Source organism: Thermobia domestica, chromosome 6, assembly GCF_964235325.1.
Source record: "Thermobia domestica chromosome 6, izTheDome1.hap1.1, whole genome shotgun sequence".
NCBI classification, from domain to species: domain Eukaryota; kingdom Metazoa; phylum Arthropoda; class Insecta; order Zygentoma; family Lepismatidae; genus Thermobia; species Thermobia domestica.
In genome coordinates, this window is record NC_137459.1 from 22,720,415 (window position 1) to 22,792,503 (window position 72,089).

Below are 72,089 nucleotides of genomic sequence, written 5' to 3' on the forward strand. Positions count from 1 at the left end.
AATTCTATATTTTCGTACGACATCTTAGTTACAGAAGCTAATTTATATTTGGAAGGCAATCTACATACTAGGTTTTAACCAATAACTGCAACATTTTAGTCCACTATCGAGTTCCTTGATCCAACTTCTCGATTCCCCTACTGAATTCCCTCCGCAATTGTGATCTGCTACTGAAAAAATCCCTAGAAATCATCGTTGCCAGTATACACAAAACCGAGCATAATTTTGTTTTTTGCTTATATTTTTATTATTTTATTATATTTTTTGGAAATATCTCCTTAGATGGATTGCTTTCTATTATCTCCACATAGTAATAACTGAATTTTACCCATAGACGTAAGGAAAATGGAATAAATGCGAAAAATCTTGAGTTACAGTATACGCGAAATTTTTTTTTGCGCATGGGAGTACATCTAGGTGAAACCATCTGTGGGCAAAATTGTCTTCTGCAGTATCTCTCATTGCTGGAACTATTTGATTTCGAAGCATCTCCTCACACAGTTCAGAAATCAAATTGTTATTAATAAAAAGGACCCAATTATTGAATATTTAGCACTGCCATCCAGATATTCAACTTTTCAGGATGTACAGTGTGTTTGAAAGGACCAATGAGATTGCTGTCAAATCAAAACCTGCTATTACGTCTGTTAATGTAACCGGTTAGGTGGAACGTGCCTTCATCAGAGAACACAATGCTGGTAAGAAACGTAGGATCATCATTGATTTGTTTCATCATATCTTTACAAAATTCGACACGGCGATCAAAGACATCTTCATTCAGTTGGTGTATCACATGAATTTTGTATGGGTACAACTTAATTTTCTTCAACATTCTTCTCGCAGACATGGACTAATGCCATATTGTTCCGCAGTTTAATGAATGCTAAGTTGAGTATTTTCAACAAATGACCGCAATATCAAGCTGTTTGCCGCCGATTTCGGTCGACCAAAAATGTTACAATCCTTTGTAGTTACCGTTTTCTCGACGCGTCTTACGATACACTCGACAGTAGGTATCGAAATGGGATTGTGTGGAACGCGAATTTTTTCGTTAAATATTACCCTTACTCTAGCACACGACCTTTGGTTATTGCGCATTCTCGTATCATCGAGAGCGTTAGAACTTTACTTTGAGAGCGGTTGAAATACAGTAGAAATACAGCTTGAGTGTTGAGAGGTTCTCTGTAATAGTGCCTACTGCTACTAATATCTAATCATGGCTTCTACGTTGCTGGACCGTAATTTACAATCAACCATAAGTATTTACAGAACATGACATAGGGGTGACACATATGTGTCTTCTGGTCAAACATTATTTGTTTCACTAAATTTATAAGAGCCCATTTGCTCTCTTAGATCTACCATATTTACATGTTCATATTTACTTACACTTCTCAAATGGAATTATATGCAGTTTCAAATCAAATCGTAACTATGCACATCTACATAACCATAACAACAAAATAATGATGTCCTTTGAAACTTTAATAGATACACCGATCAACCTTACGTGTTCACTTTCAATTTTACCTCTCAGGTAAAATCACATAGTATATATTCTAATCATTATACATATCTACATAAACATGGCAAAAATGAATAACTTAATTCTCTTTTGACGCTATGCCCGATTATTAATTAAAACTTCATGTCCCAACGGAGAGCTAGAGTAAATCAACTTTCATAGTGTCCACAAGCTCACAGAAAAAATATCAGTTCTTGAAGAATATTATCACAAACTTGTGTTCTAATTTTGTTTACAAGTCTTAGCAACAACATCACACAGCATGTACAGTTCTTGAACCAGCTTTTCATTTATCACCCTCAGGTACAACGATATTATTATTTTTGCGATTTATGTGTTATCTCGGAGGACAACGAAAAAATACTTAAACGAAAAGTTGCGTATTTTCGGTCGTAGTATCCGAATCTGCATTAATGGAGAGGATTTCTATTTGAAATTTTGGAAAGATGAAGCTAACTTCATTTTATGTTAGTTGAATAGATCTTTTAAAATGATTGGATACGTACTTAAATTGCAAGTGTATTTATCGATGTATTTAGATTATCACTAGCCTTGGGTGACATACAAGCGTACGATGATATTCAATTATTTTTGGTATTACAGCTCCAGCTAGTAGAATAACGCAAATGAGCTTCAACTAAAAGTTCTTTATTTTCGATCGAAGAATCAGAATCTGCAATAAAAATAAGGGTTTCCATTTAAAACTTTCAAGTTTTCTTTCGGGGCCCTATGATGGGACCCCTGGGGCACCTGTTCACAGAATTTTATAGACCTCTGGCATGGGTACTACATTGCTCCGTAACTAGATGTGTCACATTTTTGTCATTTCGGTAATATTTCAGGTCGCAGATAGACATTCATACGATGATATTTATTTTTTGCGATTACAGCGCAATCTATTAAAATAACGAAAAAGTGCTTCAGGTAAAAGTTGCTTGGTTTTGATCGTAGAATCAGAATCTGCAATAAAAATAGAGGGTTTCAATTTGAAATTTTCGAGTTGGCCATGGGGCCCTATGATGAAACCCCTGGAGGCACTTGTTGTTTACAGAATTTTATAGGCCTCTGACATGGGTACTACATCGTTCCGTAACTAGATTTGTCACATTTTTGTCATTTCCGAAATATTTTAGGTCGCAGATAGACGTCCATACGATGATATTCATTTTTTGCGATTACAGCGCAATCTATTAAAATAACGAAAAAGTGCTTCAAGTAAAAATTGCTTGGTTTTGATCGTAGAATCAGAATCTGCAGTAAAAATAGGGGGCTTCCATTTGCGGTTTTCGAGTTGGCCATGGGGCCCTATGATGGGACCCATGGAAGCACTTGTTTACAGAATTTTATAGGTCTCTGACACGGGTACTACATTGCTCCGTAACTAGATTTGTCACATTTTTGTCATTTCCGAAATATTTTAGGTCGCAGATAGACGTCCATACGATGATATTCATTTTTTGCGATTACAGCGCAATCTATTAAAATAACGAAAAAGTGCTTCAAGTAAAAGTTGCTTAGTTTTGATCGTAGAATCAGAATCTGCAATAAAAATAGGGGGCTTCCATTTGCGATATTCGAATTTGCCCCTGGGGCCCTATGATGGGGCTTCTTTCCCTGGGACCCTTTGATGCAGAAGTAGAAGTAGATTCTAATTTCTTAGATATGAAAGTAATGAGAACAAGGGAAGGCAATTTTGTAACGTCGTGGTTCCAAAAAGACTGTGCAGCAGGCGTATAGTGCAATAAGTGAAGTGATGTTGATGAGGGAACAAAGTTGAATTTCATTAGGAATATGAAAGAGAGGATTAGGATGATAAATATGGAGGAAGATCAAAAGGAGAGAGGTATTGCAAGGCTATGGGAACAGCTGAAACGGAATGGTTATGGTGACGAGGACAGGGTATTAAGACGTACAGGAAGGGCGGAATGAAGATACTGGATATCATTAGAAAAAAGAAGATGAGAGCATCAGCGGATTCGTGTAAAAGGAGGGTTATATATGAAGTGCCGTGTGGGAAATGCGATATGGTGTATGTAGGGGAAACCAAGAAGAGGATGCAAGAACGTTTAAAGCAACATAAAGATGATGTCAGATTGAAGAGAGACACTAATGCTATTTTGAAGCACGTCAGTGAAACCGGATATGAAGTGAACTGGGAAGGAGCAACGGTAGTAGAGTATGAGTGGAGACAACTGGTTAGGAAGTGGAAAGAAGCTAAGAGGATAAAAGAGGCAGCCAATAAAGCTATGAACTGGTATAGTGGTTATAGCATTAATGAAGAGTGGGAGGACATTTTGAAAAGGGAAGAACAGAGAAGGAAGAGTGGTGAAATATAAGGACACTATAATGTTTATTTGATTTATGTATTCTGTTATATACCTTTATTTATTTATTTAGTCATTTACGTTTTTTATGTTTTCATTATTTACTTATGGTTTTCTGCCTTTTGTTAATGCGTTTAAAAGGTCACAAGCTTTATAATTTTTGATTTTGTTTAGCTCTTTATTTGAAGCAGGTCAAAAGTCTTGTTTTCACGAATTTTATTGTTAGAAAGCTGTTACCGGCTATTATCAGTTCATAGTTGTTTGTTATGTTGTTACTCATCAATTTTGCCAGGGGAAAGGCACTTACGCACGCCCCCGGAGGGGAGGTAGTATTTCTCAAAGAAAAGTGAACCTTTAATGAGTAGTGATTCCTGATTGGTGGAAAGAACTAATGATCTTCTTTCTTTATTGTGTATAATTCTATTTCTGATTTTAGTTGTAGAGTGTAGTCTGAGGAAGGAAGTAAGTACTATACTTCCGAAACCGTTACTTTTCTAGTTTATTTTTTATAATAAATATTCTAGCCAGCCTTGTAAGAAAGCTGTGTTTTTATTTATTCAAGATGGACACAAGGCCATATTATCATAATAACCATATAGAACTTTATATTAAAACCAAGAGATATCCCTATATTGAAAAAAAGAGCTGACCGTCCTCAAACTCGCATTGCCCCCTTTGTATCTGAAATTGGAACAGCATCACTAAACACGCTTGACCACAGGGGCAACTTGTATGAAAATGCGTTGTGATATTCCTAATACAATAGCTCCATGCGAAGGTTTACACTTGGTTTTAGTCATTTTCTGTCTTCTTCAGTAATTTCAACTGAAGATCTTGTTTGATTTCCCATATTGGATCTTTGCGTGAAGTGTGAATTGTTGTTAATCTCAAAAATACATTATTTTCTGTTCTTACAATTTTACGTATGTGTGAGTGTTACTAGTAGCCTACCTGTGCACTGTGTAGAGTATTTCCCTCACATTTCCCTCGGATGATTTCGTAATAATAAAAGTTTTTGTTTATAATTTTCTTATTTGGCTTTATTTTATTTCAAGAATCATGAATAATTATTCATTACTACACTGATTTGTTAACGAAAGCACAAATAAGCAATAATGTAGAAGAAAACTGAGTTATCAATGAAAATGTGGATGTTACAGTACATGGAAACTTTTTTTTTTTTGGCGGATGACGGTACATTGAGAGTGATTCTTCATATTTTTAAATAAATAAGTAAATAAATAAATGTTCCCTATATTAAATCAATATTAGATCAATAAATAAATTAATGAATATATAAATAGAGCTTTAAGAGACTTTGATCTTTATATTTTCTAAATATTATTTGGATAAGACTCAAGATAGCCGGGAAAGGGAACACACACACTTAACTTCTGCGATTGTAACCCTGCTTCTGCAAACCACAAATCTGTACTGTTAGTTAAGGCCCTATGCAGAGTTGTTCTGTCGTGTGGTTAGAGCCATACTAAAGAGTTCAACTGATATATGTTTCCTGCAGTAGTCACTTCTTTAGTATGACGCTAATCATTCGTCAAAACAACTCTGCATAAGGCTTTTACCGCTTTATGCAGAGTCGTTTTGAAGCATGATTAGAGTCATACTAAAGGCCTGACACTGCAGGAAACATATCTTAGTCGAACTCTTTAGTATGGCACTAATCACGTGTCAGAACGACTCTGTATAAGGCCCCCAGTTAACAATTAGAATCTCTAATTCCATTTGGCTTTATTGGAGGCGGGCAGTGGGAATTAACCGTAAGTGTTTGACTTCAGAATGTTAGGAAGAATAATTTTTTCATTATGGTTTGAGTACAGTAAAAGTGTGAATTCTACGTGTTGTTAAATCATTTGGCTACGAATTTAGTTAATTGTACCAAGAGCTTCAATCTCAGGGGTGTAGCCAGCAGGTTTGTGTAGGAGGGGCCCGTCTTTTTTGAGGGGCGGCAGCTACAATGTACAAAGCCAAAAAATGTGTTGCTGCTAGTGTTTTTGAGCCCTGAAAGAAAGGAAAATTTTGGTTTCCTTCTGGAAAACTAAAAACACTATTTTAGCTTCTTCTTCTTCTTCTTCTTCTTCTTCTTCTTATTATTATTATTATTATTATTATTATTATTATTATCCATAAATTATATTGAAGATAGTTTTTATTGTGTTTAATCCAGAACTACTGCTCGGGACCAAACGCTATACTTTTGTGCATAACTATAAAGGTAACCAAGAAAGTTCTGTCCCTTTTCGTGGAGGTCTGTGTTCAATTGGACCTCACACCGTGAGTTGAATGCGAGTGGAGATAAGGCGAACCTCAGTTGTTGGTGTGGGTATATCCAACATACAACCTGGTTGTGGCAATTCAGATATACCTTGAACTTACGTAAAGACAGAGTGAACATGGAACATCCACAGAGCGTCATAAGAGCATGTATGCTGAACGAGTTCAAATGGAGGTCAAACTCCGCTGTAGCGGGACAGAAGATATGCCAGGCCTTTGGTGAGGGTGTCGTGACGACGCGGACAGTGCAGGGATGGTTCAACAAGTTTAAGGACGATGACGAAACACCCGAAAACACCACGTGCCAGAAGACCAACACATGTACAAAGAGGAACAGGGACTACAATTCAGTGTGTGGAGAAACCATTCGGCAGCACATGCATTAACTTGGGAAGCACTACAAGTTGGGTCGATGGGTCTCACATGTTTTGACTCTGGGCCAGAAGGCAACACGGCGATCACCTGTGTTTATTTACTGTTTCGGAGCCATTTCTGGACAGGGCGTTGACATGTGATAAAAAGTGGGTCCTATTCAAAGCTCCACGGCGCCGTCATCATTGGTTAGCATCCCATGAACCAATTTCAAAACAGCCGAAACCAGCACTGTACCAGAAGAAGGTCCTTCTGTGTGTTTGGTGCATCGTGCATCGGGAACTGCTACCAGCTGGTCAGAGTATCAATGCAACTGCGTAGTGTCAGCAGTTGAGCTGTGCCCAACAAAAACTCAAAACTCTGGAGCCATCACTTCTAAATTGCAAATGGGTCGTCGTTTACGGGACAACGCTAAGTCCCACGTGGCTAGGATGACTCAGGACACCATTTTCCGCCTTGGATGGGAAACAATATTGCAACCACTATATTCCCCGGGTATTGCACCGTTCGATTATCACCTGTTCCTTTCTTTGGACAATCACCTTAGAAGACGCCAGTTCAAATCCCTAGTAAAAGTCCAAAATCCACCTGATACCTTCTTCGTTTCACGCCCCACCAAGTTCTACCGCGATGGATTCCATGGCCTTCCAGAACGTTTTCAGAAGGTCGTCGATGCTGATGGGGACTATTTTTGATCTTCCAGGTTAGGTGACATATCGATGTTCGAAGCTGGTGTGTGAAAAAGCAACAAAACTTTTCTTGGTTACCTTTATATTTAAATTTAAGACGTAGTATACAGAACCTATCTATACAAGATTGATTTTCTTTGAAATTTCACTTAATTTCTTTACGGTTTCCTGACAAAAATATTTATTTATTATTTGTGACTAAAAAGAACATTTTATTGCACTAGGTAGAAATAAAAGAGAGAGCGAATGAAACCCAAATTGAATAAAAACATTGTTTCTCACCAAATTTTCCATCCTCTATGTCTTTTAAAACACTTGTTAAAGCATATAAAGATATACTGTACTTACAAATCAGTTCAGTACCTTTGTTTTATGGCTGTATTTGTAGTACCTTGTTAAAATGTTTGTCTTCAAACTGTCAAATATAAATCACAGTAAATTGTGTAATCAGCTGTCACAAAAAAAAAAAGTATCATATTTTTCGATCGGTATAAGGAAGAGATACTACTGTATACTATTTTTCGGTCGGTATGGAAAAACAATATTTCTCCATACTATTTTACCGTAAATATTATTAATTGTCAATAAACTTTGTTACTTTTAAATGAATGAAGCGAGATAATTTTACTATGTTGTTTTAAAAGCTGGTCATTTGGGGGGGGCAGGACACCATTTGGGAGGGCCTGGCCCCGATGGGCCCCCCTTGGCTACACCCCTGTTCAATCTGTTACTGTCATCGCAATATTTGAGAATTACTACACAGTGCAAACTATACAGTGAATAATTATAACTGAAGGGCCGTGTATCGCAAATATAAATGCTAAGTTTCCGTTATGTTGAGATAAACACTACGAAATGAGCTCTAGTAACCTTTTACTTCAACAGAATGGAAAAGTCTTGGTTTCTTTTGCGATATTCGACATAGAGGGCCTTATGCAGAGTAGTTTTGAAGTATGATTAGCGTCATACTAAAGGCCTGCATACTGCAGGAAACATGTTACTAATCATACGTCAAAATGACTCTGCACACGGCCGTAGATGTTTAACACTTTGCGTTCTGTTGTAAATTTACTAAATACTGTAATGGATTGTGGTTTTTAACTTGTGCGCCCCATCGGTCATGGTTTGAGTGAATGAAACGTAAAATGCGTATATTTAGTTTATCATAATAGAAGTAGGACGTTATTTTATATCGGTTTCTGTTCATGCATCGTAAATATTTTATTTATTTTGTGATAAAGACAACAGCAGACAAACCTAATAATTGCATTTTTGCGTCACATTACTGTACGCAGAATTTCATGAATACTGATACAGAATGACCTCATATTAGTATATATATATATATATATATATATATATATATATATATATATATATATATATATATATATATATATATAGAGCCGTATGCAGAGTCATTTTGACGCGGCCGTGTGGACTTTGTGGTGGACAAACACAGTGCTCGTGGGTTTTCTCGAGGTTCTCCTGTTTCCTTTCACTTTCTTCATTCCACCATTTTACTTATCTCTCATAATCACCGTCTCCTTTATTCTACCTGACATATGCGTGGGACGTAAACCTGAAAGATTTAATTTCATTTCATTTCATTTCATTTTGACGTATCATTAAAGCCATACTAAAGAGTTCGACTAACATACGGTTCCTGTAGTAGTCAGGCTTTTAGTATGAGTTATCATAGTTCACGACTCTACATAAGGCGGATTAAATTTTGCGTTGCTTTACGCTCTGGAATATCTGTATGCTGGTATAGAATGACGCCTTTCCCTTCGATTACTATTTTCTGAACGGTGTTGCGAATTAGCGACTTTGTCCCTAGAACTAACGACTTTTGGAAGTGTCTAACGACAAAATTTTTTATTTAGCGCCTAACGACAAACCTAGCGACATTTAGGAGTTCAGATATTTTGTTCTATATTTATATTAAAGGTTCCAAAATTTTGCAGTTTGTGATACTGATTATTATTCTTACACACTCGGTTGCACTACTACTATGAGCGACTTAGTTTGTTGGATTCATCGCTGCTATGAGGAGTATGCCCTTCTTCTCTGCGGTAACATCTTGCATTGCACAGTGCGTGCAGTCTGCAGTGACAGTGGCGCTGCACAACATTGTGCATTTCTGTTTCAGTGTAGTGGGTGTTATTTTTATATTAATATAACTGCGGTGATTCTTAATATAAATTACACAGAAATTTTTCTGGGGTTAGTTCGGTGAAGAGTTCCAATACGAAAGCAATATTAATTTCCCCCTTCAAAAAAAAAAATCGTATAGTCTACATTATAAGAAGGAATGAGAACACAATCCATCTGTAGATGAATCTTCGGAAGAAATTGAGGAAGAGGATTTGGATTCATTTTCCGATGAGTCTGATGATTAGTAAATGGGTGAGTATTTGCAAACTTTTAATGCTATATTTATTAATTTTGTATTCTTCAAAGTGCGTATTCAGTGGTTCTGTCAAGATGATCATTTCTTTTCATAAAAAAAACTCGATTCTCCCATTGTATATGAAAAACATTTAAATTATTTTAATTGTTTTGTAAAGTTATATAGCGGCGTTTTTTAGCGACTTGGCAGGACGCGTTTAGCGACTTCTAGGGCCTTATGCAGAGTCGTTCTGACGCGTGATTAGAGCATCACTAAAGCGTTCGACTAAGGCGTGCTATATACTACGAGATCAATCTTAGGAAATATCTTAGGATTTATCTTCGGAAAAATGTTATGACATATCTTGTAGGAAATCCTACCCTTTTTGCGCCATACACGTAAAGAGTTGAGTTGATTTTAGTTTAGCGTCCCTTTCAGCAGCGAGGCTATTTGAGACGTGGACATACTGATTAACGTGGAATCCGAACCACATGAGCTCCCGCCGGGAATCGAACCCGGGTCTACCAATACACGTGAAGATTTTTCCTGTCTGACCGAATGACGTTTATCAACATAGTGAAATATTATATATATATATATATATATATATATATATTACTATTTAATAAAAGTACAAAGTTGAAGAATTACTATGCTAACCACACTGCACTTCCCACTAATAATAATACTAGGCGCTATATTGTTAAATTGGCTAACTTAAAAAAAAAAAGAAAAAAAGGATAAAAGTCAGAAGGGTGCTAGTATACTTTTGGTGCATCACGTTTTAGAAGATTTACAAGTAAAATTTAATACTTTGCATGAAAAGACATATTTATAAGGAACAAATTTCAGCAATCAACAGAATTAAATACAAAGTAATACACCTGTATTTTATGTTTACAACTGTAGGGTTACTAGTGTAAAATCATTATAAATGTTTTAACGACGGATAAAATAGGTGAGAGACAATGTTTGGCAGAAAAGGTCCAGCTAATTTTTCTAAGAAATGTTACAATTTCGGTAGTTTCTATTCACATTAGTTTAGTTTAGATTGGTTCAGGTTAGTTACGGTTATGTTACGTTAGATTATATTAGTATATGGAGTCCAGCACATTTTTCAAAAAGCGATAGAATTTCGGTCACTTCTATTAATATTAGGTTAGTTTAAGTTAGTTAATTTCATTATGTTAGATTTGGATAGGTTGTGTTAGGTCTAAGTACTTGCGTCTTCCACTTCTCCTGTAAATTTTGTATGTTTTGCCTACTTCTGGACTCCTTCTGCGAAACATTTACCTAACTGAGTGCACATGAAAGATGACACGTGATACTATTTTTCACCACCGGTGTATTTCTGCATAGTTTACAGAAGCTATAATTTATGTTTACAAGTGGAGCGCTACTACCACGATACCATGACAAGTGCTATTTAAACTCGTATCATTGTCCCAACCCACTCGTCTTCACTACATTCACTGACGCGCCTGTTTCCTTCGCTTGCACCTCCTCGTTGACGCTCGGGCCCCCGCTTCGCCTTGCTCTGACTCAGTTATATAGCATTCGTACTTTCCAGAAACCACCTAGCACAACTTGGTTTGAGTTTTTTGTACTATAGTTTTTATACTATATATATCCGGACCCCGTATTTGTACGCAAATCGTAAAAGAATTGTAGTTTATCAACAATTCCTTTTGGTGGTCCCCTTGATGGATTTTATCTATGCTATGTAAGATATTTTCATGTCGGTCAACGCAAATCATTTAGGAAACAGTGACAAATTATAATATAAAGTATCTATTGAAGCTTTCCTGGCGACGTATTGTGAACAGGTCTTCGCGGGATAGCAGCCAGGTAAATACTGTTATATCTTGCGACGTTTCGAGGGCTGACATCGTCCTCATCTTTAGGCGAATACGATGGTACAATGAAGTGTATGGAATATACATACTCATGTATGTATGATTGCACTCTTCTGATTGGTGCACTTGCACCCACACATTTCTATAGATATGTTGATGACACCTTCACCATCTGGCCACATGGACGCGACTACTTACAGGAATTCCTGCAGCATCTCAATAACCAACATTCGAATATTAAATTCACGATGGAAGTTGAACAAGATGGACGTCTACCATTTCTTGACATCTTGATATACAGAAGACCGGATGGCAGCCTAGGTCATAGGGTATACAGGAAACCAACACATACAGATTTATATCTGAACGCAAACAGTTTCCATCACAAAACTCAACGGCTTGGAATTCTCAACACTTTAGCACATAGAGCATTCTCCATCTCCGACAAGGATTGTTTAATAGAGGAACTTAATCACCTTCGCAGCGCCATGCTACAGAATGGATACTCAATGAGAGATATAAATATGGCCCTGAAAAGGACCAGAACGAAGGACACTGACAACAAGAACAAAAATGCAGAAGAAACTGTGAATGAAGAACGGAAGAACACAATCTGCCTCCCATACACCGGGAACACTTCTGGAAAGCTCAGCAGACTATTTGCCAGGTACAACATCAGGACAATACACAAACCTCCAGCAAAAATAAAAAAAACTTAATGCGATCAACCAAAGACGACCTGGGCCTCTGAACTCCTGGAGTTTACCGCATTCCATGTGAATGTGGTAAGTCATATATAGGACAAACAGGACGAACCATTGAAGCCAGATGCAAAGAACACAACAGTTACATCAGACTAAACCAACCAGAAAAATCCGAACTGGCTGAACATAGCATCAAACAGCAACATAAGATTTTGTTCACAGATGCCGAAATAATAGCAAAATGCTCAAGAGTTTGAGACAGGAGGTTAAAAGAAGCCGTTGCAATCACACAAGAATAAACGAACCTTAACAGAGACACAGGATTCCAACTGAGTAAAACATGGACACCAATCATATCCCGCCATTTCAAGCACCAATCAGAAGCCACCATTTCAACCACCAATCAGAAGAGTCCAATCATACATACATAAGTATGTATATTCCGTATACTTCATTGCACCATCATATTCGCCTGAAGATGTGGACGATGTCAGCCCTCGAAACGTCGCAAGATATAACAGTATTTACCTGGCTGCTAGCCCGAGAAGACCTGTTCACAATGCGTCGCCAGGAAAGCTTTAATAGATACTTTAGATTCCTTTACGGGGAGGAAATACTTCGTAGCATTCACTATCTACAAGAACTACGAAGCAAGAAGGCACGTCTTTTATGCAACTTAGCCTTCCTCTTGAGATGCAGAGACAATGGAGTGTCACCTATCTTTACCAGACTGCGCTTCCCTCTAAAGTCTGCCAGAATTTCAAGAATCTTAAGACACACAAGTATGGCACTTGTAAGAGAACGCATACATTTCATCCGTCAGCAGCTGGACGGTACGGACCGACAGCTTCTAACAACTCACCTGGAACTAGCTGGCTGTCTCTCACCAATAGATTGGGAATGGATCGACGTGTCTTCAACAGCGTTGGCCGATATCTCACGCACCAAAAGGACGACTAAACAAATTAAGAAATTCGATCAACTAAAACCATCCACACCAACCAAACACGGAATCGAAGCTGAGAAAGTGGTTGTAAATCTCACCAATGTACATTTGGATGAAAACACTACAAGTTTACTAAAGAAAGGGCTAAATTTTGCCACCACACCGAAGAAAATTCCGGCCATAGACATCATTGCCAGCATAGAACAAGCAGTTAGCAATCCTCCCAACGATACAGCAGAAGAAATACGTCAGGAAGCCAGCGTGGTCCTGAAAAGAGCCGTCATGCCCAGACCAAACATTAGCAAAGCCGAATGGATCGCATTTAAAGCATTAAGAGAAGACGCAAGTATCGCTATTCTACCAGCTGACAAAGGAAACATCACTGTAGTGCTTCCCACAGATGTCTATCAAGTAAAGATTTCACAGTTACTTCGAGATCAGCATATACCACCTTGTCACGAGATCCAACATCTGCAGTAGAAAGAAGAACAGCCTCACTACTAAAGTATTCGGGACTGGACGAAGATACACGCAAACAGCTTACACCACACTGCAGCATACCTCCGAGACTACATGGCTTACCAAAAATACATAAAGCAGGGATACCCCTGAGACCAGTTGTTAGTGCAATAGGAAGCCAAACCTACTCTTTGGCCAAGTATCTTACAACATTACTCCAACCATACGTGGGCAAGTGTGAACACCATGTGAAAAACTTAACAGAGTTTGTAAAAAGCCTGAAGACGATGAGGATCTCTTCCAAAGATCTTATGGTTAGTTTCGACGTGGTATCATTGTTTACCAGAGTTCCGATTAAGGATACACTACTGCTTCTTGGGAAACACTTCCAACCTGAGATATTGGATCTCTTTCAACATGTTCTCACTTCAACTTTCTTCCTATACCGTGGTCAGTACTATGAGCAAACAGACGGCGTCGCCATGGCTTCTCCACTCTCACCTGCAGTAGCCAATTTTTATATGGAGCACTTTGATCATGAAGCACTGAAGAAAGCACCACTTGCACCCACACATTTCTATAGATATGTTGATGACACCTTCACCATCTGGCCACATGGACGCGACTACTTACAGGAATTCCTGCAGCATCTCAATAACCAACATCCGAATATTAAATTCACGATGGAAGTTGAACAAGATGGACGTCTACCATTTCTTGACATCTTGATATACAGAAGACCGGATGGCAGCCTAGGCCATAGGGTATACAGGAAACCAACATATACAGATTTATATCTGAACGCAAACAGTTTCCATCACAAAGCCCAACGGCTTGGAATTCTCAACACTTTAGCACATAGAGCATTCTCCATCTCCGACAAGGATTGTTTAATAGAGGAACTTAATCACCTTCACAGCGCCATGCTACAGAATGGATACTCAATGAGAGATATAAATATGGCCCTGAAAAGGACCAGAACGAAGGATTGAATTGAATTGAATTGAAAAAGGCTTTATTCAAGCAGGCGAGGTTCTGCATATTGCTGCTCTACCACCTAACCCTTGTCAAGGAAGTACATTGAGTTATAGAAAAAACATACAATCAATTGAGTCGAAAGATACGGTTATATACAACAAAAATACAGGTATACAATAAGATGATAAAAAAAGAAAAGACAAAAAGTGGTACTTTTAACAAAACACACTCACACGCACAACTACTACAAGTGAAGAAAGAAAGAAAAAAGCATACAAATACAAACATGAATACAAACACATACCGATCAATAACATAGAGACAAAATAAGTTATGTTTGTGATTCACAATATAGGGGGGAGGAGGATGAAATATTTTTACAATGCATGATTATTTAATAAAGAAGATATAACAATTCAAGTCTGATTTCATTTACGTGGTTTAAGTGATAGAATACAAATCATGGGTACCTGAGCTCAAATTTTGTTGGCTGAGTAAATAAATTTTTAACATTTTCTTGAAATAATTAAATGTTTTAGCTTCTTTTACTACATTTGGTAGAGCATTCCATGACCTTCATGCTAATACTGAAAATGTCGCAGTGGTTTGCTTGAGTCTATGGTGCGGCATATCAAACGTATTTCTTTTGCGTGTTAAGCGAGCTTGAATAGTTGACCTAGCAGTGAATTTTTTGTATAAATACGCGGGACGTGTTGTTTCAAGAATTTTATAAATGAGAGAGCAATAATGCAAATGTCGTCTTCTGGAAATTGTCAGCATGCTATTGCTGTTCAGAATAGGCAAAATATGATCAGATTTTCGTATGTTGTAGCAGAAGCGGATGCATGAATTTTGTACCTTTTGGATCAGGATGGCATTGCTTTTTGTTAGAAGCGGGCCACATACATCACAATAATCAAACAAAGACAGTATCAGCGTTTGTGTCAGGAGTAGCTTGGTATCTTTGGACAGACAGTCTCGTATTTTATACAAGTTTCTTAGTATTCCTAGTGCTTTTGAACAGTGTGTAGAGACGGGATAATTCATAGAAAGTTTATCGTCAATTTGTACTCCAAGACTTTTAACACAAGATGAATAGCTAATGTTTGAGTCCATTATTTGTAATTCTAATTTGTCAGGAGCAATTTTATTAACTTGATTAGCGGAACCTAGAACAGTATAAGTACATTTTAAGGGATTAATAATAAGACCGTTATCAATACACCAGTTACTGATAGCCTTAAGATCTTGGTTAAGGAGTCGAACAACTTGTGGCAAGTCCTGAGGCAAGGCTTTTATAAACAATTGAGTGTCGTCTGCGTAACAGTACATCTTTCAATGCTGTACAACAGATACCAGATCTGCAGTGTATAAGGTGAACAAAACTGGCCCTAAAATTGAGACTTGTGGAACACCTCTATCAAGTACAGCAGCTTCAGAAATTTTATAATGAGAGGAACTACGTAACGTAACTTGCTGTTTTCTCTTGTGTAGATAGGATTCGAACCATTTTATGGTATTTACTGAAAAGTTATAGTATTTAATTTTTGCCAAGAGAACACCATGCTGTACAAGGTCAAATGCCTTTGAGAGGTCTAATAAGACTAGTATGACCACATATTTGTGATTTAGTGCATGAAGCACGTTGTCTTTAATACCTAACAAAGCAGTAGAAGTGCTGTGAAATTTACGAAACCCAGATTGTTCGCATGGAAGTATGTGAGAGCTATCAATATATGAAATCATTTGCTGAAGCACTAACTTTTCAATTACCTTTGAAAGAACTGGCAATATACTTATTGGCCGAAGGTCACTAATTGATTTAATACAAGGCTTCTTTGGTAATGGCAGAATTTTAGCTAGTTTCCAGGGATCAGGAAATTTACCATTCAATAAATAGTTCACAATATTAGTTAAGGGAGATGTGATAACAGGTAAAGCTATTTTAAGCATATGTGGGGTTATTTCATCAAAGCCCGCTGCATTGGATTTAATGTTAACAATCGCTCTTCTAACTTCATGTTTATGAACAGGTCTTAGGGCCGTATGCATAGTTGTTCTGCGGGTTACTTAGGGGCTACGTACGGGACACGTGATAATTTGCGTTGCAGAGTTCTCCCGCAGGGTCAAACAAGCCCGCAACCTTCCCGTAAGTCAAGGAGATGGCTAGGGGTGCTTCAACGCACCCTTTGCAAGCCCGTAGCAGTTTCTGTTGTTGTATAAAATGCATTTGCTCCGTGCTGACAAAATATTTGAGTATGTTAATGAGTTTACCGAATTCGTTGAGCTGATTAAGCGATAATAAATGACATATTGATGGCAACCAATTTAAAAATATATACCAATTCCTGAAAGAAGATTGCAGGATATTTTGCTTCCGCTCGTACAAATATTGAATACAAGGTCAAAGAATGGACTAACAACTTCTACCTGAAATAAAATAAGCGAGAGATACTTGTTGTTACAGTATTGGTACTGAAGTAGATTTTAGATTAGATTGTAGATTAGCTTCAGAATTGATTCTAGGGGTCCAGTGGTGATTTCAAGGATCGACCGGGGGGGGGAGAAATTTCTCCCCGAGAACCATGACATTCCCTCAGGACCACATAGCCTATCGTGCTCAATGTGAATTCTCAGTATTTTCGTTACTAATACATTTCATCCGCAGAATATTGAAATCGCCAAAAAAAAAAAAAAAAAAAAAAAAAAAAAAAAAAAAAAAACTGGAATCATCACTGATGGGAAAAATTGACTCAATAGTTACACATATTTCATCGTGAAAATGTTATTCTAATGTGTTTTACATCCTTCTCCCTGTTGGTGTTTTCCTACATTTCTCAGTTAGCATAGGTGAAGTTGAGGAGCGCTAACATCCCTTTTTTTCACTAATGATCTAACGTCTTCTGCATTCTTGGTTTCTTACCTGACCACCAGCTGCGTACACATTTATAATATGCTTGCAAACTTATATATTATAAATAAATAAGTGCGAAAAACCATGCTCAACACAGGATAAGTTTGCATTTATTCCGATTCCAAGCTGGGCACAATTTGAGCGATAACGCATGATTTTGTCCGCGGAAGCAGGCACATTACTGTTGGTGATATGCGTATAAGGAAAGACAAATGGAAATCATCGAACTCCTGTTTATCGACGCGCTGTAATTGCTCAAAGTATGCATCGGTTCACGTGATTATGGACACAATGTTAAGAAGTATGGCTCATAATTATGCAATTATAATGCAAAACTAGGTTCTAGTGACCACCTACTACAGATAGATGCATATTTTTTAATACTAATTTGATCATTATTCGAGTAAACAGTTCTATCAAATTCTTACACATTTCTTACATTTTCAGGTTAGGTTAGAGCTTTGTATTTCTTTTAGCAAAGTATGTCTATATGAAGAGCTCCATTACTACTTGCAGATTAACTTCAGGAGGGCTCAGTATAAATACAGTGTGGGCGTATAACATAAAAACTACAGTACATAAGATACGAATCAATTTGTGCTATGTGGCACGAATGCTACCTAACTGAGTTATGGTAGGAGCGCATCAGGCGGCTCCAAGTGATAGTGAGCGGGTGCGTCCATAGGGAGCAGGCGCGTCAGCGATGGGGGTATACGTATATACGAGGATAGTGGAACAGCACACTTACACATACAATACTTTCATTATCACTTAAATCATTTCAATATGCTGCCATTGATGGTAATTACTTATATTTACTCTTTCATTCTTTCACGAAAAATGTAGGGGTCACATCGTATTTTACCTATAAATTTTCTATTTCGTAAAAGTGTCTGCTCGAGTGAACCCCTAATTCGTTTACACACCATCGCAAACTCGCCCGTTCCCTACGGACGGACTTCGACTGTAGCCCTCCAGCTTCACCTTGGCATTAAACCGTAGTAGATGCAAAAATTACTTGTAATAAGCAGCTTGCAAAGTTTGGTGCGTGGTTTTGAGACGTCTGGCTTTCACTATATGTATGTATGTCTTATGCAATTGTACGCAATTAGATGATAACACTAGGAATAAGTAGATAAGAAGTTTTACGCTATTTACATGGAATATCCCCCCAAAAATACTGTATTTATAGACATAACTTTTATGCCCTCCTAAGGTTAACTTTTACTGGCAAATTGTCTAGAAAATATATTCACAAAAATACTATGGGTTGATTTTGTCCAAAAAAATTACAGTGTACATGTAATTTATTTCTAGTGGGATCTCTATTGTAAAGCTACAGCCTTACACGTTTTCTAGCTACATATCCATATTTCTTTTTGCGAGTTAACAGACTTTACCTGAAAATTAAAAAAGAAATGTATTGCTAATCTACACCGATATTTTTCCGCTTTTCTATATCACTTTATAACTATTTTCAAGTTAACAGACTTTATCTGAAAATTAAAAAAAAAAAAAAAAGAACTGTATTCCTAATCTACACCATTATTTTTCCGCCTTGGCAAGAACAAAGTTCAGAACATTTATTTCATTTTTTTGATATAGCATACGTTGTATCCATGCAGTTGCTGCTTCGATGTTAATTCTTTATCATAGTAGAATTGAGTTTCGGAGTTCTACCTTCAACTTTTTTTTGACAAAATTTTAGCCTCGCTCGAGGTGTACTAGACCAATCAGCTCTCAGTGTTAACCGTACCTGAGGGATCACTTTGGAAGCTTTATGCATTGCACAGTCAAGGGGAAGGTTGAGGAAGCCCACAGGTACGGTTCGTCTAGGGGACCCCTACGTGGTCGACTATGCATATGGCCCTTAACATGAAAGGAGTTCCACAAGGATGTGTTTCAGTGAACTGTACCGATTTATTTGTTTATCAAATGTATCGTCACTTGTTACTGAGGTTTCGGAAACCTTAGCAAAATGACGATTTATGACATCAGGACAATTTAGTTCTTCAGGGAGCTTCAACGATGAACTTTTCCCACCTATTCCCAAATTATGTAACTTCCGCCAAGTGTCTTTATTGTTTTTAGCGTTATACTGGCACTGACACCAGGGACAAAAGTGTAGAAGAAACTGTGAATGAAGAACGGAAGAACACAATCTGCCTCCCATACACCGGGAACACTTCTGGAAAGCTCAGCAAACTATTTGCCAGGTACAACATCAGGACAATACACAAACCTCCAGCAAAAATAAAAAAAAAAAAAATACTTAATACAATCAACCAAAGGCGACCTGGGCCTCCGAAGTCCTGGAGTTTACCGCATTCCATGTGAATGTGGTAAGTCATATATAGGACAAACAGGGCGAATCATTGAAACCAGATGCAAAGAACACAACAGTTACATCAGACTAAACCAACCAGAAAAATCCGAACTGGCTGAACATAGCATCAAACAGCAACATAAGATTTTGTTCACAGATGCCGAAATAATAGCAAAATACTCAAGAGTTTGGGACAGGAGGATAAAAGAAGCCGTTGCAATCACACAAGAAAAAACGAACCTTAACAGAGACACAGGATTCCAACTGAGTAAAACATGGACACCAATCATATCCCGCCATTTCAACCACCAATCAGAAGAGTCTAATCATACATACATGAGTATATATCAGGGGCGGATCCAGGGGGCGATCGCCCCCCCCCAGAAAGTGAAACTTTCTTATTTTTTATATATAAATAAAACCCATCCCAAAGTTTGGAACGCTTAAAAGTAGTAGTATGACAACCCACCGCCCCCCAGAAGTCGGTCCTGGATCCGCCCCTGGTATATATGTTCCACACACTTCATTGCACCATCATATTCGCCTGAAGATGAGGACGATGTCAGCCCTCGAAACGTCGCAAAATATAACAGTATTTACCTGACTGCTAGCCCGAGAAGACCTGTTCACAAATTATAATTTTTCAACAATTATCTCGAGTGGTACACCTAAAGTAAACCTGCACGATCAGAAGATACCTCATCAGTTGTGTTTTCACTTGTTTTGTTTTCACCTTCTCTCACCTGATGTCGCCTAAATCGAAATCTTACAAATTTTCTTTCCGAAATAGAGCGTTCTCATCTCATAGGATCGTTCAGAACACAGGAAACGACATGCGATCTGATGCCATACACGTTGAGATTATGACTTTATGACAAAACGTAAGAGATTTCCTAGGATCTATCTTATAGCGTATAGCCGGCTTAATATGTGTTGCCTGCAGTAGTCAAACTTTTAGTGTGACGCTAATCATACGTGAAAACGGCTCTGCATAAGGCCCCTAGCGACTAGTACTAAACTAGCGACATTTCACACTCGTGAGTTGGTAGCAATGTTTCTGAAGGCATTTGTTGGCATCACTGCAACGGAGTGCAACCGCCAGTTTTTTAAAAGGTAATATGGATCATGAGCAGTAAAAGTCGTATTTCGCTTAATGAATGGTTGTTATAATGCGCTTATTTACTTTTTAATACTACTACAGTAGCGTGTTTCGTCAGTTGCAGTTTAATATCCTATGTTTACTATATTATTTTATGACTATTTTATAACTACTATTACTTGGACATTACAATGCCAGACCATTAATTGGCGAAGAAGAGGTATGTATGACAACCTGCTTTTGTTTATTTTAAGTTTCTGTAATAATTTTTTTTACAGCCTATAATGTCGATGTAACACACTATGACAAAACTCAGAAATCAGAATTGCTGGAATAACCTGCCGTAGCAGAATTTCATGACAAAGTCCAAATGGTAATAGACAGAGAGAGAAAAAAAGGGTACACTTTACAGTACCTACACTTGCTCCAGCTCCGCATCTATAAGTAGGGCCACTTGTAAAGAGTATAGTAGAGTAAGGTAGGGATAAAAAGTAGGGTAGCGTAGGTTTGGGTTAACAGAGAATTTTGGACTCATTTTGTTATAATTAATAGAGTGTAATTTTTCGTCTCTGCATAATGATGCTAACTGAAGCAGGCATTGTAAATTTAACCCGAAATAATATCTAATTGAGATGTATTGAACCTTTCGAAAAGTCGACGTGGTATTTGAGTGGCTTTTTTCCCAAAAATTTAGGGCGATAGTGAATAACAGAGACAGAAGTAATTGGAACGTTTGAAGGTGGATTACATTACAAGAAAAGAGTATTTCATAAATAGTAATTTTTGTAGTGATATAGCTGTAATGTAAGTAATATTGAAGAAATCACACACCAGAAATGAACGTTGTGTACAATTTAATCCAGCGTGTAGAAGAGTAGCAGGGTTCTAGAAAACTGGTCCGCATCCCCATTGAGTCGTCATAAAGTAAACAACTTAGCTACTAATCTGCTATCGCTCGCTCAGCATTACTACCGTTGATATTTGATAAAATGTACAAGCTTGGCTATAACGTACCTTCACCTATATGTGCGGACCAACATTGTAGGACCTTCCCGTGAGGAATAGATACTTATTTATCTTCAAGGGTTATTACTTCACTACGCTGATATGGCTATTTGGGAAGGTTCTAGGCCACGGGTCCTCTCATATAGGTTAGTAGCCAGGTTGGTTCCTTTCTGTACTAAAGTTTAGTATATAATGCACATGGTATTTCCGAGCGAGTGTTAGCAGGTGAAGCCGGTTAGAGCCCTGCACGGCAAGTTTTTTTCTAAATGGGAAGGGGGGCCTGTGTTCTAGAACCTTGCCTGGCTGCTCTGGCATTCATGGAGATTCCATGTCCTTGTACCTTTTAATGGACGTGGTAGTATGTCATATTGGTATCCAAAAATGGGATAAGTTTACAATACACGCTGCAGCTGCGCATCCATAGGTGAGAACGTTTTAGAAGTGTGGAGTAAGGTTGGGCTACCTTATGGTAGTTTGGACCCATTTTGGTAAAACCAATAGTGTAATTTCTCGTTTCTGCGTAAGGATAGCAACTGGAGCGAGCATTGTAAAGCTTATTCCAACAATGTACCTTCTTACCTCTCCCCTATATAACAAGGGAACAAGAATACGCTTGCAGAAATTGACATCAGAAATAAATCTTCGTAAACGCTCCTGCCCTCTACGGATGCAGCCTTGCGTGAGTACCCAGCTTACCCATGCATTCAACCATATTACATGGCATAGTAGTTTGTAGTGACCGTCTGGTACAAATTAACACATTGGTCACTCATAGTTTGAGTTACTCAAAACGTCTGCACTGGTAAAGAATGTGTCAGCTAAATTATATCTGAAACGAATGGGTGTCCAGAAGTTTCGGAGGTGTCCAGACTTACATAATCCTGCTCTGCTGTATCCTATTCTATCCTACCCTACTCTATTCGACTAATCTCCGCAGATGGCGACCCCGGATTAGACCCACATTCAGCTGTTTTCAATGTTCTATTGGTTTGTATTTATTTTAATATGCTTGGGATTACTACTATTCTTTCATTTCCTTCATTCACTCTGAACTATTAATCACAAACGTTTATTTTCATGCTTTCTTTGCTCTGCAGTAGATACGTTTTCATCTGTTGTATTGCTGCGCAAAATTAATACCTTTCAATTGTTAATTCTTGAAAAGTATGCACATAACGAAAACAATGAGTTCTTACCTTTTCTTGTTTCCAACCAGTCCTATAAACAACACCATAGTATAGTATTATGTAAATAAGCTTTGAGAGTGATTGGGCGCAGCTCCATATCAAACATATGTCCCTAGGACATCAGATATTACAAGACTCATGCAAAAATATTCTTTCCTTTACTAACTGTGCCACACAAGGGGATACTAATATTCATGAAATATGAACTTCTCTTAGCAGGAAATGCACTTTTAGCCGTCTTAGAAGGTATTAAGGGAGGAGTTGCATTAATGAGTGCAGATTGACTTTAGGATGGCTGAGTATAACCATAGCATGTCCATATATTGCATAAAACTTGAATTAACTTTAAAACTTGTACTAGGTAAGCATTAAAAATGACTAATTCTATCTAAGCGAGTAAGGGCAGGAGTGCAGCAGGGGATCCGAGCGTTAGCGAGGAGTTGCGTACATAGGGGGCAGGAGTGTCAGTGATGGAGGGTATGTGGCATATGTAAAACATTTCATCTGGCGTAATACAAACTCCTTGTGTGTGGTACAGCTTTGCGACGCTTCTGTGATCGGTTTGTACAGTGTCTATACATAGTACTTCATTTCTGTCGTATGAAGTACTACATTGTAAAGAGCATACTTTCCCTTGCGTATTTCTATCTTATTATACATGGTATTTATGCCTCCATAAAATAAAATAGGACCTAAAACTTTGCACCAATTCACCATATTTCGATAAGATGTACCTCTCTTCTTAGTTTCCGTTCTATTTTTCTGTATTTCTCTCAATTAGTGCAACATACACATTCTAATGAGACAGTGGTCTGTAAACACTCCATCTTACGCTCTATTGCGTGTTTGCCTAATATTGCACCAATACGCGAACTCATATAGTCCAGAACTTGGCTTAGTTTTTCGTCCTAATTAATCACCCTACACTGATGACCTTTGTTAGGTTTTTTCCCTCATGCTGGCATTTCGTGTGATTCTGTTCACTCCTCCGTAATGTTTTGTACTTGGGGGTCGCCATCTGCGGCAGTTGACCCCTCGATCCTACCCTTTCCTAATCTACTGTACTTTATCCTACCAAACTTGACCACTATTTTATACCGTTTGAACCCCTTCTGTGATATAATAGTCATGTATGGCATCAGAAAGTAGGGAAATACCTAATAAGTAATTTATACTTACGACATACTTTAGATCAGGGCGCAAAATTTTAAAGTCAGACGCACTTGCCAATCCAAAAATTATGGTCGCCAGTATCTCTCACGTACAAATTATGAGAGCTCCCCTCCCCGTCTTTAGTTTGACAAAGAACGAGATTACATCAGGGCATAACATTTCAAAACCAGATAATCAATTTTGAATTGTACAATTCGTGTACATGTTAAAATATATCTTACCTTAAGATTTCACGTTTGTGTCACGCCCTGTGGAAAAGAAGGGTCGAATTACAACGTTATTAAGATTTCATTTTTCCATGTCTGTTGTGAAGACTTCACATTCCGTGTTTTCTCCCACTCAGTGACAATTATTTTCGTGTGAAACAGAAACTGCGCTGCCCTGTGCGTTTAGAAGGCATTCCTACTGAACACTAGTCGCCAATGGCGACCGTAAATTTTGCTCCCTGCTTTAGAGTAACTATTACCCTGCAACAAGCGAAACCTAACCTTATCAAATTTAATCTACTTTCTTGTATTTTAATTTACGCTACGCTACTTTATTGTATACTAAGCTACGCTTTCCATACTCTGCTGTTCATTTCTTACTCTACTTTGTTCTATAGCTTACTTTGCAACTCTTATTAATTTTCCTATGCGTCCGCCAAGTGAACTTTGTGGTGGACAAACAGCGTGTGCGTGAGGTTCCTCGGGGTTCTCCAGTTTCCTCACACTTTCTTCATTCCACCATTTCATTTATTACTCATAATCACCGTCTCCTTCAGCCTAACCGTCATAAACGTCTGACGTAAAACTCAGATTTTTTTTTTCTTACGCGACTGTAGAGTACTATACTCTGTTATATTTGTGACTTACACTCCGCAATCTTACGCTGTTATTTGGTCCTACAATACTCTATTCTCTTCTACGTTACTTCACTCATTGTTCTGCGCTTTTCTACTCCAATGTGTGCTGGTCGTGGATGCTACCTCTAGTGTACACTAATTTTTTTCGTTAGTCTATGCTACTTTAAGCTATGCTACTCATCCCAATTCTATGGTACATAATTAACGTAAGTTACCAGTCTCTGTACCGCGGTTATTAATTCGATACCTCTACCTACCCGCGGAGTACCACACCAAATATGTGAAGATAAATGAATTTATTAGTTATGTAGGCGCGAAACATAGTAATCTGTAAAAATACTGTTCAAAGTGTGCTCCATTACTATGGGATTGTAATGCAAAGCTGGATTGTTTTGATGACCACCGAACACGGGTTGTGTGTGTTTTCTTTGTTTACGAAATCAGTTATCGCCGTTAACTCGCCTACCTGTACGGACACACCGTCGCGTCGAGCTTCAGTTTGTTCTGAACCAGAATAGATCCAATGCTAGCTTGTAATGACAATTCATCACACAGCTTGGACTGTGGGTTTCGGACTTTGTACTTGCGTTATGTAAGTTTGCACGGACATTATACATCTGTGCGCATTCGATAAGGAGCTCAAAGTAAAGAAATAACTTATTATTTTGGGTATATAGTTATGTCATTTGTAGAGAATGAGAGTTGGAAACAACTAATATGTCAAAGTCATTACCTCAGGACCTGAATATAACGAATGTATTAGAACAAACCTCGAAAGTAAAGAGGGCAAATCGAAGTAGTGGTAGTATACTTAAGGAATCGTGACTATATACGAATGTAACGTAAGAAACTGAATTTTGTGATCTTGTTTTCATTAGTCCATTGTATGTCCAAAATTTTAACCTGCAACGAAGAATAATGTCGCCTTCAAAATAGGATTATCGAAGGAAGTGATCGTAGTTTCCCTCAAGGAAAAAATGAAATATTTTATCGTCCCATGTTTATGCCGCTAGGCTAAGGGAGACTCTGATTAAGGAAAGTGAATGATGATCGAAGAATTGGTGGAATGAGATAGAGGGAGGAAACAGGGGTACCCGAGAAAACCCATGGACAAGATGATGTGCACCACAACATTACTTGTTGGACAAGGATCGAGCCAGGGACCCCACGCACCAGCGGTAAGCGCTCTACCACTGAGCCACTGTACCCCCTTTCCTGAAGAAGGCAGCGTGTAAGCAATAAATATCTACTTGTGATTCTGTTCTTAATCTAGGGGGAGTATGGTGCCACAAACAGAATATTGCCAATACTTAAATTTAAATATCTCTGGCTGAAACTTACGTTAAATGACCGTTAGTTCATAACGTACTTATGGTAGAAAAGAAAGTTTGGGTTGGCAGGTATACAAACTGTAATATTGGACAGTTAAGTATAAACTGGCTGAACCTGCGCTCTCTACACAGCGCATCATTCGCATATGAGCATAAATATCCTTCTCATTCCTCACAACATCTGTACATGTCCCTTTACAGACCGGGACAGGACGTTTGGGCGCGAGGTACATAGTAAAAATCACAATTTACGACATACAAAGTAAGCTAGGCACTGAAAACTAAGCGCCAATCAAGATATATACATTTCCTACACTTCTATCTTTATCTCACCTCATTTATCTGTATATTTTCTATCTCTATCTTATTTATTCATCTAAATTAAATAGTTTAATGCGTTTGTGGCATTTGTTGCCTAACCTCGTCATGGATTGATTTTTCGCTTGTTCACGATTCTTGTACTTCTGATCTAATTTTTGTATTATATAAGAAAGCTAGGAAATAAAGGAATCAGACGAACTGTTAATTTTCTTAATGTTAATTAAAACATATTGATTTAATTTTTGTATTTTTTTAAAGAAACTTAATAATTACATATTTATGAATATTAAAATTTGTTTTCTTTCGTATTACGTTTGCCAAACTCTTCTCTTCCTTAAGTCCAATAAAGAACTACCAATAAAAGATTACAGCGTAGTCGCTAACACTCTCGCCTTCGGTGCGATCGTTCCCGGCTTCGATTCCCGGTGGGGGCACTCGGTCGAAAAAGTGTAACACGCTCTTTCAGGCCAGCCACCCTGAATTAGGTTTTCCTGGGTTTTCTTCATTCACACCAGGCAAATGCCGGGGTGGTACCAAATTTATAGGTCCAGGCCGCTTCCTTCCTTCCCTTTCCCCGGATAATGTGCTCGCCGAGAGACGTCATCACTCATAACGTGACGGTCTAAATGGCCATAGATGCCGAAAGCCCAGAAATATAAAAATCCTATATCCTAATCGAGTTGAGGGAAAGGTATTTTGCATACGTGGTGTCTAAGACATATTTTGCATACAGGATGTCTAACACTGAGTTTAGGAACTGTAGTATGCCGTATTTCTGGTATCACTTTTTTTTATTAACATTCCAATATAAAAGTCAAAACTTAACACACATTTTTTTTCGTCCCATTGTAAGCATTTAATCTGCATTAAAGAAAGTGGCGAAAGAAAAAAAGACGATTTCAAAGTGAAAAATAATAGTTAAGTGTACATATATTGGTCATTTAGCCACTAGAAATGTGTTTGACATTCACACTTATTGCGTAACTACAGCAGAAGGCCTGCTTTAAGTTTTTTAATGGAATAGGCTCACTATGTATGTAATGCAGTCAATCATATGTAGTCTGGTCGACTTACACTTGGCTTGAAAAGTTATCAAATAAAAAGCACACTTAACTTTCGTTGAAACTTAAATTTTCAAAATTTAATTGTTAATTCAGTTTTTATAGTTTTGAAATTCCAGTATTTCTAGTATGTAAAACAAAATCCAGTATAATTCAAGGACTTCCACTACAGTAGACACCTTGTGATATCTTGATTCGAACTTAGTACTCAGCGCCTAACATAACGACTTTTTAAGTCGCGTCCAAACGTCCAGTGCCCAAACGTCACGAACCGTTACAGACACTTATTGATCAAAAAAAGGCAAGGGGTATCATAAAGGGGAGACTTTTCGATTATTTTTTCTCAATATCTCGCACCGTTTGCAAGATTTGAGCCTACTTCCGGTTGGAGTTTCTAATTCATGTATGACCAGTGTTTTCTCTCTTCTTGCACGCAGTATATAATAAGCAAACACAATTATAATGCCAGTTATATATGGTGTTCATTGGGCAAGACACTCCAAAAATAAGGGTTCATCTTAGACTGGAGAAATGGTTATCCTTCCTTTTCCACTATCATTTGGCCAGGAAACAAACGCCTGAGACATATACAACAATGTGGTTGGAATGTATAATGCGTAGGATGTGATGCTTTAGGGTATCTGTTAAACGTGAAATCACACATAACAGTAAATGAAACATTTGAAAGCCGAAGTTATAGGTTGGAGCTCAGTCGCTTTTAATTGCTATTGTAGCATTTTAATAGATAGATAATGTGAAGATACATGGCATTGGCATGTATTTCTTTCATCTATAACACTTACGAGGGGTCACAGTGGCTCAGTGCTAGAGCGTTCACCTCTAGTGCATGAGGTCCCTGTTTCGGACCCAGCTTCCGCCAAGTGAACTTTGTGGTGGACAAACATTGTGTCCTGGGTTTGCTCGTGGTTGTCCTGTTTCCTACCAGTTTTTTCATTCTCTCATTCTTGTCTCTGGTGCTAGGGGTCTTGGGTTCAAACCCTGCTCCCGCCAAGTGAACTTTGTGGTGGACAAACACCGTGTGCGTGGGTTTTCTCGGGGTTCTCCCGTTTCCTCCCACTTTCTTCATTCCACCATTTCATTCATTACTCATTATCACCGTCTCCTTTAGCCTAACCGGCATAACCGTGGGACGTAAAACTCAAAATTTCATTTCATTTCTCTCATTCTTGTCATAGTCTCCTTTAGCAAACACGGCTTAAACGTAGGACGAAGACTCACATTGCATTTCATTATAGAATATGCAACTATCTTTCGACTTCCATCCAGTGTGAACTGTGAGGTCCCCTCGTACCAACCCTCACATGCATTTTTTTTTTTTTTAACACACACAATTTATATTATTAAACGTTGGCAGTCGCACACATTTTCTCACTACTACAGTAACTTATTCACATCTGAATCTTTCTCGGCAGCCAGCAACTTGCAGTAAAATCTTCAGTGGCGGGTCTACCATGATTTATGTAGCAGTAATCACTTTCCGATCATTCTTACTGCGCTACCTGCTTTACAATTACTCAATTGCCTCGTTATGTCTGACATGCATACTAGGGTCAGTTTTCTGTCAGCTTTGACTTTATACCAGGCCCCCAGCCCTGTGTCAAACATCTTGAAACCTTTTAGGCAAGTAGTACTGCTGGTAATGCCATGATTCCATTGTTAGACGAGGCTCTTCAAAACATACTGTTCCTTGGTGCTTGGAAGAAATACATAAACATCTTCTTGAACGACGCCGAGCACTTTATCGCTTTAATAGTGCTCCTATTGCTGACAATTTTACAGTTTCGTCGCCTTCGTTCAAGAGCACGCTACCTGATTAAACAAGGTAAACAACATAGCTGGAGTGACTATGGGACTTACGAATAAAGTTAGGCACGGTGAGTTTACTCCTTTTGGTATGAATAAGTATGAGAATGATGAACAAGCTCTGAGAAGTCACTAACTTCTTAGCAAGGAGTCAGCACTATTGAGATAGCTCTAACTTCGTATGAATAAGACTCTGACTTTGGAATACTCTTTCCAAAAATGCTGTTATCTTATTTACTGACTCAAGCCGTGAAGTGAAGACGTTTTGTAGAAATGGTTGTATTCATGACTTTACAACAACTGAAAACACAAGGAGCGCACAAACATTTACGAAGTGAACTATAGAACTCTCTATCGCTTTGATATAGAAAACGTAGAGTAGTTAAGTAATTTCGTAGGGAGATCAAACGAAACTAGAGCTGGGGCACTTACTAATGAGCAGAGTATGCTTTTTTTTCTTCTTTTAGTTATCTGATCCAAGTTTTCAAAGCGAAGTTACAGAAAACATAGATGTGGACCAGAGTACTGTGTCTCACATTTTCAAAAGTTTTAGAGAAAATAGTAGAAAAGGGCCTCTTGTGGATAAAATTCCCATCCACTCTTGCTGAACAGCAGACAGCGATAAATGAGTGGCGCCAGCAGTACAATTTTCCGTTTGCTATAGGAGTCATCGATTGCACATATGTGGAAATTAAACTGCCTCATAAACACGAGGATGAGTACATACATCGTAAAGGATATTACACCTTGAATGTGTTCAAGCTACGTGTAAATGTGACAAGGAATTTACAAGTGTAGAACGCTCCGTGCCCAGTTAATTTCTGAGAGCTGAAAATTTTGCCATAGTTTAGAGCATTTAGGTATTTTTAGTTATATTCCATGAGTTATCTGTTGCTTTCTGACTGACTCTGTCAGCAACACAGCTAGTTTGTTTCCTTGTTTACCGCTTTAAGCTACTCAGATGGAGGTTGAGTCAACTTATAAACACTAGCTTAAATGTGCATTGGCACAGGAAAATAGATTTATGAAAAATGTTTGAATCCGTAACCCCCACTTAGGATACATCTCATAGGAAAAAGAAAGAAAAAGAAAAAAACTAATTTTGGCATAAACTTTGAAGCCCCCTACCCCCTTAGGATATGCCCTTTAATCAAAATCCAGTTAAGGTGAGTACTAACTATGTTTCAAAAGTAATTTCAAACGGGTCAGCCATTTTCCAGACCGCGAAAACTATGGATTCGACACAAATGTTTATTTATCGCTTCTTCTCATCCTCCACGCTGATGGGAGCTGAACTTGAACTGCAACAAAGTATCACTATTCATCGCAGCGACCCCAAAAACTGGATTTGACACTAATATCGGTCGTTTTCGATTATTTTTATATGTCACCACTCTCCATGTCACCTTTAGGGGCACTATGAATTATATGTATTATTTTTTTCATATTGTCATGTGTGTAACAAGTTTGAAACTGTTCCTGGTATTCCATAGTTACATTAGAACGTAGACAAACATCCATCCCATCCGTCCATCCATTTATACGTACGCTAGCAATGTGAAAGTCCTGTATATACTAACAATGTGAAAGTCTATCTTAGATCTTGCTTCCTTTCTTGATGTAACTTGCACACATTACACATCTGTGTAAAAATTACGGAAATTTTTGTCAAGTGCACATTACTGTCTGTGTGTAAATGTATTCTACTATTCTTTGCTCCGTAGATAGGTAGAAAGTATACCTAATGCCTAAAGCTTATCCAGACTTAAGAGTGGACTGTTAGTCTTATGGGAACAGCGATGCCAAGTTGAGATTAAAAACAAATGCAGAACAGATTGCGCTTCTATTATACTGCCGACTGATGTTGGCAACTCACGTAGTAAAAGAAGAAATCCACACCACAACGATTAATAAATAATAATAATAAACAACTTACCACATTGAATCAATCGCACTCCACAGAATCAGTTCCTTCCATAGCATCATCATCATCCCAATCCAACTTATACTTTTACCTGGGTTTTTCTGCTTTAAATAATTAAACACGTTCATAACATTAGCCCTTTCTTTGCTCTTCAACACTTGACCACTCTTACGCTTAAAAGAGGTGATGGCTGTAATTTCTTCCATTTTGATATATTAACACGCACCTATGCACACACAGACGGCGCGATTTTGTTCCCAGAACAGCACAGTAACTAAATGAACACAATCAAGAAAATGACGAATGTTCAGAGACTACACTCCGCCACACACTGCACAATAGCAAAGACACAACAGAGAAGAATTTCGTCTGGAATCTGACATGTCATCTAGCGCGACAATAGACGATACAGTAGATATAAGCTATTGGCCCCACCCACCGCACCAAACTGTCTCCCTATTTCCTGGTGTAGTTTCTGAAACCAATGCTATTATGAAACCCAACAGAAATCACAGTCAGTTATGAGCTCCCAAAGAAATTTCAATGCACGAAAGATAAAAGAAATATGAAATGCGTCCTGCAGCAATTCTCGCTGAAATTTCCTTCCCGACGAAGAATACATAGGCCTATATATAATTAATAATCGAACTCAGATGTTCCGAGAAACACTTCATGAATCAGTGTTTGGCCTAAGAAGTTTTACACTTAGCGTTTATATTTAATACAAATAAGTTAATAGTTTTGGAAAGATATGGATTATGGCTGTAGCTTGGTTAAATAATAATAATAATAATAATAATAATAATAATAATAATAGACCTAATAAAACTGAAGTACTTGAAAAAAACATCCCGCAGACCATCCCCTGAAATTAATACTGCCTTTTTATTCAGAGTGCCCCGTGGATGAGTGGTTACGCTCGCCGCCTTGTAATCAAAGGGTCCTGGGTTCGATTCCCGGTGGTGACACAAGTTGTTCAAATCTCGCGTTAAGCTGCAACATCATTTCCGCTCTCTTTCCTTTTTTGATTGAAATATTTTTCTATGATTGAGATAGAAAAAAAAGAGGTGGAAGTAAAATTTTACTTTTTCTTAAAATCAGAAAGATTTCATTCAGTTCTTTCTGGCTGTACTTTTATTTCTTTTTAGCCACCTTTTTTCGTACTTGAAATCAGTGAAAGTGACAATACTAATGAGCGCACGAATATATGTTGACACTAGGGTGAAATTTCTCGTCAGTTGGCAACGGTATATTTGAGCAGATAGTTTTAGTCACGTGAAAACGCACTGGCAAAGTTTTAGCAGCCGTTGCGCTTATCGTGTCTTCCCCCTTCGAGTAAAAAAAAAAAAAAAAAAAAAAAAAAAAAAAAAAAAAAAAAACCTAGCCATTAAAAGCTAATTAAATACTTTATAAGGAAAAGAGAAGTTACGAAAATTAATTTTGTATCGTCGGTAAATATTTAAAATTCTTTAAGATAAACTAAAGTAGTGAAATCTGTTTAAGGGGGTAAGTACGCAGAAGTAAAAGCCCATAAGCAACCACAGTACAGACTTAACTCTGGACGAGCTATAGAGGAAAATTACGTGCTGTTCCCTCTTTAATAATTTAATTGTTGTTATTACAGAGAGCTCTACTGGTAAAGGATGGAAGAAGAAAAGTTTTAATGTGATCGGAAATGGCTACGAAAATATGACTAACCCTGTACATGTGTGTTTGAACGGTCATCACGTATGCAAGGCCTGTCCTCGGATGTTTCTCAAAGTTCCCACAATCAAGAATGCAGATACAGGATTCTGCGCAAGATGTTGCACGATTCCCTTGCCAAAACAGGAAACCTGGGTGTTGTAAGTGGGTGAAATTTTCTAATGTTCCACGCAATAAAGTGATCTGTTCATATCACTCATTCAGATGTCCATTGGAAAATTGCTCTCACGTCTTAAATCTTTATTTAATGGTACCTCAATTCGAAAAAGATCATCCTTCAATTATGACTGGAAGTCTAAACATAGAAACCTAAGCTCAAGGAAATATGGAGTACAGATGTTTTAGTTTATTTTGAGAAAGTTTTTACATATTTCAAAATTCGCAACATTTCATATTTTTATCGACGGAAGGACTTATTAAATCTGTATGTTTACTGTATACCTGTATAGTTTATAGAGTAGACGTTCCGAATATGAAATAATATTGTGTGTTAATGGAAGAAGGTATTCCTTTCTAGGTTCAGTAGAACAGTTGACAGAATCATGTGAAATAAAATATTCGGCAGTTTGTCTGCAAGTGTTTCGGAAGCTGATCTGTCAAAAGAGCACAGTTTAATGAAGCTAACAGTTAAAGTACTAACCGAACGAAGGATAATTAAATGTTTGTGATGGTATATTAACTTTTGATTATTATCCAGTGATTTCTTAGGTATTGTTAACATGTGAGAGCTTCGTATGACAGAAATGTCTATGTAAACTTTTAATGTATTGAGAAATCAGCTTCATTACAGCAAAATGAATTGTAATATTATCGTTGTTTTGTGCCTACGCATGAAGTTTGTATTAAACACGTACTATGAAATAATTCACAACTACATTATTATATATTGTAATTTGTGTTTAAGGTATCATTGCTACGCAAATTTTATTCCACACAGTTTGGCTAAATTTTTAATGGCTTATTTATGTTAGTGGTACGGTTAATATTTTTGTACATGTGTGTTTCAACGGTCATCACTTATGTAACGCGTACTGAAAGAAAATACCTAATTGTCCTCAAAGTTCTCAGAGAATCAAAAGCAGTTTTCAGCTAAATAATTAAAAGTAATCTTTCAGTAAGCTTTCAGATGTCCATTGGAAAATTGCCATATTTTGAAAAAGTACATATTTCAAAATTCGAAACATAGATTTCTTTATCGACGAAAGGATTCAGTAAATATGTATGTGTGCTATATATAATAAATAGACTTCGAATATGAAATAATGTGCTTACGGAAGGCTGTATTCCTTTCTAGGTCCAGTAGAAAAGTTGACGAAATTCTATGATAAAATTTTCGGGTAGTTTTTTGTCTGCAGGTGTTTCGGAACCTGATCTGTCAAAAGAGCACAGTTTAATGAAGCTAACAATTAAAGTACTAACCGAACGAAGGATAATTAAATGTTTGTGATGGTATGTTAACTTTTGATTATTATCCAGTGATTTCTTAGGTATTGTTAACATGTGAGATCTTCGTATGACAGAAATGTCTATGTAAACTTTTAATGTATTGAGAAATCAGCTTCATTACAGCAAAATGAATTGTAATATTATCGTTGTTTTGTGCCTACGCATGAAGTTTGTATTAAACACGTACTATGAAATAATTCACAACTACATTATTATATATTGTAATTTGTGTTTAAGGTATCATTGCTACGCAAATTTTATTCCACACAGTTTGGCTAAATTTTTAATGGCTTATTTATGTTAGTGTTACGGTTAATATTTTTGTACATGTGTGTTTCAACGGTCATCACTTATGTAACGCGTACTGAAAGAAAATACCTAATTGTCCTCAAAGTTCTCAGAGAATCAAAAGCAGTTTTCAGCTAAATAATTAAAAGTAATCTTTCAGTAAGCTTTCAGATGTCCATTGGAAAATTGCCATATTTTGAAAAAGTACATATTTCAAAATTCGAAACATAGATTTCTTTATCGACGAAAGGATTCAGTAAATATGTATGTGTGCTATATATAATAAATAGACTTCGAATATGAAATAATGTGCTTACGGAAGACTGTATTCCTTTCTAGGTCCAGTAGAAAAGTTGACGAAATTCTATGATAAAATTTTCGGGTAGTTTTTTGTCTGCAGGTGTTTCGGAACCTGATCTGTCAAAAGAGAACAAACTATTGAGATTAACAATTAGATTAAGGTAGAAACGGAAAGAAGGATAATTAAATGTTTGTGATATGTAAACTTTTGATTAATATCCAGTGAATTCTTATTGTTAAAATGTAAGAGCTTGTTTCATAACAGCAAAATGAATTCAAAAATTATATAATTTTTGTTTGGTTGTGTGTTGCCACATATGACATTGTCTTAAGAAGTTCCGTATACATATTTAATTTGTATTACGCATGTACTATTAAAAAATTCACAACTACATTATTGTATATTGTAATTTGTATGTTTAAGCTGTCATTGCTGCTACTCTCATTTTCTTCCAAACAATTTGGTTAAATTTTTAAGTTTGTTTATGTTAATGTTACAGTTTACATTTTAATTTTGTTATTTAACGCTTAAGAATAACCACCTCTTCTGTAAATTGAGAGCCATTTACACAACACTAAAATGCATTGTACAATTCATACAATTTTCTGAAAAGTCTCTGAACTTAGCATTTTTTTAATGTATGTATTGAGTTTATATCTGTACTCTTAAATAACTACAAATTTTATATCAGAAAATACTCGAATTTATTTTATTTATTTATTTTGTCAAGAAATTTGTTAGAAAAAATGTGTATTTTCTTTTTCAAACTTACATAAAATATACTATATAAAAAAATGTTTGTCCGTTATACTATACTTTAAAGGTAACGTTCATAAGACCTAAAAATATAGGCACAAGCCGTAAGTTTCAGGTTTTCTGCCGTTTAGGATTTATGCCTTTTCAATTCACTTGCTTTAGTTCTGAAATTTGTCACGACAAACTTCGGCAATGTAGTAGTTGCCATAATGATGTTAGGAACGTACTAATTTCAACGGTAACAGCTGTATTAATAATACTAAAAATATGAATTATAACAGCTGAAGTGAGCATATAGCACTTAAATATGAATTATACCAAAATTGTAAGAATGAATTAACAGTTTTCTACATGCAAGTTATTTAAAAATACAAATACTGTCAATAAAATAATTGACTTCGTAAAAGGTAAGCAAAGCCTCACCAAGAGGGTATGTACTTCCATACGTCAGAGTTCTTCAACGGACTGCGCCATCAGAATTAGGCATCTCTTTATTAGAAAAAAAGTAAGTCAGTACTTAGCCGATGTCATAGAAAACATTAACAGTAATATATGAACGTAATACATTTCAGATGGGGTATTACTTACTCTTTTCTGTACCTTCAAATGAGGCCCGCAGTGACTCAGTAGTAGAGCGTTTACCCATGATGCGTGGGGTCCCTGGTTCAATCCCAGCACGCACCAGATGGCCTTTGTGGTGGACAAATACCATGTACTTGGCCTTTTCGGGGTTTTCCGGTTTCGTCCCATTTTCTGCATTCCACCATTTCGTTCACTTCTCATCAACGTTTCCCGCATTGCATAACGTGGGATGTAAAACGGAAGTACTTCATTCTTTTTGCAAAATAAATAATTTATCCAGGTACAGGTAAGGATCACTTACAAGCCAGTTTTTTTGGTTTCAAATATAGTTTTGGGATCCATAGTGGAATGAAAAAGTCAAAGGAGGAGAAACAAAGCAGCATTTGCAATGGATATGTCATTGTCTTGAGAATTGTTATATTTCTTCAGAAGAAACTCGCTGGAAATCGAAGGATTAATTTCATTCCGATACGCCGTATGACTACTGGCATGAGAATATGGATTGATACTATTACAGGGTGTCTATCGGTCACGAAATCAAAGAAACGGTCATGGAAGTCAAGAAATTTAGCTTTATGGTCGCGATTTTTTTTTTTTTTTTAATCTGTACGGATATAAGTACAGACTGGAGAATTTTATTGTATAAAACGTCAAAATTCACCGCCAAAAATGTCTAGTGTCGGCTTTAGACGCTACCAAATCACAAGCAAAGCACGCTTTTATCGCATGCATGAAAATTCGGCCTAATTCGCACCCAAATTCGCTCTTGAGATTGTCGTCCATCATTGAGCAGTGACGATGCAAATCACATCACATCGCCGAAACCACCTACACATCTAACCAGTTTATTCAACTGTGAGAAGATACCAACCTTTTATCACTCCACGGAACAGCCTTTGAAAGTAGAGATAAGATAAAGATAAGTGCTGAAAAATATAGATGCTGTTATTTTTGAATGTTAAGAAATTTTTGGTTTGGTAAAGAAAAGGTCACGAAACTTAATTTTGGAATTTTAGTAGACACCCTGTACTACTAATATTACAGATGAATTGAAACGTTCAATAAGAGAATCTGTGTACCCTATAAGCTTCCTTTCAACTCTGATAGACAATTGAAGATTGCTGTAGAAAACAATGTAAGTGCCACTTTGAAATTGTTTCACTTATTTTTAAAATACGTTTATGCCTTAGATTTTCATACGTAGTTTCACTTCGTTATATGCTAGATTGTATTTCTAAGCAATAGTATTTTCTATTTTTTGACGCTTGGGTGCAATTTACTATCTTTTGTCTCTACCGTTACAGTAACTATTGTTTTCTGCGGCAGGTTTTCAATTGGGTAAACAAAGTATTCGACTAGTTACATTAGTCTTTTTTATGTTTAGTCTACAGGACAGATCTGTAAGACCATGGTTTAATAGAAGTGTGCCAGTATAAACGTGTGAGTTTTCCTGTGAGTAAGCAAATACTTTTAAATTATGTGTGTGAGTTCAGTTTCGCTTCAAATAATTCATTTACGTTCATTTGTACAAAGTGCCTGCTTGGAGAGGATTGCAGCATAAAGATCAGAGTTTAATATGAAGCTGAAATATTTTTTGTTGCTAACAACAAAACATTTCAATAGAAACAATACAGTACATAAAAGTTCGAAAATTTTCAGGCAAACTTGAATTACGTGTTTCTAACAACTACAACTACTAAATAAACAGAATGCAAAATAATGGACTAAATCTGTTGAATATATACGTCCTTAATGTGACATTTTATGAAAAATAATCATTGCTTTATTGTAATTGATGCAATAATAGTTGAACTCCGCGTTAAGAAATGAGCTTCACCCCCTTCTTTTTTTTAGCTTTTTCATGGCTATTTGATAAGCATACGTCCCTCAGTGTGGGAGGCGCGGGTTCGATTCCTGTGATCCAATGCTAAGTTGTAGGTCCGTGTCTCATATAGACTGGAAGTCACGTTAAGCCACGAACCAATCAGTCTTTCTTCCTAATGGATTGCTGACTCCGAAAAACTAAGGTTAATCTGGTAATTTTTTAAATTTCTTGTCTGATCATTGAGATACATTCAACGCCGATTTCTATAGAATATTAGAATGCCAATGTTACTTTAGTGAAGAATCGACACCATCTACAATATACTATCTAAAACTGTGCTCTTCAAGGTTTCGAGAAGTCCTCAGGTTATCGGTCTGGGACAGGAGTGTTTTGTTCGATAGTTCGGAAACAGAGTTCTCGATTTGTTGTACACATTTAAGTGTGCGACTGAAAAATTAAATGCATATTCATTAGGAAAAAAGCATTTACCACAAATGCATCCGTAATTAACAGGTTGTGAACGTTTAGGTGAAAAGTTATGGCCTCCTTCGGCTCATATCATTTGAGAAAACAAATTGTTTTCTGTGGAACTACATCCCTTTGATTACCTCCTTCCGAATATCATTACTTTTCTTACTTCCAGTAATCCTCCATAAAAAGTTTCTTGTATCTGAATCTCCTCCTTATTGCTAGTAATGGGTATCTTATATATCAGATCAATAATGACTGACAAAGAAAGACACACACACACACACACACTATATAATATAGTGTTCATGAACTACACCAACTCCAGGGTACGGAGTCGATGTATTTTGTTACACAGTCCACATTTCGAAACCCAAGTCAATCGATCGTGGGAATCCATACCCTGCGTTCCGGAGCACAGAACTTTTATTTTATTTATTTATTTTGTGTGTGTGTGTGACTCTGTAATTAAAGGAACATTGTTTCTCAGTCTTACTTGTTTCACCATTGTTTTATTTTACGCTACTAATGACGGAATTGGAATAAGAGAAGTGGCAAAATAATTTTTGAATCCGGAATTTTGTTTTCGGGTAGCTATCAGATCACATGCTCTTCCGACCACAAGAAAATCGTTTTATATATATATATATATATAATTATTACTGATCAACTACATGAGATACCGGTGGTCCTCAGGAACAGAAATAGTTTGAGATTTTATTGAGAGTAACAGAAAAGTAAGAAAATTAATGATATTTGGAAGAAGATAATTAACATGATCTCGTTCCACAGACGTTAACTTTCTGAAAGGATGTGTGCTGAGGGAGGTATTTATAGTAAGTAACTTCTTGCCGAAACTTGCACAGTTAGTTAACTTCGGGTGCTTTAAGGAAAAAGTGCATTTTAAATCACATTGATATTTGGAGAATTACATTAGAATGACGCGTCCGCTTTCATGTGCAGTAGTGTGTCTCAACTTATAAGTGGATGAGCGTTAAAGAGCGCCTAAATTAAATCGTTACGTGGAAGAGTGTGTCATGGTCAATTTTCACGCTCACGCATAGTGAGACAGTAGCAGAAGAGTGTGCTTACACTTGGTGAACTGCGGAAGGCTCTTGTTACCCATTACACAAACCAAGAGCCCGTGGTGAAAGTCACCCATGAAAACTACCATGAAGAGGGCTCCAAGGAAAGTGGCACATGCACTGTTTTACTTTTCTAGGAAGACACGCATCTTCCTTAGACGCGAAGCAAATGGAGTGAGATCATGCGAGTAAACTTCTTGTAAGCGATTTTCAGATGAAATAGGTGTCACTCCAAAAATTGTAAGCAAAATTGAGATAGTTTTCTTCTATAAGATTGATCAGTCGTCTTGTGAAACCTCGGAGTGATAGTTTATACCTCGGGGAAAGGTGAATCTTTTGTATTGCAGAGATGAATATCTTACGAAATGACGAAACTTCTTTAGTGAGGTGGTATAATTAAACGAAGATTTTCCCAGATTTGATTTTCCGAAATTTCAATAAATTTCCAAGCTTCTGCAGGAATCAATTTTTCTGTATATTCCACTACGGTCACATGAGTGGCGTGGTTTTGCCACTCATCCAGTGACATTTCGAGGCGGTTAGAAGCACACATATCAAATTATGAATGTGTATCCATTTTCAAATCTCCTCGATCCCAAATTTTTGCTTGTTGAAAGCTTTAATAATGTCGTATTCAAGTAAGTGGAGTTGCAAAAAGCATAGGTAAGCAAATTTTGAACTGAGAACTCACGCAATTGATGATTACGGAAGACCCGTTTTCGATTGAATGAGTAACATTACTTCTACTAGGGGTACTTCTTGTGCTAAAGAACAAATGGAAGTTGGAATAAAAATGTAGCTATTCGTAATTTATCCACGTAGAAATAACACATTTTTATGATGCTAGCAGAAGTAATGGATAATATTACTCAAGAGTTTAGTCGAAGTGAACTATCAATGTCAGTATCCGTAATTTCATTATCCATTTCTTTGTCTGGTTCCATAAAATAATTGCATTATGAAGAAGTAAACTGTGGGAGCGGGGTTGTCATAAGATTGAGCTTTTTATAATTATTTTGCGTAAGTTGCAGGCGGTAAATTGGTGAAATTCCACCATGCATGACAAGGGACTATATATTTCTTCGTTAGTACTCTTTTCACAATTGAAAAATTCTACCATCATTTGAGTTATGACTTACTGCTTTCTCTATAATGCTAGCCTTGTAAATTTTCAGTGTCTGATTATGTGAAATAATAGTATTCAGTCGGATAGCCAATTTATGCTGCAGCAACAACATAATTATAAAAGTAAGCAACACTTTATATAAAAGCGTAAATGATTACGATGTGGGATCCCATTTAAATTTCACATTATAGCTGTCGAAAGATATTACAGAGTGTCTACTTCATTACTTTCCATATACGTCACACATGATGGTCACTGCTGGTGGATACGACCTCTTCCTTACCAGAGTGAAGATGATACGTTAATAGCTTACGATTCTAGTCTAGACCTGATTACATGGTATTTGAGTCCCTATCGTGTAAAGTTGTGTAATCACCTGAGGTTGCTGATTATGTGCGCATGTCTACACTTATATAAATGTTCCCATCACCATTACTGAGAACTTACGTACACTCATGTCCAAAATTATTGTCGCATGTCTATAAATATGTTTTTGTAGGAATATAATTTAATAACGAATTCTCCCGGTATTTCTTATAATGTTAGTATGTGTATAATCGGCAAAGACATGTATGTGGCAAATTTCATGTCAAAAGAGCAGTAAATAGGAACAATAAAACGTAAGTCCTTGTCCATTTAGCAACATTTTGTTTTACTCACTCTAATTTTCGTATTTATTATTCTTTTCCTATGGAATTTACCACAAATATATATTTCCCTATTATACACATAGTATCAGTATTAAAAGTACCCTGAAAAATCATTATCAAATTCTATTCTTACAAGGAGACAGTTATAGATATGCGACAATCATTTTGGACATGTGTACCTTCCGTTAGCCGATACCTAACTTCCTGGATGTCTATACTATAGCCAGGACTAGTTACACATCATAGAACCTAGCGAACAAGACATTTAAAACCTCAGAGGTATCTGTCTCAATCTCTGGATGTGGAATTAGTTTGCTTAAATATAAACCTTGTGACAGTTTTAGAGCGGTCTGCTGCCGTAAAAAAATGTAAAGCTATCGTGCCATTTTTACTGAAGACAGGACTAGATAGTGTATTACATTCAAACCAATAACAAAACACTCTTGAAGATATGAATTCCCATACTTGTACTTCTAAATTGGGTGCAGTTATTTCAGGAAGATTTCCCATTGATGGAATCCTTATGTTGCTGAGAACCACTGTCTTATAAGCCTGCTGCATTTCTTCCTGGCTAGACTGCTTGATCCTGGCCAAATTACACCAAAGAATCTGAAAACCTACCTGTTTAGGTGAATCTTCCTCTGCCACTGGATGGTCTTCATTGGTTGCCACCAAAGCTATCTTCGGTAAGATCGGCATAGAGAATTGAATAATTCATGAGCTTCACTGTCTGGCGGAATGTTGACTAACAGGGATGCATCTAGCGAATAGCGGCTTCAGAAACCTCTTCTGAAATAGGTGGGTGTGTAGACTGAAAATTCGCCATTGGAGATACTTTCCCTTAGGTGTCTGATTTCACTGATTGAGTGTACAGTATAGTTTTTTTTTTTTAATTTTTTTTTATTCCTTTTCAGTTCAACAGTTTCCTCTCTATCAGTTGTACAGATTGACATATGAAGAGGACGACAATGATACAGCATTCTCATGATAACAGTGATGTGGTTTTGCTATTTCGTGCTGAGGGAGTGAGGTACTGTGTGTGTGTGTGTGTATTTGTGTGTGAGACAGAGAGGGAGATAATTGGTCATGTAAAAGCAGAAATCGAAGTATGGCTTGTCGTCTTCGTGGAAATTGGTTTTAAGACAGAAAAACTATTGAAAGAACTCAAAGCATCAGATAAACTAGCTTTCGGGCTTGACTTTATGTTGGGTACAATCAAGAAGTTGTGGAAAGGAAGCCTCTGAAGTACAAGCTGGCACGTGCTCTGTCAGTTTTGGACCCAGGATACATAAGAACAATCCAGAACTTGCTCAGAGTAGGATGAAACGCATCCTACAAACTGCATGAGCATAATATCTGATTCACCGGTCAAATTCAGGGGTCTCATGACTTCAGAGAATACAAAGAGAAGGTGGGCAGCATCAGGTTAGATGACTTCTTTGGAAAGGTAATGTCCAAAAAAACAAGAATATTCTGATTTGTGAAATGTGAAAATGTTTAATTTCATCTCACAGCAAGGTTTCAGTGGAGGGCGGGTTCTTAGTCAATAAGACACTTCTTATAGGAAACCAAATCGAAGATTCTCTAGTAGCACAGAGGCGGCTGTATGATGCAATTATATACTATGGAGGTATGGAATCTGTTTCTGTTGATCGAAGAATGCATCTCTCACTTCGTTCAGCTCGGAAGCGCTATGGCGAATACCTTAAACGGAAACGAATGAAAAATGCAGAGGAAAGTAAAATCAAAGGCGAGAAATGAAAACTAAGCTCTGAAGTTAAGTAACAAGTGGTAAGTAATTATATTACTAACAAGAACATGTCCCAGAGTTGGCATTATTAGGATTAATAGTGGGCCACGGTGGCTCAGTGGTAAAGCGTTCACAACTGGTTCATGGGGTCTGTGGTTTGATCCGAGCTCGCGCCAGGTGAACTTTCTGGTAGGCAAACACCGTGTGCGTAGGTTTTTTTTCGGGGTTCTCGTTTCCTCCTCCTTTCTTCATTACATCATATCATTCATTTCTCATTATCACAGTCTCCTTTAGCCTAGACGGTATAAACGTAAAACTTAGATTTCATTTTATTTCATTTTAGGACTGATAGTAATAGGTCTCCGGAGAGTTGGCAATATATTCTTGACTCCGTTATATTGTTTTTTCAAGCAAAAAAAAAAAAAAGTCTAATTTGCAATGTGAAGGTATATGGTACTGTATCATACATTTATTATATACTTACATGATAAATTTTGTGCAAATAACAATTATTCATATTAAACATAACAAATATGAAAATGATAATTAAAGGAGTGTATTGGACGGGTATGGGGATGGAGGAGGGCGTTAAAAAGTGTATGATGTAACTTACCCCTTATCTTCCCACTTATATTCAAGAATTTTTCAGGAAAAACAAGTATTTGTCAGTGAAATCCATCTTTACTTTCTTGTGGGAACCCTGTATCTTGAAATCCTTCATTTCTCTGCTTATTCTGTGGGTATTTTCTATAATTCCTTTTCGTAGCGAAGCTTCGAACCACAGATCTTTGGCATTGCTTTCTTGTGTCACTTTGATACGGCAATTGTTCTTGATAAACTTACCTTGTATAATCCTCTAGGCTGTTGGCATTTTACATGATTCTTTGCACTAAAGTTATCAGGAGAGGGCCGAAAATTCAAACTCTTAACCGTCTTCCGGTTTAGAAAGTAAAGTTTGTGTGTATCTTACTACCTGTGATAAGTTAATTTTTTGATTTGTAACCTGGGTAGGGTAGTATCTAGGTGTCTCGAAGGGCAAATACTGAGTCGTATTTCCCTGCTGATCTAAATTCTAAACGATTTGAAACTATGTTTTCCACATAAAGATTAACAAAATTCATTTCCGAAAGAAAGGGGTATATTATCATCAATTACAACCATGTCGAGGCAACCACATGTAACCATGGATATTTTTGAAGAGGCATGGCATCGTAACGGTAGAGAATCTGTTAACCGTCACCTGCAACTCCATCCAGTTTGAGGTAGCTTTTGGAAGATTGTAAAACCCAACAGGATTTTTGCGATCAGAGTGGCTTGCGCCTCTGTATTTACAAGAGCGGAGGACCAATGATTTCCAACCCTTATTTTGATTGTTGGGAGTGTGAGCGGTCCATATACAACTCCATAGTCGTTGCCTTGTTCTTTCCTGTATCTTCTCTTTCCTTCTGCGATGGCGTATTCTGATGTGTACTGTGAAACAGAAACGTAAGGGGGATAAGAATCAAGAGGAAGTTCACTAGGTGATAGACATACAGCCATTTTTGGAGGGAGGAGCTCTCTTTACGACCGCCACTTCTTAACCGTTCCGAATGTATATTCATGCTTACGAAGAAAAGCTTAATAATCTTGCCAAGTATCAATTTCTTTCGTGTTTAGAAGTAACTAGCGCCAATTACCCGCTTCGCTGGATTAAATTAAGAAAAAATAGTAATATGATTCGTTAGTCAGTCACTTTTTACTATTACTAAAACGCTCCTTGATATTGGTCATTTTCGATGACTTATATATCCCCTCTCCTCCCCATGTTGTGGGCCACGGCATCGGAAGTGTCATTGTTCATCTCAGCGACTCCGAAAAGTATGAATTCGACACTAATATTGGTAATTTTGACTATATATATATATATAATATAATCTTCCTCCCCTCCCACAATTTTTGCGGGGCTCAATTTGGATTTAAATGGCATGAGAAGTACCACTGTTCATCTCAGCGACCCCAAAATCTATAGATTCGACACTAATATCCGTCATTTTCGATCATTTGTAAGTGTCTTTCCCTTCCTTTCAGTTACATCGTCAAAGTGATATGACAAAAATCATCTCATGTTCGAACTTAATCTAGGTTGAAAATTTGATCGAGCTCGGTCAGGTGGTTCAAGAGTGAAGTGACATAGTCACTTTCATTTTTCTTTTTCTTTTTTCTTTTTTTTTTTTTTACATATATCTCCCCCTCCGCAACGTTGCACCGTCAAAGTTAAATAATAAAAATTACTCCAAGCCCAAACGTCATCTATGTTGAAAATTTGATTGAGATCGGTTGGGTGGTTCAAGAGTTATTAAGTTTTATTTATTGTTATATATTTGTCCCTTCTCCTACCCCTCCCCTAAGGTCTACCGTCAAAGTGATATGATAAACACCACACCAGGTCCGAACTTCATCCATAATGAAGATCGGTCCTGTGAAAGCGTGATGAAGTTACAAAGGCGGTCACTTTTATTTTTATTCTTTTTACATATATCTCCCCCTGCCCTAGGTTGCACCGTAAAGGTGAAATAACGAAAACATTCCAGGTCCGAGCCTTATCTATGTTAAAGGTTTGATCGAGATCGGTCGCGCGGTTCAAGAGTTATTAAGTTTTATTTCTTTTTATAGATTTCTCCCCTCCCATCCCCCTCCCCTAAGTTCTACAGTTAAAGTGATACGATAAAAACCACCTCATATCTGAACCTCATCTATGTTGAAAATTCGGTTAGGACCGGTCGGGTAGTTTAAACGTGATGAAGTCACAAAAAACGTTACTTTTATTTTTACTTTTTTGGCATATATCTCCTCCCTCCCCTTTGTTGCATTGTAAAAGTGAAATGAACAAAACATCCCAGGCCCGAACCTTACCTATGTTGAAAGTTTGATCGAGATCGGTCGGGTGGTTCAAGAGTTAGGTTTTATTTATTTTCATATATTTCCCCTCCCCTAGGATCTACTGTCAAAATGAAATGATAAAAACTCCCAGGTTCGAACTAAAATATGCTGAAAATTTGATTGAGATCGATCGAGTGGTTCAAAAGTAATTCATTCACAAATATAGTCACTTTTATTTTTATATTTATTGATTTTTGTATATCTCACCCTCCATCCCTTTCCCTACGTTGCTCCGTCAAAGTAAAATGATAAAAATCATCCCAGTCTCGAACCTCATCTACATTGAAAATTTAATCAAGATCGGTAGGGTTGTTCGAGAGTTATTAAGTTTTATTTACTTTTTTCTGTCCCCCTCCTCCCCCTCACCTAAAGTGTATCGTCAAAGTAAATAGCTAAAAATACTCCCAGGCAAGAACCGCATCTACGTTGAAAATTTGATTGAGATCGGTCGGGCGGTTCAAGAGATTAAGAGTAGAGATGCAAGGGCTCGGAAAAAAACCGGCTTTTTTGGAAAAAAACTCGGTTTTTTCTGCTTTGCTTTTTTGCTTCGGAAATTTTGGGCTTTTTTCAAAATACTGCTTTAAATTGATAAAACAGACTTTGTATCGCTTCTCTATAACACAAAAAATCATTTAATTAGTGGTTGATGCTGATAATAATATAAAACATCGAAAATAAACTATGAATTTCGAAAAAAATATTTCAAACAATTTTTCTTCAACATATTTACATTATGAATTCCACAGGATTAACCAATGTATATAATAAGAATTTTGTAACCTCCTATATACAAAAGTAAGCAGAGTTGGCAAGAACCGTGGTTGTTTTTGAATATGCCAAAAACCCGTTTTTTGGGGGATGTTTAAACCAGGCTTTTTTGGTTTAAACCAGGCTTTTTTGACTTAGATTTTTTGCTTTATGTATTTATATTACATATTCACAGAAATAGCCTAAGTTTGTTTCGCCTTGATGTTATTATGCAACAGCGGGGTTATGCCGGAAGAACTCCCATAAGCTTAAAGAAGTGCGGTCAGTAAATTTCTTAAGTTGAGAATCTCCCGCCCTAGCCATTGGGAAAATCCCGTTATTACTTGAAATGTAAGACAATAACGGGAAAATCCTGTTATTGCTTTGCATGTAAAATTTAAAGGTCAACGTACCATAATCAGTACGCTAAAACTGAGATATTAAATTACAAATTTAGTACCGGTACGTAGATATCATTGAAAGTCCAATCCAAGCTAATGTTGGAAGCTACGTAGGCAATCGATAAATTTTGCCAATTTATATCAATATATTTAAGCAATATTGGCTTCTTTATAAAACAACACGCATTTAGGCATGTAGAAATATACAATTTGGTTTGTTTCGTATATTTAGACTTAACATCCTTACGAAATACCGAGGTTATCAAGGAGAAGACTTTCGCTCAAACTGACATCCGAACCGCTACTTGGGTTACGCATGAAAGAAGGATTGTGGTTCGACCGAGAATTGAACATGGGACACCTTGATTAAAAGGTGAAAGGGAAATAAAACTATTGCAGGTGGTTTGATATCTGGAAACGTTACCATGAAGTTCACACGATTCGCATTTTTCATTCTTTTTATTTTTGTGGTTTAAACCAGTTATTAAAAAAAAAAGTTGGTGTAAATCAGCCAACCCTAAAAGTAAACACTTCTTTTTAAAGAATACACAAATAACTAGCAAAATAGTATGTAGTATTTTTACTTCAAAATATTCCATACCCTCTTTTTGAAACAAAATAAAATTAAAATAAAACATAAGAGAAATACTTAGATTTATATGATACACTTGAAGGCTCCACATCTAGAGCTTTTGGTTCTGTATATTCTTGAAATTCTACAGTTAAGTTTTATAGAACCACCATCACAGTTTACCCAATCCTCAAGTTTTCTGAATTTTTAACAAGAGAGATTCAACATATCATTATGGAACTCCCCCCCCCCCCAAAAAAAAAAGACTACGGAATATATTTAAGTTAAGCTAAATACAACTGCACAACAAACATGACTGAGTGATTAGCTTTTGCGCTTCTATCGGGAAGTCCGGGATTCAACCAGCATTCGATCATTCTGACAAAGCTTTTCTTCATTCCATCTGTGAATGTAGAAATAGTGCGTGTACTGTGAGTTAGGCGACTTCCTTTTTTATTGTTTTTAAATCGTTATTATTACTAATTACCAACAGGGACGGTTTTGCGAAGGTTAGGGGGGCGGTCTTTCGGACTGAAGCCCGTTCCCCAAAGTTACGGAATGTCTGCAACAAACGAAATATCTATTATTTATGCCTTTACTCATAAACTTTAAGCTCCCGTCAAATAAAAATTACGAATGTTTAAAAAAACTAAGCATTAGTAAGAAACCCTTCCCAAAATACTTTTCTAAATCCGCCACTGATTCTCAGTATAAAATGATTTTTAAAGTTTTATCCGGAAGATTATTGCTAAACATATAAACGAAACGAAATATTAGTTATGCCTGTACTCATAAACTTCAAGCACTTCCCAAATAAAGTTAGGACTTTTTAGGAAACGAAACAATCAGAAAAAACCCTCCTAAAGTACTTTTCTAAATCCGCTACTGATTATTTGTATAAATTGGTATTCAAGGTTGTGTCCGGAAAATTATTGCTAAATCACTTCACAGCTACAGTATAACAGAAATGTGGAAGTACGGTTTGACGGATATATTGAAAAACGTACGCTTTGACGGATAAATAGAAAAACGGGCAAGTTTAACTTTTGCGCTAGAAGCTAGAGTACTAAAAGCTCTTAGAAATGAAACACGGATGACAAACTAGAGAAGAAAAAAGATGTCGATAACTCAAAAGTTAAAATAAAGTTAAATAGCCTCTAAAATTACCCTCAAATACTACATTCTTCATGTTAGCTTTAATTCGTAAAACATGTGCTCCATCCATCTTGATGGTGAATTTCAGAGCGAAATATCACATTCAGGTCATGGAATTTTTATCTAACTATAGGATATACTATAAGAAAGGTATTTAGATAGAAAAATCATGAAGTTGAAAAAAGCCAAAATTTCCAAAATTCTCGTTTTTTTTTCCCAAAAAAGCCGGCTTTTTATGTGAAAAAAACCATCGATTCAAAAAAGCCGGCTTTTTTGCATCTCTAATTAAGAGTCACAAACATAGTCACTTTAAATTTTATATTATAGACTACCCTTTGGCTAGCTGGGGGCTCCGCCCCCAGGCCCTCGCGTTTGCTCGGCCTCTCATCTCTTACGCATCAGCCTTTGCATCAAGAGTGGATTTTATGCATTTGCTCTTTAGTTACATTTCCTGAATTTGGCGTAGCTGGGGGCTTCGCCCCCTGACCCTCACGTTTACTTGGCCTAAGTCCTCGCACCTCTTAAATCCACTATTCTACCAAATCTCAAGTTTCTTTTTTTCCTATTTCAACTATCTAAAAGATAATATTTTCTATCCCAAGAAAACACCTATTTAAATAACATGGGAATTTCTACATCCCCCTTTAGAACCATTAAAAGCTAAAAATATTCACTTTTGGTAATTTTCCTGTAGGTTAGTCCCGGAGGGCTACAATCATGCGAAGTTCCATCATTCTAATCCTGCCGGAAGTGCCTAAACATTTTGGGGTGTAGAAGGCGTCCCATATAAATAACATGGGAAAGATTTTTCAGTTCCCCACAAAAGCATTCTACAATTGAAAACTTTTACTTTTAGCAATTCACTTAGTTAACGCTAACGAAAACGTATAAGCATACCGAATTTCAAGTTTTTATTCCTATTCTAAGTACCTAAAATATGAGATTATAGGTCCAAAGAATGGCCCATTTAAATAACATGAGGAATTTCTTAATCTCCCCTTTAGATTTCCTAAAAATTAAATTATTCACTTTTGGCATATTTTTTTTTTCTGTCGGTTAGTCCTAAAAAGCTACTATCACGCCAAATTTAATCATTGTAGCCTACAGGAAGTGACCAATAATTTGGGGTGTAAAAGGTGTCCCATGTAAATAACATGGGAAAAATTTGTCCGTTCCCCATAAAACCATTCTACAGTTGGACATTTTTATTTTTACTTATTTACTTAGCTAACGCTAACGAAAACGAACAGGCATACCAAATTTCAAGTTTTTATTCCAATTCCAAGTACCTAAAACATGAGATTATAGTTTTTTTTTAAGGCCCATTTAAATAAAATGGGGAAATTCTTCATCCCTCCTTTAGACCCCCTAAAAATTACAAATATTCACTTTTTGCAATTTTCTTGTCGGTTAGTCCCGGAAAGCTATAATCATTCCAAATTTCCACGTCAACCGGAAGTACCCCTTTAATTTATGTCAGCTCATGTAGTTTTATATATATATAGTTAAGATTGTTCTAAATAATATGAAAATAAACCAGCTTTTATTTACGTGTCTGGGACTTCATCATAAAACAGTTTCAGATCTCTAGCTAACCGGAACGAAATTCAATACAAAATTCATTTGGCTGTTGGCGTCGAATTTGCAGATCAAATGTACTGAGAAAGGCTTTTCTGACTTTAAGATCATCACAGATTATCACCGGTAAATTTGTAATATCCAAATCTTACCAATACGAAGCAGTTCAATACTACGAAATATTAGACTAATTCGTTTTCACACTACCTGTATCAGATCCATCTAAAAAATCTATCTGTGAGCTCTTAACCATGACCCGGAAAAAGATGAGAATCGCAGTGATGGATGAATCCTAACAAGAGTCCGGCATATGTTGTACATTTCCATTTGTATGTTCTGGTGGAGGATTACAGAAAGAGTGACTATTTGTAATTATCTTGTTTTCTGGAAAGTTCACTATTCGAATCCTGCTTAACGTCCCTTTCCTGAAAACTAATACTCACTGATACATTTTCATCGCTTGTCGATTCAGATGTTGTGTTAGAGGTCTTAGTTTCTCCCTTTTTCAGCGAAACACTAAACGCTAATAGAGGGTCCGTTTTCAGTTGATATCAATTTATTAGAATGTAGTGACAAATATGTTTTCGGTACTGGGCTAGTTAAAGTAGGAGCCGTAGAAGGTGGTTGAGATCATAACTTGGTTTAGTAAATGGTTGTTCAACAGCAATAGGCGAACTTAGATACTCCTTAAGCTGTAAAGAACATTCAATTTGTGGCCCACTGCCAGAAGACCGAAGATCACTAATTTTGGCACTGAATTCCTTATTCGATTCCAGAAGAGAAATTTCTTTTTCGGAGTGCTTTACTGAATCCTCTTTGTTTGCAGAATAGGATTTTTGTTTTTATTTACGTTTCCTAAAGATAATTTGTAATGCGCTGCCTTCTAATCATGGTGAGAAGGCAGATCTAAAGGCCCTGCTTCAGCGCCTGACTTCAATCCGAACTCCCTTTGTCATGCATAAGTGGAGTCTGAACTAATGGTGATTTCTCATCATCAGGAAATTGTATGTTTTCTACGCTTTGTAACTGCGTGAGAATTCGTCTTGGGTGAGGGACTGGTTTCTCCCAATCATCCGTTCCAATTGGTGTAATAAATTGAACCTGTCCTTCGCCGATAACTAGCGTTACAAAACTTTGACCATCGACATGTATTTCTATTATCTGAACGCTGGTGTAGAAGCTTTATATCTTTCATATGTGGTTCAGTATCTTGTATTTCTTCAGCTGGACTGAAGACGCCAGAGAAACACCAATTTTCCTATCTAAAGGAGGGTGTACTACTTCTAACTTCGATAAAAAAAAAAAAATAATAAAAAAGAAAAAAGAAAATGCCCTTCTATTTACTAGAGGCTGTGCAGAAAGAATATTTCTGCTTCATCCGTTCTAATTGGCTTAATATATGGAACCTGTTCTTTGCCGATTACTGACTGTAGATGAAACTACCTGGCCATCGAAGCTGTTTGTATTATCTGTATTCCTCAGGGAAATTTAGTAATATCCTCAGTTTGTGATTCGGTACATCGGGAAGCACCACTCCGTCCATCTGATTTAGCCTCTTTATATGAATTCAGACTAGTAATTTATCAGATATTTTCTGCGGACACTGAAACAGCTGACATAAGTCGAAACTGTATTGTCGGCCACATAGATTTCGTTTCCCTGAGTTCATGATATGAGGGGAAAAATGCAAAATTAAAGAAAGAAAATATTCAAAACGAGTTAGTCTTTTGGACAATTGACCAGGCCAGATTGAGTTGCAGTCCCTATCGCAGTTTAAATTATCACAAGTTGTGTGATTCCCGCTCGATTCGAACTACTAGTGTGCAATTAAGTTTGCCCCAAGTTCTGGATGAACATGTATGAATGTAAAAATCGTGGAGACCCTCTTGACAAACTTTTCTCTGATTTCCTTGGACAAAAAGAAACACCTGAATAAAACAACAATCAGGGTTCTGAGTTCAAAATTGAGACAATAAGAGCAAATAAGGCAAAGTACAGTGCTGATATCACTGTGAACCTTACGACAGAATCAAAATAGAATCCCGTAATCTATATATTTAATAGCGGTGTCTGTGAACAAAAAACTTCAGATCCAAATTGAAAGTGAAAGTGAGTATGTTTGTGACTCTTAATCTCTTGAACCACCCGACCGATCTCGATCCAATTTTTGACGTAGATGCAGTTTTGGCTTTTTTTTTTTTTTTTTTTTTTTTACCTGTTCATTTTGACGGTAAAGCGCAGGGGAATGGGAGGAGGGAGAATTATAAAAAAATAAAACAACTTTTGAACCAAACGACCAATCTCGATCAAATTTTTAACATAGATAAGGTTCGGACATGGGATGTTTTCATCATTTTACTTTGACGGCACAGTGTAAGGGAGGGGAAGGGGGAACATATATGTAAAAAAATAAAATAAATAAATAAAAAATAAAAGTAACTGTCTTTGCGACTTCATCACGCTTAAACTATCGAACCGATCTTAATCACATTATCAAGATAGATGAGGTTCGGAGCTGAGGTAGTTTTTATCATATCCCTTTCACGGTAGAACTTAGGGGAGGGGGGAGATACATAAAAATAAATAAAACTTAATAACTCTTGAACCACCCAACCGATCTTGATCAGATTTTCTACAAACATAACATTCGGGCTTGGGATAATTTTTATCATGCCGTGACCTGCAACATGGGGAGGGGAGAGGGATATATAAAGATCACCGAAAATGACCAACATCAAAGAGCGCTATAGTAATAGTGAAAACGGAACATATCACTATTTTTCCTTAATTTAACCCAGTGAAATCGGGGTGCCTCTTAGATTCTAGGACGTCTTAAATTCGAGTATTTATCGAGAAATTCTTAATTAAAGATATTATTAACGTGTTATTAAAACTACTTTGGTAGCCATAAATATTTTTAATTTTGTATCTTATTCAATCATTCAGACAACAATAGTGTCCTGCGATTGCTCAGGACGTGCAGGTTTGCTAGTTGATTAATTAATCATGAGGAACCTGAACCGGGATACAGACTCTGGACCAGATCATTTGAATCTGTGATACCTGTACTACATTTTCATCAAAAACACCGTGTTTCCCGCTGCGAAGTGTTTTGTTCCTTAAATATAAATTCTCCATTTTCCTTGTAATAACTAGATGCTACAGATGACGTACTCACATGTCTGCAAATCCAGTTTGAACAAACTAAAGATTTGTAATGATTCATTTTAAAAAACGAAACTTTCCTGAGGTATTGTCCCAATATTCAATTTTAGATATATTTTCGTGTTAGAGAAACCGTAATCAGAACATATTAAAATTTAGTAGCACAACTTCCAGATTATATTACCTTGAATATATTTTTTCAAGATTTACACTAGTCATGCAATGTGATTGCGAATATGGTGCATTGGTATCTGATTCTTTTTCTTCGAACATATTATTATGGGCGTAATTCCTCAGAAAAACCATGCTACAATCTAACTTAAAGAAAATATAGAACAATACTTATGGGGACATTTAACTCAAGATGTACAGATATTAAAAAAAAAAAAATAATAAATAAATAAATAGTGACATCTACTTTTCTTTTCAAGCCTATATCGTCATAGATGTAATTTGGTTTGAAGATAAAACTCAGTTGGCTGAAGATGATTATATTTACCTACCCTTTCTTTTTCATTCATTCAAAAGAGGTACAGTGGCTCAGTGATAGAGCGCTCACCTTCCATGTGGTGCTAGGGGTCCTTGGTTTGATCCCAAGCAATGTGTTTTTAGTGGACAAAATCGTGTCCGTAGATTTTCTTGGAGTTCCACAGTCCTTCCACACTAATTCCTTCATAATCACTGAGTTTCATATTCTTTAGCCTAAAGGGCATAAGGGTAAAATGGAATTAAATCTTTAAGTTTTACGTCCCACAGTTATGATAAGAAATGAATGAAATAGTGGAATGAAGAAAGTGGGAGAACTCCGATAAAACCCACGCACACGGTGTTTCTCCACCACAAAGTTCACTTTGCACAAGCTGGGGTCAAACCAGGGACCCCATGCACCAGAGGTGAATACTCTACCACTGAGCCACCGCGGTCCCCAACGGGCATAAGCGTGACATGCTGATTTAAAAGGTACATTTCAAATTTTAATTCTATCTATAGATGTCAAATATGTAGAGATGCAAAAAAGCCGGCTTTTTTGAATCGATGTTTTTTTTCACATAAAAAGCCGGCTTTTTTGGAAAAAAAAACGAGAATTTTGGAAATTTTGGCTTTTTTCAACTTAATGATTTTTCTATCTAAATAGCTTTCTTATAGTATATTCTATAGTTAGATAAGAATTCCATGACCTGAATGTGATATTTCGCTCTGAAATTCACCATCAAGATGGATGGAGCACATGTTTTACGAATTAAAGCTAACATGAAGAATGTAGTATTTGAGGGTAATTTTAGAGGCTATTTAACTTTATTTTAACTTTTGAGTTATCGACATCTTTTTTCTTCTCTAGTTTGTCATCTGTGTTTCATTTCTAAGAGCTTTTAGTACTCTAGCTTCTAGCGCAAAAGTTAAGCTTGCCCGTTTTTCTATTTATCCGTCAAAGCGTACGTTTTTCAATATATCCGTCAAACCGTACTTCCACATTTCTGTTATACTGTAGCTGTGAAGTGATTTAGCAATAATTTTCCGGACACAACCTTGAATACCAATTTATACAAATAATCAGTAGCGGATTTAGAAAAGTACTTTAGGAGGGTTTTTTCTGATTGTTTCGTTTCCTAAAAAGTCCTAAATTTTGTTTGGGAAGTGCTTGAAGTTTATGAGTACAGGCATAACTAATATTTCGTTTCGTTTATATGTTTAGCAATAATCTTCCGGATACAACTTTAAAAATCATTTTATACTGAGAATCAGTGGCGGATTTAGAAAAGTATTTTGGGAAGGGTTTCTTACTAATGTTTAGTTTTTTTAAACATTCGTAATTTTTATTTGACGGGAGCTTAAAGTTTATGAGTAAAGGCATAAATAATAGATATTTCGTTTGTTGCAGACATTCCGTAACTTTGGGGAACGGGCTTCAGTCCGAAAGACCGCCCCCTAACCTTCGCAAAACCGTCACTGCTGGTAATTAGTAATAATAACGATTTAAAAACAATAAAAAAGGAAGTCGCCCAACTCACAGTACACGCACTATTTCTACATTCACAGATGGAATGAAAAAAAAAGCTTTGTCAGAATGGTCGAATGCTGGTTGAATCCCGGACTTCCCGATAGAAGCGCAAAAGCTAATCACTCAATCATGTTTGTTGTGCAGTTGTATTTAGCTTAACTTAAATATATTCCGTAGTCATTTTGGGGGGGGGGGGGGGGGGGAGTTCCGTAATGATATGTTGAATCCCTCTTGTTAAAAATTCAGAAAACTTGAGGATTGGGTAAACTGTGATGGTGGTTCTATAAAACTTAACTGTAGAATTTCAAGAATATACAGAACCAAAAGCTCTAGATGTGCAGCCTTTAAGTGTATCATATAAATCTAAGTATTTCTCTTATGTTTTATTTTAATTTTATTTTGTTTCAAAAAGAGGGTATGGAATATTTTGAAGTAAAAATACTACATACTATTTTGCTAGTTATTTGTATATTCTTTAAAAAGAAGTGTTTACTTTTAGGGTTGGCTGGTTTACACCAACTTTTTTTTTAAAATAACTGGTTTAAACCACAAAAATAAAAAGAATGAAAAATGCGAATCGTGTGAACTTCATGGTAACGTTTCCAGATATCAAACCACCTGCAATAGTTTTATTTCCCTTTCACCTTTTAATCAAGGTGTCCCATGTTCAATTCTCGGTCGAACCACAAACCTTATTTCATGCGTAACCCAAGTAGCGGTTCGGATGTCAGTTTAAGCGAAAGTCTTCTCCTTGATAACCTCGGTATTTCGTAAGAATGTTAAGCCTAAATATACGAAACAAACCAAATTGTATATTTCTGCATGCCTAAATGCGTGTTGTTTTATAAAGAAGCCAATATTGCTTAAATATATTGATAGAAATTGGCAAAATTTATCGATTGCCTACGTAGCTTCCAACATTAGCTTGGATTGGACTTTCAATGATATCTACGTACCGGTACTAAATTTGTAATTTAATACCTCAGTTTTAGTGTACTGATTATGGTACGTTGACCTTTAAATTTTACATGCAAAGCAATAACAGGATTTTCCCGTTATTGTCTTACATTTCAAGTAATGACGGGATTTTCCCAATGGCTAGGGCGGGAGATTCTCAACTTAAGAAATTTACTGACCGCACTTCTTTAAGCTTATGGGAGTTCTTCCGGCATAACCCGCTGTTGCATAATAACACCAAGGCGAAACAAACTTATTTCTATGAATATGTAATATAAATACATAAAGCAAAAAATTCAAGTCAAAAAAGCCTGGTTTAAACCAAAAAAGCCTGGTTTAAACATCCCCCAAAAAACGGTTTTTTTTGGCATTTTCAAAAACAACCACGGTTCTTGCCAACTCTGCTTACTTTTGTATATAGGAGGTTAAAAAATTCTTATTATATACATTGGTTAATCCTGTGGAATTCATAATGTAAATATGTTGAAGAAAAATTGTTTGAAATATTTTTTTCGAAATTCATAGTTTATTTTCGATGTTTTATATTATTATCAGCATCAACCACTAATTAAATGATTTTTTGTGTTATAGAGAAGCGATACAAAGTCTGTTTTATCAATTTAAAGCAGTATTTTGAAAAAAAGCCCAAAATTTCCCAAGCAAAAAAGCAAAGCAGAAAAAACCGAGTTTTTTTCCAAAAAAGCCGTTTTTTTTCCGAGCCATTGCATCTCTACAAATATGTGTGTGACGACTGCCTTTTTTTTTTTTTTTTTTTAAAGCAAGACTACTTTACAGCGTCTGTATGGCGAACTACAATAAGTAAGGTCAATTTATAGAGTCCTGTCTTGGTATTATGTTTTAAATGATGATCTGGTGTATATATACACACAACTAATTCTTTTGCTAAATTTTTCTTCGTATTAAAGACGACCTTGAATAGTCTACTAAGCGTTCCCCCACAGAATAAATGGTCTTGTGCATAACTCGTTTCTTTCTTGCTAATAAAACTCCAACTGAGCAAAGCAGTATACATATACAGTAGGAAGTCGAAAATCCGAACTAATTGGGACCACAGGTAGTTCGAATTTTCGAAAATGACCAAGAAAATACAATTTAGGCTCAAATATACTGTACGGTATGCTCTTTTATCGATACAGTGGTTATACAGTACATACAGTAATTATAATACCGTACGTAAGGCTACTTACATTTAATGTTTCTTAATAACCTGCTCGTACATTAAATTGCACTGTTCTTGTAACTCACACTTAAAACTTAACTTGTATAGGCCTAGGGGAAAATAAAAATATGTGACAAAACAATTATATATGAATGAGCTTTTCTAAAAACACTGACTTCATACAACGAAAATTGAATTAGTGTACTGTCACTAGCTTCTAGAGACCGCGTTTGGATTTTTGACGTTCGGACTATCGACGTCCTACTATATTATATACAGTGGCGGATCCAAGGGGAGGGCTATAGCCCCCCCCCTTGACGCTCAGGTATACACTGGATAAAATGGGCTTCAATCCTGCTTTACACTGGATAAAACGTTAAGATATGGTTTAGCCCCTCCCTTGATCATATCCTGGATCCGCCACTATATATATATATATATATATATATATATATATATATATGTGTGTGTGTGTGTGTGTGTGTGTGTGTGTTACAGTTTCGGTTATGTAATATAGCCTTCCTCAGACACATTATCCTGTTAGTAGCTTTCGTCAGTTGGAGTTTTTTTTTTAGCAATCTTGAATTTTCCAAAGCTACAATGAATAATTTACTTGCTTCTTCCGTAAAGCACATAATTGTTTTGCGTTGATTTAGCATCGTAAAGCAATCAGGGAGTTACTTGAATTCTAGGAAGCTAGTCATAATGAAGCTAGTGCGCTGACAACTTTGCTGAACAGCTATAGCTCTTAGTAGCCTTTAAACCCAGGAAATTTAACAGTCAGCTGAAAATTGAAACAAAGTTTCACTAACTCCCACTGTAGATGAAAGACACTCAATTTCAAGAAATGTTCCACGAGTCCAAACGCAACTGTACATCGGACACAGCATTTATGTGGATTTAAAAAAGAAGTTAGAAACAATAAATATCAAATGATAACTTTATTTTATTACAACGGTTCTACAAAACATTTAAATGCAGAACAAAGCAAAAAAGAATAACCATTGGCACATCAGGACTAGATTTTATACACATCGGAAACAAGTTAACAAAATATATTTTTTGAAATTTTAAAGTTACATTCCAGTTATTATAATAATTACCTTCAACTGTCTTGCAATTCATACAATCTATATTTGCTCAATTTAATTTTTTTTTTTTTTCCTAGAAACACTAAAACTCAAAATAATTTACTTCACTAAATATCCGGTTCTTACTCAAGTAACTAATACATACTGCAATACCTTCAAAGTTTCAACGGCACACGAGCTGACGTTTGCTCTTTTCATTGCCAAATGCAAACACTACCACTTTCAAAATATTTGATCGCATATCGTATTAAAATATCGCTGGTTTGGAACTCTTTACGCCACATTTATGAGGTAAAATAGAATGAGTACTGGCTGTTATTTAAGCCTGAGCACACAAGCGTTTTCAATAATGTAACATATACAAACTAGAGGAAAAATTAAAAAAAAAAAAAAAAAAGTATGACACTTATGGCAAGTTCATAATATACACATATAGAACACTTAATATCAAAAATAATTCAGGTTATTATAAATTATGAACGAGATTCTGCAACAATGATTTACTCAGTCTTCTAATAAATACTGGTACGACCTATTCAGCTAGTAAAACCTAAAGAATCACTCTTTTCCTTTCTTTTTGAAAATTATAAGCCACTTACATCCTTAAGCATTTCTTATGATTTCCACAAACTTTTGTGTAGAAGAAAATGAAATAGAGGAAGCAGTAAAACCATTGTGGTGTTACGAATCGGATTTCCGGAGTGGAAGATGATGATTGATATATCATTTTCTTCTAATTATTCGAGCACTTGTGACTAAGCAAAACTATGGATGATCATAGCAAAACTACCTTCCGGTAAGCATTATGGAGTAACTATACAGTTTATACTTTAAAAAAGAAAGAAAAAAATCTTTCCGGTCTCATGATACTAATACTTCAATACAATAGTAGCTTGAAAAACTCACTGTTAGACTAACAAACTATGCTGCTCATAAATGTGGAATGGCTTTGTCCGTCCGTTTGTCGACAGATGTCACAGCAAAAGCGGTAAGATATCGCAAAGCGGTTAGTTGCAATCGATTGAGCGTCCCAAGAATTGGTTTTATGTCCTTTGTTAATCCTCTATTCAAACCGAAAATGGTTCAAATTCGCCATTTCCAGTTTTAATATTTTATCACCACAGAACGAACATTTTTATCAGATAGCGAAATGCAGTTTCTTTTCCGCAAAGGATTCAGCGTGCGAGAAGCAGGTTCTGTCTTTAATCTTATTAATCTATTGCAACCAATAGTTATAGATGTACTATTTGAAGCTGTAGTATTGAATTCCGATAGTTTGCAAGTCTACAGTAGTTTCCCACTGAAACGAAACTCACTTGTTTTTATAATAAGAGGCTGAACATATCAAGTAAAATACACTAGACTCCCGAGCATCTAGCTCGCAATTATCCGGTCTAGTTTTCTTTTGACGTAATTAAATGAGGAAGGCAAGGCGTTGCATTGACAACATTGCCAAGGCATTGGAAGCGAACGTTGCTATGATCCTCCTACGTGTCGTGTGCGAAATACAAGTTGTGACAGAAAAAGAACAGCGTTCTGCTCCTTGTTAATTGTTTCATCAGTGTGGAACACACCTCAATACAGTACGCTTGTTGCTGTTTCTGATTATAACTACAATATGTACAGTACTGTACTCATAAATTGTTCTTGGGGTATGCTTAATGTTCTTTTAAGTGTACCACAGTGAAGATTTCAAAATGGCTGATACACGAAAGAAAGTTGTAGTAACTATGGAAAAATGAGTTTATAGAACTCTGGTCTATCTGGCTTTTTTTGCTATCCGGCCTGCCCTTCCCATACATTAGGCCGGATACTTGTGAGTCTACTGCATACTAAATTGTTAAGAACGTTACTAAAACGTATCTTCTAACACTATTTACAAGGTCCAGCACCAGCACGAAATCTATGCATAAACAGACGATGAGAAACAAGTTTGCCTGCGCACTTGAAACAATAGTCTGTAGCGTAGTTTATAAAGCATTAAAAGTATTTCATATAAATACTTAATAAAAAAACATAGATATTGCAAAAATAAATAAATAACATAAATTAATATATTGTATTATAAAAATAATCATTAATACAAAGATTATAATGCTCAGTAAAGACAGTCGACTTCTGGAAATTAATGTAGTTATACATTATTATAGCGAAGTATTGAAAGCCTAGAATAGCTCCTCTGCTAGCATTTCCTTAAACTCTCCAATCATCTAAAGCATATAATTAAGGAATTATTCAGTTCATTTTCATGGTCAACTTATTAAGACTTTTATCAACTTTTTATCGAATAAAGTACAGAACTGCTATATCAATGCATACGGAAACACAGGATTACTACAAACTCCTTTAACTATAGAACACAGGCTAGTATTGTCATTGGTCATTTAACTATTGCTCACTTCAAAGATTAAACAGCATAATATAACTTCTAACACTTTGTTTCTTTAATTTCTTTAATTAATTTCTTTAATTCTGTGAACTGAACAAATTCGCATCTGAAGATATAGCGAAGAGATGTTGAAAATTGTTTTCTTGCATTTGTATGACTCAACATTTAATTTTTTCGTCTCACTATTCTTAAACAACACATTACAACAATAAATTAGAAAGGATTTAAACTATACATGAGAACGACATAAGCTATGTTCAAGTTCTGTACACTTGTAGAAGAGACTATCACCAGTGAAAGAGATGGGAACTATCCTCTGCAGATATCAAGGGACAATTATATATATCTTACGCTTCTTTTATTTATTCTTTTTTTCTAACGTAAGAACAGACGTAAACCGTCTATCAGTAAAGGTAATATTTTATAGCCATCTTGTGACAATGGTACTATTAGGAGCTAGAAGTCTTGCGACAACTTTACTCTGTTAAAAATAAAAAAATACTTTAATAGTTTTGGTAATCCTTGTCTAAAATTCCGAAGCATTATCAATATTATTACAAGTTATATATGTATATATACACAAAAACTCCTTCGTTACAAATCTAAACTATTAATGACACTTATTAACAAAAAGATCTTTTGGTCATAAAAAGAAAAAGTCCTGAGTTTAACGCCTCGTAGCTATTTGACTATTATGCCATAAACGAGAGCATTCAGTGGCAAAACAACTGGTGGAATGATACAAGTAATGGATACGTAACTTCTCCGAGAATCGCAACTATGTTGATATTTGTGAAAAGAGTTCACAAATCTACATCCTATAGGTGAGGAAGACTTAGTTTCTAGCATTGACGGAATAATAACAAATTAAACCGGTACATTATTGGAGTAATGAAAAATACTATATACCATACAGTGATTCGATCGAAGAGTGTCGATTTGGAGAATGCCTTGCGAACGACATCTATCGACCTGTGTGATCTCTACAGAAAAATTTGGCATTATAGTGTGATCCTGTCCTAAGCTTCTTATTGCTGCACAAGGCAATGTCACGACAGAGAATTAGGACATTCTACCAGCTTATTTGCTGCCTACAGTCGAAGATCAGTTTGAGGATAAGGCCAAATGCAAGGATGCTTTTGTCAACAGATTAGTGACCATGAATGAATGTTGAGTGTATTTATTTGACCTTGAAACCAAATAAATTAGCCAAACATAAATCGTCACCCACCTTGTAAAAGGCTAAAGTGCAGCATTTATCAAGCAGCGTCATGTCTGTGTTTTGGGACCATAAAGATGTGGTCTTGACTGATTTCCTACAGTAAGACGAACCTATTGGCTACGAATCTTTGCCCCACTCGATCTGGCTTCGTGCGATTACTTCCTCTTCTCAAACATGAAGAAACATTTACGGGGTAGGAATTTTTCGGATATAACGAGATGGTCATTAATACGGTGAACCTCTAACCCCGCAGACACTTATGCAGATGGTGTTAACGGAATGATTTATAGATGTGAGAAAATGTAAGACAATACGAGCTAAACATGTAGAGGAGGACGCATCAATGATCGAACTGCAGATCCTTAGATCATCTATCATGGTGAGGGTAAGAGTTATTTTGCCTTCCCTTGTATTATGAAGCTTCTCTCTACCCAATTGATAATCAATCATGTAATCTCCATTTCACGTACGGTTGGGCTGAAATGTATCACGAATTTTGAGAATTTCTGCGTGGGACTTGTTGCAAATACTAATACAAAATTTATCACATCATATACACTCTGTTAGGTATTTTGGCACCGTTTCAGGAAAATTCTTAAATTATCCGCAATTCACATACCATATAACCATCCCACCTAACTCACCCTTAAGAAAAGATTACATATCTTTTAGCATATGAAAAAACTGTTTCTCCTAATATCAAGAATTAAATAATTGAATCGAAGCACTCAAACCTAGGAAAAGGCCTTTTATCCTTTACAACGAAACATGATCCGTATAAACACAAAACTACGTTCACTGCGGTTAGATAAAGCGCCGCAATATGAAAGCGGGTAATCCCTCGGTACAGCTGGACACACTCTTCTAGAATGCGCGCTTGTGCAGCACGTATACTCAGCTGAGCGAGCAAGGTTACTGCATATACCGGTAAGGGACATCCTATGATCCAAGACGCTCTGAAGTTACATGGGGAAACTTGCTAATGCAGTGTTGAACTTTCATAAAGAGAGATACTCTGAAATGCTGCGACAAAGGTGAGCACTTCTCCCACCAGAAAATAATGGCATCTGTGGTAGGAGTGAAAACTTGCATATACATATAAATACCGTATATCAACAACTCAGAGGGATTCAGGTACTAATGGACCAATAACAGGTCTGAAGACCGAAAAACGAGACGAGCTCCTACACACACAAGCAGGCAATTGACAGGCTGCACATGCAGTCCGCAGGGTGAAGAAGACATCAGCAAGTGGCTTCAAAATCCCCAACCCTGAAAGGGGATGAGGAAAACTGACGTCGAAATTAGCGACTACCAAGTGCCATTGGGTCAGATAGTGTACGTGGTACCTAACACCGTTAAGAAAGAGGTAGTCCTCTGGACGGCCCTATCGGAGGAGAACAGTGGCCATGGTCCAAATGGTGACTTACCCGTAACACTGTATCTGGGAGGAGATACCGAGTACCTCATCGTGTTCGTGGTACCTTAACAGGAAGAATAGAGGAAGTCCTGTATTGTTTGGACGAGCCTACTAGAGAGGAATATGAAATAATATTATGTGATAATGGCAGAACACATAACAGATCCCCTAGAACAGTTGACAAAATCATATCATATGGACGACCAAAGAAGACGACGAAGAGCATAAAACCAGGAGGAGTCGGATGAAAATCTTAAAAGAATAATGAAGCAATTATGGAAACCACGAATTAAGAAATAAAAGAATACATAAAATTGCTCAAGAACAAGGAAGCAACAGGATCCGAAATATTCAAGGAACAAATGGACGAATGGGCAGCATATTTGTCGAGACTATACAACATATGTCTAAAGAAAAAACAAATACCTAAAAGTTGAAAACAAGCAAACCTGGTGATCATAAAAAAAAGTGAAAACAAAAGAAACGACGAGATCCTAAAGCATATAGACCAATATACTTTTTGAATATAATCGGTAAATAATTCTAAAAAGTAATAATAGAAAGAAGACATCTTATAACGCGGCTTTCGAAAAGGAAAAAAAAATACAGAAACAGCCATCAGGAGGCTATTGGAACTGACAGGAAACGGGAAAATAGAAAAATATCAGGTAGTGATATACATAGATATAAGTGGAGTCTTCGATAACCTATGGTGTCCATCGCTCTTCCAAAAATTCAAAAATACCAAGAGCATTGTATAAGCTCATGCTAAGTTACTGCACCGACCGAAAAATAGGATACACTTTACCTAAGAAGAACATAACTATTCAAAGTACAAAAGGGTGCCCACAGTGATCCATATGTGGCCCTACATTGTGCGATGTTATGGTTGAGCCATGTCTCAGTTTTCTTGGATAAATTAGAAGAAACTGAAGAAGTAGTTGGTTACGCCGACGATATTGCAATTGAAATGTCAGCATCCTCAAGAGCGGAATTAGAAAGAAAAGGAGATAAAATACTAGGGAAAATCACAGAATTGGCGCATAAGAAATAACCTGACACTCCCGGAAACTAAAACGAAATGCACAAAATACAAAACGATCCAATCTTAAAAATATACTCGTGAGGAAAATAGAAAGAGTTAAAGAATTTAAGTAGTTAGGAGTGTAGATCGACGAGTAAGTTAATTGTGCAAAACATATAGAAGAAATATCAAACAGAAGCAAGAAGGCGGCGCATAAACTAATGACCACAGCAAATCTACAATACAATCTTAATCATGCCAATTCTAAATTATTGTGCTAAAATACGGTGTCTCAGCCTGTTTGTAAACATGAAGTGTAGACAAACTATAAATATAGTATAAAGAAGGATACTAGTAAGAACATTGGGAGTAATAAAAACAATGTCACTAGAGTTTCTGCAAGTGCTTGCGCAACAAGAGCCGATACACTATCAAGTACTAAGACAAGCAATCAAAACTTGGATTAAAAAGAAGGAAATGACAAAAAAAAAAAAAAATCCTTGAAATTCTTGGAAAAATTCCGAAAAGTAAAAAGAAAGTAGCAGCAAAAGTGGGAGAATTCAACAGAAGGACAAAAATTGAAAGAATATATATCAACGATACAAATACGAAAAAAAAAAAAAAAGAACTAAATAAACCATGGAACTCCCACCTAAAAACGTTAAACATTGAGGCAAATCAAACATGCACCTGCGGACAAGATCAAACACCAGAACCTGTAACTTAGGATTGTGCAAATTACATAACAATGAAAATATAATAAATATTAGAGACGATCATAGGAACGAGGTATTGGACAACATAAAATTTAAAAACTTTCAAGCATTAGTGTAACATGTAGTGAGAAATATCTAGACAGAGAGAAAAAGGAGAAAGAAGACGGACACTATAATATGAATTTGAAACATTCGACAAATAAAATTGAAATCTCAAAAACAAGTGAACATTCCTGGAAACACTGAATTAATAAAACTTCACTTTTATATGTTAAGTGTTTTATATTTATTAAAGTGTGTGCAGTAGCGGTTTCTGACGTAGGGCTACCGGGCTACAGCACGCTTCCTATGTTTGTGTATTTGTGTCAGATTAATTTTAGTTCAAAAATTTTTCATCTATTCACTTGTTTAAACTGTTCGTCAATTAACAAATTACAGAACTTTCACATGGCGACCTTCTTTTTCGAGCGTGGAGCGCGATTATCAGCGCCTTCAGCAGTGTGAAAGTTGTACTAACGAACCGAGCGGGCTGTACTGAATGGAGCCCGCTTCAACTATACAAGCCTACTCAACAAATATATCTCTAGCATGGAGCAAAGATCTCAATATGCCTTGTCCACTTCCCTTTTTTTTACACCCAGAATAGCTTCCACCGTGCTGAGTTAGATTGAGCCCGAAGACATTCTGCGCAAGCGCCAAGTATTCCTCTTTCTCGCTTTTTTCTTCTGCTTACTGGCGGCGGTCGCCGCTCGGCTCTCTCTTTTTTCCTCTTTTTTAATTTCTTTAATCCTAAAGGTCCGGGAACCCAGAATTGTCGGAGTGTATATTAAATGAATTGAACATATTTGACACAGATTCAGATTGTAGCAAAATTATAGCACATACATTTAATGGGGCATCGGTGATAAGGGGTCAATTAATGGCGTACAATCTAAAATTAAAGAACACTTTCCTTTGGCACACTACGTCCATTGTTAACCAATTAAATTTGATAATGGAAAGAACTGCATCTCAAAATCAATCGACAAGGGTTTTTTACCTGTAGTCTTTCAGGATTTTCCACATTTTCCCTACTGCTCCCCCCAGCGTTTATCTGTTTTGGAAAAAGTGGCTGTACGACGTATTCCGAGTGGGTCAGCTACTCGATTGAATTTGAAGTAACGAACCGTCAATTCCGTCTACGAAAATTAAATTTTTTTCTAAAGAGTGCTTTTCAGAACTAGAGAAATCCAACACCGGGAATTCATCCTTTGGTTAGAATTCTTTCACAAAATAATGCCGCATGTGAATATTTTCTATAATCAAATTCAGTGCAGGCCTACCAATAAAGTACAAACAGCACTTAAATATTTCATTGAAGCCATTGAGAAAATTCGGAATGACACAGACAATATTAGGACACGTGATATGTTTCTTCCAACAGTTGGTGAAAACAAATGTGGGCGGATTATATCTTGCAGAGTACCCAATGCTAAAGACGTATGTGGTCGCATTTCTGCGGATGCGCGAAATCGATTTGAGAAAACAAGCCATTTGGATGCCGCCAAACTTCTGGATTCTGCAAATTTTAGTAATTTTTCCGGAACATATTCTAGACACTGCGGTTGAAAGCTACCCAATGTTAGGTAATCAGTGACTTCGTACTAAGCTTTTGGTTCTGTCAGCTTATCTTTAAAAACAACTTACAGGACAATTTTAGCGAAATAACAACCCTTTTGTAAATAATAGTGACCATACCAATGTCCACAGCAGAGCCTGAGAGATGCTTTTCGTCTCTAAAGAGAATTAAGACATTCGTGAGGAATTTCCGTAGGTCAAGAAGGTTAACTGCCCTTGCCATGCTCTTGATAGAAAAATGTTTGATCAACATGCTAGATTTCAACTCCAGGGTGATAGAAAAGTTTGCCAGCATTAAGAATCGAAGGATGGATATCAACTTCCGCCTTCAGCGGGTAAATACACGTATTATATATATATATATATATATATATATATATATATATATATATATATATATTGTAGCACGCTTTGTTAATGACAGTACGAGCCGCCATAGAGTGTGTGTGTGAATGTACATGGTGATATTTACTGCGACAACAAAATAAGGAGAAAGACAGAATAAAATACGAAGAAGAGAGTAGAACCAAGAATAAGTAAAAAAAAAAACTATCGGTTGTTCCACTGTCCTTTGTCCTTAATCTTAATCTTACTTTTGTTCCCGTATTTTCATGTTATTAGCCACCATGCTAATAGAAAAATGACACCTCAACATGCTGATGTATAAATAGCCGAAAAAATAAGAGAAAGAGATAACAAAGTATTAGAAAGGGCAAAAAGGCACGAGATAATTAGCGTCTGCCATTAATAAGACCGTAAGAAATCGGCCAAGACAGGGAGAAGCAGAGGCTATAAAACAAAACTAAAAGACTTCAGACTTGGCAGAACGACCATAAAAAAGATGCGAAAAACGAAATACTTAGGAGTGATTCTTGATTTATCACTCAACATGATGAAGCATAATGAATATGCCTCTAATCGAGCAAGGGATCCTTTCAATGAGAGAAAGTTCCATCTCCATCCAAGCCAAATGACAGTGTACAATGACGACTTGTGGGCTTCGCTGTCTACACACGCTGCGAGCACATGGGAACACAAGCATGTCGTACGCAATAAAAGCATTCAGGTCAACAGACCCCAGCGTTATGTCTTGGATTAGAAAAGCTAACTACTGAATCAGGAAAGGAACGCCAGATGAAACTGTTGATCTGCTCTGACAACTCTGCTGATGCAAGGGTCAGAATAATGAGCTGCTTGAAGGCTGAATGGAGTACTTCGGAGAAGGGAAGTATAACCCATGACGTACTACCGGATGTGACTGAAAGGTAACTCCTAAAGAACTTAGACCCTGGAAAACGACTGATAGGTCTCGTAACAAGACATGGAACATACAATGCTAAACTAAGTAAACTATGATTAGCCGAAGCTCGGCCGTGTGATTAAAGGCTTGACATAAAAACTTTTTGACAGGATCTGGAATGCCCAACTAGCTACAAATATATGGCTATCCCTGTACATGTATTTGAAAACGGTCGTCACATATGTAACGCATGCTGAAATAAAATACCTAATTATCCTCAATGTTTCCATCATCAACAATACAGATATAGGATTTCTGTGCTAAACATTGCACGATTCCCTTGCCGAAAGAGAAAACATGGGTGCTGCAAGTGAATGAAATTTCCACAGCATAACGTGATCTGTTCATATAACCCATTCAGACGTCCAGTCAAAAATTGCCATCGCTTAGTTAAATGTGTGTTAACAGGTGCCTCACTTCGAAAAAGATCATCTTTCAACTATGACTCGGAACACGACAAAAAGGCACGCCTCCGGAAAGATCCTGAAACAATTTGCCAATAAATAAACTAGGCATAGTTGAAGCACCGCAGTGTGACTGCAGGCGTGCCCCAGGCACGCCTGAGCACAGTTTCATTTAGCGCACGCTAGTGCAGCAGGCGTATCCTGTTGAGCGAGCAAGAGTTCTGCATATACCATTACGGGACATTTTACGTTCCGGCACTATGCAAAGACATAGGGACACTTCCGATACAGTGTCGAACTTTCACAAAGAGAGATACTGCAAAATGTTTCGACAAATTCAAGGATTGCTTCCACCAGGAATTGACGGACGGAGGAATTCACTTCGTCAGGATAGGAGCGGAAACACCTGTACATATGTGTAAATAATGTATATGAAATGAACTCCAATTCTAAGGGATCCAGGTCAAAGTAGGCGAATGACTGGTCAATAGAACTACAACCTGATGAACTCCTACTTTTATAAGCAGACATTCTACAAGGGGCGCGTGCGCTCTGCAGGGTGAAGACAGGAAAAAGTGGCTTCGGAAACGCTTCTGCCAGGGGATTAGGAAAACTAATACACAAGTGATCGAATAACACGGTAGAGGTAACGACTGAAAAAGAACAGCCCTCCTCACTCATGTCTGGGGATACCGAAATAGGGTTGGACTGCCAGGCAGTGGACAAGTGGTGGAATTCTGTAGCCAATGTGAGCTTGTACCTGGGAAAAGGAGAACATGGGAAGGAAGTCTCACATACACAAGAACGCTATGAACAGAAGGACTATCCCCCTCTCAAAACTCCTCCCCCTTCCCGTACGGAATATCTCGTACGGAAACAATGAAATAACTGTGGCAAGGCTCCGGTAGAAGACCAAGAAAGTGTAAGTATAGAAACATCATTTAATATAAGTGACTCTTCAGTGCATCGTAAACACAAGTGCATAAGTGTCTATTATCAAAACACTCGTGGCCTGCGCACAAAACTCAACAACATATATAATAACATACTAAGTAATAATTATCATATTATAGCACTAAGCGAGACGTGGCTTACAAATACCCACACTGATTCCGAAATTGTAGACGAAAGATATTTAATATTTAGATCTGACCGTAATTTAATTCTGTCTGGCAAAAAATCTGGCGGCGGTGTACTTCTAGCTGTAGAAAAGAACTTCTGTACATACGAAATTCCTTTCCCAGAATTAGGTGTGGACTCTGTCATAACTAAGATCGCTATTAATAATTACATGTCATTAACCCTGTGCTTAGTATATTTTCCCCCTGCCACTAAAGCCTCAGTGTATTTATCATTCATTGATTTTCTATGTGCTATTGTAAACCCAAATGACAACCTTCTCTTAATAGGTGACTGGAACTTACCGGAAATACAAGGCTCGAGTTTTGAATTTGACACTGCTACTGGTACCTACAATGACCTCTATAATATTATGTGCTACCTCAACTTGAATAGTATTAATAACATCATCAACTTCTACGGCAAGACACTAGACTTAGTGCTTACCAATATGTCTAATGCCACTGTTTCTCACGAACAGCCCCCCTTAGTTCCAGAAGACCCTCACCATCCTTCCCTCTTAATAGAATTTAGACAGGCACATCAGCCTAAATCTTCAACTTCTGAAATAAAACCGCGTTATAATTTTTCCAAAGCAAATTTTTTTGACTTGTATAATGAACTTTCGCGTGCTGACTGGAAACGGGTAAATGATTGTGCTAATGTAGATCTAGCGGTAGAAGAGTTCTATAACATTTTATACCCAATCTTTGACAAATGTGTTCCATCAAAAAGATATTCTCGTAACTATCCCATATGGTTCACTAGAAATATAATTAAACTTGTGAAAAGTAAGAAATACCACCATAAAAAATGGAAACGTGGAGGAGTTTTTTCAGAATATCATCACGAAAAATTTTGTAGTATTAGAGCTTGCCTTAATAGAGAAATCAACGAAGCTTATAAAAACTATGTACACGACTGTGAACAAAATATACTAGAAAACCCAAAAGCTTTCTGGTCGTATGTAAAAAACAAAACTAGAAAATCAGATCATAATACTCTTCGATTTGAAAACAATATTTTAAAAGATAACCTAGAAATTGCAAATGCTTTTAAACAGTACTTTCAAAAAATCGTCAGCAACTCATCACCTACCTATGACATACAAAACACTTCAAATCTTGAAACTTCTGAAATAATTGACAACCTAAATTTTCACCCCATACATCTGACCGAAGTAGAAAATGCAATTAAAAATCTCAAGCCTAGAAGCTCCCCTGGCCCGGACGATGTACGTACCTCCGTATGTAATAAAAGGATGGCTGAAATCCTAAAATATCCACTACTAGCTATATTTAATAAATCGCTATCGTCATCCCTGTTCCCATCTAAGTGGAAAGTTTCGAATATTTTACCAATACCAAAAAGCAACTGCGACAACCATGACGTTCAAAATTATCGGCCCATTGCCTTAATATCTGCCCCAGCTAAGATATTTGAATCTATAGTTTATCAAAGAATCTTTAACCATATTTGTCCTTTAATATCTTCATATCAGCATGGTTTTCTGCCGAAGAGATCTACAACAACTAATCTCGTTGAATTCATACACTTCATTGCGGAGCAAATTGACAATAGAAATCAATTT

General features: G+C 36.7%; 2 protein-coding genes across 5 annotated transcripts; both read left to right on the forward strand.

Annotated features, from left to right (window-relative positions):
* The first annotated feature begins 11,695 nt into the window (after window positions 1–11,695).
* On the forward strand, window positions 11,696–12,166 carry LOC145687139 (uncharacterized). The gene has a single exon (XM_081760598.1). It carries the CDS (start codon window positions 11,696–11,698, stop codon window positions 12,164–12,166), a length of 471 nt encoding a protein of 156 aa, XP_081616724.1.
* Window positions 12,167–12,929: 763 nt separating this feature from the next.
* On the forward strand, window positions 12,930–35,046 carry LOC145687883 (uncharacterized). 4 transcript variants are annotated; one of them, XM_081761400.1, is made up of 2 exons: window positions 12,930–20,655; window positions 33,168–35,046. In XM_081761400.1, the coding sequence occupies exon 1, from the start codon at window positions 13,844–13,846 to the stop codon at window positions 14,546–14,548; it is 705 nt and encodes a 234-aa protein (XP_081617526.1). In that variant the 5' UTR covers window positions 12,930–13,843; the 3' UTR covers window positions 14,549–20,655; window positions 33,168–35,046. The 4 variants fall into 3 exon arrangements, 2 of the variants coding, with proteins under 2 accessions (XP_081617526.1, XP_081617527.1); XR_014131806.1 differs by lacking the exon at window positions 12,930–20,655 and adding an exon at window positions 20,674–20,887; XR_014131805.1 differs by lacking the exon at window positions 12,930–20,655 and adding an exon at window positions 20,894–21,093.
* Window positions 35,047–72,089: the final 37,043 nt, after the last annotated feature.

What these genes read in the sequence shown, in the direction of transcription:
- LOC145687883 (XM_081761400.1), top strand. Translation starts at nt 13,844, where the DNA reads ATGAGGATCTCTTCCAAAGATCTTATGGTTAGTTTCGACGTGGTATCA.
- LOC145687139 (XM_081760598.1), top strand. Translation starts at nt 11,696, where the DNA reads ATGGAAGTTGAACAAGATGGACGTCTACCATTTCTTGACATCTTGATA.